The sequence below is a fragment of the Cinclus cinclus genome, chromosome 26 (genome assembly GCF_963662255.1).
Source record: "Cinclus cinclus chromosome 26, bCinCin1.1, whole genome shotgun sequence".
Taxonomy (NCBI): domain Eukaryota; kingdom Metazoa; phylum Chordata; class Aves; order Passeriformes; family Cinclidae; genus Cinclus; species Cinclus cinclus.
The window spans coordinates 517,180-588,736 of record NC_085071.1 but is presented as its reverse complement, the minus strand read 5'-3'; the positions used below and the strand labels follow the sequence as shown (position 1 = coordinate 588,736).

The following is a 71,557-nucleotide window of genomic DNA, read 5'->3' as shown; positions in this document are numbered from 1 at the left end:
GTTTGTGGATGGGTCTTCCCAAGTAGCTGAAGGAAGGAGAAAATCTGGTTATGCAGTAATTAATGGAAAGACCCTAGAGGTGAGAGAATCAGGACCACTAAATTCTGTGTGGTCAGCGCAGGCTTGTGAATTGTATGCTGTATGGCAAGCATTGAAATTATTGAGAGGAAAAGCAGGAACAATCTTTATGGACTCAAAATATGCTTATGGGGTGGTGCATACCTTTGGAAAAATTTGGGAAGAGAGAGGTTTGATTCCCAGGGAAAAGGATTAATTCATGAAGATTTAGTAAAGAAAGTTTTACAGGCTCTAAGGTGGCCCACTGAAATAGATGTGGTCCATGTAAAAGGGCACCAGACTGGAGTAAACAATCGAGTGAGGGGAAATAACCTAGCAGATCACGAAGCAAAGGCCGCAGCCCTCAGGGTATTAAAAGAAAAGGCTGCAGGAGTTAAGAGAAATTGCTCCTTTTGTGAAAAAGATTTAAACAAATTACCTTGTATGCTTTGCTGGGAAGATTCCAAAATAGATAAGATAGAATGTGTCTGTTTGAACCCCACTAAGACGCATTGTTACTATCACGGGCCAATTCAAATACTCACATTCACTGAGAGAGAACAACAGAAATTGAATGAAATGGGGGTAGTGAAGAAAGGAAATAAACGAGAATTGCCAGACGGTCGCGAAGTTCTTCCAAAACCGGTAGCCCGAAGAATTTTGGAAGCCATCCACTCCAAAACTCACTGGGGTACACAAGTCTTGATAGATCATTTTGTTATTAAATATGTCTGTATTGGGATGTATAACTTAGCCAAATAGGTCACACAACGATGTTTAACCTGTCAAAAGGTGAATAAGAAGCAGTGGAGACAACGGGAAGCTGGGGGAAGGGATTTAGTGTACAGACCTTTTTCACACATTCAAATTGACTTTACTGATTTGCCTAAGGTAGGGAGATACAAACATTTGTTAGTGATAATTGACCATTTAACCCATTTTGTAGAAGCTTTTCCTACCTCTAGGGCAACTACACAAGCAGTGGTGAAAATTTTGCTAGAAGATATCATCCCTCGATATGGGTTAATAGAGGTGATAGATTCAGACGGGGGGCACATTTTACATCTAAAATCGCTAAAGAAATTGTTTCAGCCCTGGGGACAAAATGGAAGTATCACACTCCTTGGCACCCACAGAGTTCGGGGAAAGTAGAAAGAATAAATGGAGAAATAAAGAAACAACTAACCAAGCTGATGTATGAAACACAATTATCTTGGGTAAAATGTTTACCTTTAGCTTTGCTAAATATACGCACTCAACCCCGGACTGATGTAGGGATTTCCCCCTTTGAAATGCTTTACGGAATGCCGTATAATATGGATGCCCCAGCGGATCATCCCGAGATAAGTAATCAACAAATTAATCATTACATAATACAGCTGACACAAGCTCGTGATAAACTCAGAAAAGCTGGATTATTGGTACAAAGACCTCCTCTTGACTTAGCGATTCACAATATAAAAGTGGGTGACAAGGTTTTGGTTAAAACATGGAAAGAAAATACGTTAACTCCAACTTGGGAAGGTCCCTATGTTGTGTTACTCACTACAGAAACTGCCATCAGAACCGCGGAAAAAGGCTGGACTCATGCAAGCAGGATAAAAGGACCTATACACCCCTCCTCCGAGGAACCGTGGAAAGTAACCAGCGCTCCAGGAGATCTTAGAGTCACCCTAAAACGCACTTAAATGAACACTGTGAAGGTAGTTCGGGTAAAATGGGACAGCGAAATTAAGTGTAACTACTTGATAACTGGATATTTCAAGATATATTGCTCGAACAAGGATCGTGGTTGTTATCCATTTGTATGTTTTGTTTGTAAAATTTGCCAAGAACGGTGGTAGGTCCATTGTTAAAGAGGAAGTCCACCTAGCAGTGTTTGTAAAAATTGCTATCAACTAGAACGGGAGCTTACTAAAATGATTTTACGTAAAGGGGAAGGATATTCACAAGGGGAGGGGCAAGGCCAGAAAATTATTGCTTCCATCCTAATGAACCAGTTCCTTTCATAGCTAAAATCATTAAGGGAAATTGTAGAAAAGCAGTACCTGGGGTCTGGTGTTCTTCACTGCAAGTGAAGGATAAGAACAGGGAATCTTATAAAAAGAGGCAACAAAAACGACATGGCCCTCCTGAAGAATATCCTTGCTGCCGAGAAGATGGTTCCCCTCGCGGCTCGAAGCAACCGAGTCAGCGAGTGAGGCAGAGGGATAAGAAAAGGTGGAGGAGAGAACCCACAGACTGGAACAATTCAGAAATGTTCCGAGAACTGCCTCAAGGATTTTAAATCCCAGAAATCACTCAAAGACCCAGAAGGGGAGTGCAAAAATAAAAATTTCACATTAAGACACAAAGGAATTGAAAATAAAAATCCACCAGGACCACACCCTTCTTGGCAGGTTATGGGAATTTTAGCTGTAATATATATACAAATCAGCCAAGTAGATGCTTATGCGAACAAGCATCAACCTTTCAAATGGTCTTTGATAGAAATAGAAGACTCGATAGTTATAAACTCAACAATTACGACTGCAGCCCCAAGCTTCCAAACACATTTGAGCTCAATTATTCGAGCAGGGACTGATAACACATACAAAAGACAAGTACAATCTAAGGCCTTTTATATGTGCCCAAGCTCAAATCCAGGACAGGGTTATTGCAATTGGCCTGGACATTGCTATTGTGCATATTGGGGATGCGAAACTATTGCCTCTGATTGGGAACCGGGGGCAGGCCAAGACAGATACCTTAGAGTCAGGTGAGGACCACCTGGATGTCAAATACCCAAACATGGATATGATGGCACAGTGCAAGGGGGAAATCGAAATACCTGTTGGATGATTTACCTTAACATAACCAATCCACAGGATCCACGGTGGAATATTGGGAAAATCTGGGGAATTCGGTTTTGGGAACCTGGCACAGACCGAGGAGGATTAATACTAATAAAGAAAGAAATAGTCCCAAAAGACCTAGTGCGTGTTGGTCCTAACCCAGTGGTAAAGGAGTCCCTGAAATTGAAGCCTGACATTGAATCAATAGGTAATACCACTACCAAAACAAAGAACAACACTTTTTCCACTGACCTCCCCACCGATACCCCACTTCCTAATAACCCTTTGTGGAATTTGCTTTCTGCAACTTTTAATGTGCTCAATGTAACCCAGCCTAACTTAACTGAGCATTGTTGGCTATGCTTTAGCATTAAGCCACCGTTTTATGAAGCTATTGGGGTAATTCAAAAAGCTAAAAGAATAAACGGAAGTAACCCCAATCAATGTAACTGGAAAGAACCGAGCAGGCCGGGGGTTACTCTGGCCTCTGTAACAGGAAAAGGCCGATGTGTGGGAAACGTACCAACTAAGATGCAGCACCTTTGTGGGGTGATGACTAGTGCCAAGAAAAGAGAAGCCACTGCCAAATGGTTAATACCTATAGAAAATGCAAAATGGATCTGCAGTGTAGGAGGACTAACACCATGTATCTCTCTGGACACCTTTAATGAAACATCAGACTATTGTGTACAAGTTGTGGTGGTCCCCAAAATTATATACCATCCAGAGGAATATGTATATCAAGCCCAAAATACCCCAGAACATCATTTACAAAAAAGAGAGCCCTTTACAGCCCTTACTGTGGCCACACTTATGTTGGTGGGCACTGCGGGAGCTGGTACAGGAATAGGTTCCCTAGTGAGACAAACAACAGAGTTTAATACATTAAGGATAGCAGTAGATGAAGATTTAGCTAGAATAGAAGAATCAATCACAGCCTTAGAAAAATCTGTTCGACCTTTATCTGAGGTAGTATTACAAAACCGAAGGGGGCTGGATTTAATCTTCCTTCAGCAAGGAGGATTGTGCGAAGCACTTAAAGAAGAATGTTGCATTTATGCAGATCACACCGGGATTGTTAGAGATACAATGGCTAAACTGAGAGAAAGGCTAGAGCAAAGAAAGCGAGAAAGAGAAGCTCAACAGTCCTGGTATGAAACTTGGTTTAACAGTTCTCCCTGGCTTACTACTCTGCTATCTACAGTTGCAGGTCCTTTGTTATTTCTGGTGTTCGGATTAACTTTCGGACCTTGCATCTTTAATAAGATCATAGAAATTGTAGAAAGGCGATTAGAAGCTGCTCACCTGATGTTAATTAAAGCTAAATACGAGCACATCTTAAATGATGAGGAGGTGGAAAAAGAGCTTGCATTGAGCTATCAAGAATTAAAAAGATTTAATGAACAAATTATGAAAGAAAAAAAGGAGGGATTGTAATAAAAACAACATAAAAATTGTTCATTAAAATAGAAGGACTACCAAGAGTTCAATAAAATAACAAAGAATAGAACCAGATCTGAGAGGGCACAAGTCATGCACCCGTAGTCCACAAGAATGTCTTGATTAGTTTGAGCTGAGTTAATTAACCATACTTAAGTATCCATTGTTCAACGTGTAAAAAGGATCTACTGATAAGGCAGAGGTTCTGCCGGGAAGAGGAGTCTTCTTCATTCCAACGACCACCGGACCACCGGAGGGCAAAGTACGACCCCTATCAACAGGCAGCGCCAGCACAGACACGATTGCAAAAGGGACACGTACACCAGAAACAAGGGGTATAAAACCCAAAGGACTGAGAGAGGAAAGTGCGCGCCGTTGGTGGAGCGCTAACTCCCGGCCGCCCAGCGCTGCTTTTGCTTGTTACCGCTTGCTTAATAAATTCCACTGCTTGATGGACAATTGGCTCTGAGTCAGTGTGTGTGACAAACACTTATAACAACAGCAGCCCTGAGCAAGGGGCCCAGGGCAGGTTTCCATGACAAGCAGCCATCACAATGGCTCCAGGCGTTGGCTGCCGTGGCACCAAACTGAGGAAGGGGTCTCTGTGGCTGTTGCCATGGCACCTGACTGCATCAATGAGTGTCAGTGCAGTTCAAGCTGGACCAGCCCCGGCACCGCTTTGTCCTCAGGCTTGCCATGGCAGCTGAGGACACAACAGGTCTGCATGCAAGTGCCCATGGAACCTGACTGCACAAATGGCTCCTTGGGGTGGTTTCCAAGGCAACTTGAACTGATGAGGGTTGCCCTGGCACCCAAACCCACTAGTGGGGGTCAGTGCAGTGTCCATGGCAACAGTCCCTTGCAATGGCCCAGGGCACCTTGGGATGCTAATCCACCCTCACAGCTGGGCAGGGCAGCTCTGGAATGGTCTTGGTGCTGCCTGGGGCTTGGCACACACTTGAGGAGGGTGTCTGTTTTCAGTGGGGAACTTTTCGTTTTTTGGAGCAATCAAAACTGTTGTAGGTTGGTGTAAAAAAAAAAAAAAAAGAGGAAAACCCTTCTTAGGGTGTGTGCAGCCAGTTCTCCAAGCAAAGCAGGGGTGTCAGCTGAGTCAGGACACACAGGATGCGGTTGGGGAATGTGGAGCAAGGTTGTCCACACCGGGTCAAACCTCAAGGCACAGCTTCTCTAAGCAGGCCAGACCTCCTTAGGAGACACCCTGGAGCAATATCCATCACACAATGCTACAATCTCAGGGCCTGAGAGGAGACTGCACAAACCTCTCCAGGAGTCCAAGTCAGAAAAAGAATGCAAAGGGTCTGGAGGCATTAATGGGTCCCACTGAGGTCCAGCTGCAGCACAGGCTGCTCATGGGCTCCTTGCAGGAGGGAATTGGAGGCCAGGATTGCACAAAATCCTCACAGAGACTCAGTGTGGGAAGGAAAATGCAAAGTACCTTAAAATACCTTGGTTATCTCAAAGCATTAATGAGCCCCCCCCGCCCCCCCAGTGTCAATACAGAGCAATCAAGGGACTCCTTAAAGTAGATAATTGGAGGTCATGATTGCACAAACGTCTCCTGGAGTCGGTATCAAAAGGGAAACAACTAGTACTTGAAAAATCTGAAGTACCCTGAAGCATTAATGAGCCCCACTGAGTGTTGGTAATGACTAAGAATCTCAAGGGACTCATTAGAGCAGATAATTGAAGACCAGGATTGTAGGAAGCTCTGAGAGACTCCAAGGCAAGAGCAAAGGCCAAGGTCCTTTGAAAAACCTGCAGTCCCTGGAAGCATTCAGGAGCCCCCCAGGGCCATTCCTGACCAAGGCTCCCCAGGGACTCATGCCAGCAGATCCCTGAGGCCACCGGGGTGTGGGGCAGGGGAGGATGCTGAGGGCAGGACAAGGGGGTGACAGTGCCCAGCCTTGCTGGGGCTGTGCCAGGAGGCCCCAGTGGCTCAGGACAAGGTGTCTCCTCCCAGCCCTTGGTGGCACAGACGCTGCTGTGCCCCAGGGCACCAAGACTTGGCTTCTCCTGGGCACTGCCAGCCCTGCCAGGGCCCTTGGCCATGTCCAGCACAGCTTGTCCTGCACTGTCCCACAGCTGCTGCTGTGCCCCTGCAGGCTGCACACTCCCATCTCGCTGCCCCCCTGGCTCTGCCCTGCCACTGCCCACCCTGCCCTGACTTCTGCCCAGGCTGTCTCTGCAACCCCCAACCAATGGGCTGGGGATGGGCAAGTGTTCCTTAGGGCACAGGGAGGGGACAGCTTGGCTGGGGTGACCCAAGGGCTCTCCCATTCCATGTGATGTCAAGGGCAGCAATACACTGAGGGCAAGGAAGGGCGTGAGATGGTCTCTGAATTTTCTCTATTAATACGTTTGTCTTCCAAAGCAACCACTACATCTACTGAATTCTTGCCTCCCTGTGGTTTTCTTTGCTTCTGCATTTGGCCTTTGCTTTTTACTTCCTTGCCCTGCCCTGTCCATTAATCTCTCTTTCTGTTGACCCACAGGTTTTCAGCTTATTTTCTCCTGTTGTCTGACAGAGGAGAGCCAGTGACAGACACTTGGCTGTCACTTGATGGACAGAGAGGTTTAACCATGGTCACCTTTCCTAAGCCTTCTCTTCTGGGCACAGCCAGCAATGTCAGGGCTCTGTCAGGTGCCCAGCCCTGAGCTGGGCTCATGCCCTGCTCACAGCCCCAGGGGCATCCAGGGACACGAGTCCTTCCCTGGCACACACACAGACAGTTCATTGCAGCACGGGCAGCGGCTCCCTGGGCTCTGCTGCCGCTGCCAGAGCCTGGCAGGGAGCTCAGCCCTGCGGGTGTCACCCTGCCCTGCCCCTGCCCCAGGTGCCCCACAGCCGGAGGGATGGACACGGGGAGCTCTGGGCACAGGAGCTCATCCCAGCCCTGCATTCAGGAGTTCCCAGGGGACCTTACTCTCTGGAAACTCCAGGAAGAGCTGAAGGTGTTTGTGCTCCCTGGGTTTATGTTGTCGTCATCCCCACCCCCACCCCACGCAGAGGATGCTCAGGGCTGTGTCTTGTCCTTGCACTGCAAACACAGACTCCTGACCCGGTCACTTGATGTCCCTCCATGGAGGGAAGAGCAACCTCTGTGACCTGGGCTGAGAGGCCACTGCTGGAAGCAGTGCTGCCTTTGCAAGGGCACACCTGGGGGCCACCACCCTGAACACTGCCACATTTTTCTCTTCACTGCTGGTTTCCTCTCCAGGGCACTGTGTTGGGCACATTCTTGAGAACAAATTGGGAAGAAGATTGAAGCTTTTTGGCCCTGCTCCGGGGACATGCCCTTGCACCATGGAAATGCTCTTGTAGAGCCCAACTCTGTCCCAGCAGTGCCCACAACCTGTCCTTGCCTGCAGTCTCTGGACAGTCACCCAGCAGGGCAGGGACCAAGCTGAGAGAGCCCTGAGGCCTTAAACCAGCACAGGGGCTCTGAAGGGGAGTGTGGAAGTGAAGGAAGAGGAGGTTACACAGGAGAAGCCCTGGGGCTCCCTGGCAATGCTGTTCTGCTGGGACTCTTCTCCCCCTGCTCTGCCCACAGGCACCGACCCTGCAGCTCCAGAGATGTCAGGGAGGAAAGATGTCAGGCAAAAAAGACAACACAGAGTTCTTTCTGTTGTTTCAGCACACACTTACTGTACTAGAGCTCCCCATTTCTACAGTCTCTGGGTCACACTAGAAAGGCAAATACTGAAATATTTGCCTGAACAGTTAAAGATTTTGTTCTCAGAAGTGTAACACCTGTGTCAGCAGCAAAAATACGGGACACAAAGTGGGCATTAATGAGTAACTTAGTAACAGCTATGCAGAAGAATGACAGTTCATTGCTTCTGAAAACCACTCAGTGATCATTGTCCTCAGGGTGTCCTTCAGGTCCTGGTTCCTCAGGCTGTAGCTGAGGGCGTTCAGGGCTGGAGGCAGCACTGAGTACAGAAGTGACAGTGCCAGATGCAGGGATGGGCAGGAGATGGAGGGGGGCTTCAGGTAGGCAAACATGACAGTGCTGAGGAACAGGGAGAGCACGGCCAGGTGAGGGAGGCAGGTGGAAAAGACTTTATCCCATCCCTGCTCAGAGGGGATCCTCAGCACGGCCCTGAAGATCTGCACATAGGAGAAAACAATGAATACAAAAGAAGCAAATGCTAAACAGGTACCACCCATGAGTAGGCCAAGTTCCCTGGGGTAGAATTTGGAGCAGGAGAGCTTGAGGATCTGGGGCATTTCACAGAAGAATTGGCCCAGGGAATTGCCCCGGCACAGGGGCAGTGAAAATGGACTGGGAGTGTGCATGAGAGCATGGAGAAAGCCACTGGCCCAGGCAGCTGCTGCCATGTGGGCACAAGCTCTGCTGCCCTGGGGGATCCCCTAGTGCAGGGGTGTGCAGATGGACACGTAGTGCTTGTAGCACACGAGGGTCAGGAGATACTACTCTGCTGTGGTAAAGAACAGCAAGCAAAAGAGCTGTACAGCACATCCTGCACAGGAGATGGGCCTGGTGCCCCAGAGGGAATTGTGCTTGGCTTTGGGGACAGTGGTGCAGGTGGAGCCCAGGAAGGGCTGAGGGCCAGGTTGAGCAGGAAGAAGAACATGGGGGTGTGCAGGTGGTGGCCGCAGGCTACGGCGCTGATGATGAGGCCGTTGGCCAGGAGGGCAGCCAGGGAGATGCCCAGGAAGAGGCAGAAGTGCAGGAGCTGCAGCTGCCACGTGTCTGCCAATGCCAGCAGGAGGAAGTGGCTGCGGGAGCTGCTGTTGGACATTTCTTCACTCTGGGCATTGGAGACTGTAGAAAGAAGGCAATGACAAGCTGGGACAGATTTCCCTTGGTCATTTCTGGTCTAATTTCTTGGGAATCTCACCAATATGACTTCTCTTCCTAGGGGGGATCTTGGCGCAGCTTCTTTATTTTTGAGCTCTGGTTTGTCTTGCTGCCTCATCTTCAGCATTGCTCTCAGCCTGCACACTGGGGAGCTCAGAGGGAAAACTGGGCTCCCTGTGCCCAGGGCAGTCAGACCTGCTGGTCCCCACACAAGTGCACTTTGCTCATGGCAACTCCATTTTAGACAAATGAAATTGAAAATGTTCTTAAACAATAAAGTGGACTTTTTAAAGTCTCCAATTTCAAAATCATTGAACCCTGGAGGCACTGATGGCAGGTGGGGACAAGAAATAGAAAGGTGTCCCTGGTGCTGAGCTCACCTGGATGTGTTTCAGGAATGCAAAGGCCAAAGCCTGAGCCCCAGTCCCTGGCAAGGCAGATCCTGTCCCTCCCTCATTGCTCAGGGCTCTTCCCAGGGCCAGCAGCCATGGCCAAAGTGCTGCAGGAGTTGGCTCTGGCAGGGCCTTTCAGCTGCTGCCCATCCCTGTGCCCTCTGCAGCCCAGGCTGTCCTACGGTGCCCATGCCCTGCCGCTCTGTCCCTGCAGGCTGTCCTCAGCCCCCGGCTGCCCCACCTCGCTGGCCCCTTCCTTTGCTGCCAGCTCTGCCTCCTGCCTGCCTCTGCCTGGCCACACAAAGCCTTGGGCTGCTCCACACTCTTTCTGGGGGATTTCTTGCACCACAGCCCTGCCCTGGCAGAGAAATTCCTTTCTCCTTGGGTCCAGTCTGGCCCTCCCCAGCGGCCCTTGGCATTAATCTTTTCTATCTCTGGCTGTTTTCTGCCATGTCAAAAGGATCCACCATCTCTGAAACCACCCTTCAGGCACTCCCAGGGCTCTCCTCCACCATCCTCAGCCTCCACTCCACTGAGCACAGAGCTCCTTTGTCCCTGTATCGTGGTCATGTGCTTGAGGCCTCCAAACCCCATCCCAGGGGATCTCTGGACTTTCTCCAAGATGTTGGCAAATAAACAAATTCTGCTCATAGTCTGAGAAATTCACTGCAGGACCAGGCCAGCCTGACCTGTCTATCCTGGCTACTTTTGTCTGGGAGCAATCCTTGGATATATGGAATTTGGGAGGCCAAATTCCAATTTAGGTCATGGTCAGGAAGGACAAGAAGGCCGGTTCTTTTCCCTAGGAAGGAAGGCACAGAGCCCCAGTGCTCCAGAGACTGATGAGAGGCAGCCCTGGACATTCCATGGGCAGCCAGACCTGTCAGGTAGCCCCTGGGAGGCCAAGCCAGCCAGACCTGTTCCATGTGTGAAAATTGATAAAAGATTCGTGTCAATCATAAAAGTAGCTGGGTTTGTATAAACCAGAATACTCAGGTCTGAAATGAAGCATGGACATTAGACAGAGAAAATACATATGATTAAATAATTTTGTTTAAATCCCCCTATTATGAATATTATGATTTTTTTATTAAATTGTATCTGATACCAGTTTGTAAAACGGGGGTTTCCCACGGCCTGAAAGATATTGCAAAATCAGATTTCCTGCATTTGTATAATCAATTGCAGCCTAAAAGATTTTGCACTACCAGATTTCCTGCCTTGGTGTAATCAATTGCAACTTAGCTGTTAAGACAAGACCCCCATGTCTACTGTTCCTTATCTACCAAGACCACATGGCTGCTTGGCAAACTGTCCCAAGACTAAAAGGAAAACCATCCTATAAAAAGGAGCTGCAAACCAAGGTTCGACGGAGCGTGGAGTGGGCGCTGACCCCTCATGTTCCCCAGCGCTGCTTGCTCCGTCTATACCAAATAAAGCAATCTAAATTTTGCTAAATATCCAGACTTTGTTTCTCATTTATAATAATTTGGTGCTGAAACCTGGGACATCCTTGGAGCCTTGAGAGGCACTTTTTCCTGGTTTACAGTACAAGATACATATTCTATAACCATCTGAGAAGGGTGATCATCCTTATCTCTGTGGAAAGTATCTTCTGTTAATGGGCCTTTGAGTCCTACTGTATAACTGATGAGATTACATCATCCCATTGGGAGATGCTCCAGCCAGGAGGACGAGCCAAGCCTTTCCTACCTAGATATAAACTGAGGTTTAGAACGCCAAAGGCAGCCTTTTTCCACTGGATTCCAGAGGAAGAACCAGGCTTTTATCCCCATCACTGCTGGACCCTTTGGAGGAAAACTGCACCAGCACCCTGACTGACAGGGTATCAGGTTGTATTCTGACTCTGTCAGTGGTTTTATTTTTATTATTGCATGTATTTTTTTTCCCTTTTTTTCTCTTCCCTATTAAAAATTGTATTACTGACTTGAAGTCTCACTGGTTTTGCTGTTCAAACCAGTACACACTGTAATTTTGGGGAGGCACCCCGCTCCCACGGCCCTGGTTCCTCAGTGGTTCTCAGGACCCATGGACGTACCTCACGATATAGACTGAGCAAGGAAAAAAACTCCCCGGAAGACCACGGCAAAATCACCTGTCATTCTTGTGCACGCAGACCCAGACAGGAGCGTCGAAGCCGTAAGTGACTGTCTGGTTTGGTGGAGGTGACTGTGTGCTTGCTGAACGAGACGTGGATTTTTCCACGAACCGAGTGTGGAGTCCTTCTGACCGTGGTTCTGGTTTCCTGCGAGGGGCCCGGCTGGTGAAGGGATGAAGTGAGTGCTGCTTTTCCCATCCTAACCCAGGTAGAGGCCAGGTTCTTTTCCTGTCACTGTCTGTGGGGTTTCCTGAACTGGAGATCACCCACAACAGGACATTTAGGTGGTTTAGAGTTCAAGTTTTCCCAGCTCGAGCACCGAAGAAGAATTAGGAAGCCGTTTTCTGTGGTTTCCAAGGTTGTTTATTCTTTCTTATCTAAGAAATTCTTTAACTAACAGAGGTCTGTGTAGTAGCTTGATCCAAGGCACACTCTCCATGCCCTTGGGGCAGGACGTATCTTTTATACTATAAATTACATACCTAATGTTTACAATTACTGTCCAACACATGACACCTTTATTACACTGTCCAACTTTGTCCCAAACCAATCCAGTAATGCCATCCTGACTCAGAAGGTGGATGACATGAAGAAGAAGAAGAAAAGACATACCATGCCCAAAGTCCTCCATCTTAGCTTTAAAGCCCCTAATATAAACATTTCTAAAAACTCACTTTTCTACCTTCTAACAATCTAATTTATACTCTACTTAATTTATGTGACTTGTAATTCTTCCTGCAATGTTGGTAATTTTTTCCAGGGACTAAAATCCAGTCCCCAGGGGTCTTGGGCACTATACCAAGCTCTCTGAGCCCCCTGCCTGGTGAGTCTCGAGGCATCCAGGGAAGCCAGAGGAACACTCTGGACTCCCACATTTTTCCCCCCACTATTTGCTGTTTGCACCAAAAACTCCTCTTTTGCAACCCTGTTCATGGCTCGCTGAATGCACTGAATGTTGCATGGCAGAATGAGCAGAAGAATTACAAGTCCTACTAATATGTAAAACCCTACTCTTAAAAGTTCTTTCCACAATGGCGAAAGATTAAAAAAGTCAAACACACCATCCAACCATGATCCACTGACTTCTCCATGTTTTGTCACACCTTCTTGCAACTGTCTTACGTTCTCATTAATTGATTTGGAATGATCTGACAAGTTCATGCGGCACATTCCTTCAAATTCTTCACACCCATGTCTGTGAGTCAGCAATAGATAAGAGTCAGCAATAGATAATCAATTGCTGCTCTGTTTTGAAGAGTGGATATTCTCATACTGTTGACATCAGTTCAATGCAAGAGAAACAGCTTGCTCTCTTCTCTCTATGTTTTAACTTTCTTAAGATTTTCAAATCAGATGTTAACAATGAAAGTCTTCCAACGCTGCATGGACCTCCTTTGATGTTTGCAGGTATAGCAGGCCAAATTCTGTCCCCACAAATTAAAAGTGTCCCTTGTGGCAATTGCGCAGGAACTTGGAAGGATGGTTTGTCTGAAACCTTAGTATAATTACACCACGATGAAGCATTTTTATACACATCATGATTCGGAGTAACATATATTGTTTTGTTCTCTGTCACTCCCAAAGAATTAAATTCGATAGAGAAATCCATTCTTGCTGAACCAAAAATTTACAATTCTTCTGGTTCAAAGGAGCCACAGGGAGAAATTGAACCCATACATGCCATCTGTCCACAGGAGTTGACACACCCTGTAACACCTTTGGAAGGATGTTCTCTGGAACTGGCCATTCTTTCACTGGCAATTCCACCAAACGTTCAAAATGGCTTTTTCGGCCTGGAGTGTGTCAAAGAAACTGTGTCTAGACCTGCTGCATAAGCTAAATTTTCCCAAACATTCTCCCTTGGCTGCATCATGGGTAAATCTGCCCCATCACTTAACACAATTGACAAAAAAATTGAACACAAAATTATCTGAATATACATTTTCATTTTCAGTTCTTGAGTTCTTTATGTGTTGCTCGAAGAGGAGTTCATGATCTTTGTCTCTGACTCTGTCTGTGAACTCGCCTCTTCACTTCCAGGGTTGGCATCTGCTTGCTTTTGAGCCCGATAAGGCTTCATGCATCTTGCTGGCAACCCACTTCTGTCCTCTCTCTGTGGAGACACAAGCAAAACCCTTTCCCCAAGTGATTAATTTGAAAGGCCCTTCAATTTGACCTGTCTCCAGGTTTCTGATTAAAACCAAAGGAGTCTCCTTCAGCTTTGCCCTTGTATTGTTAGTAAAGTGTCTTATAATCGGTGGAGTTGGCTCTGAAAAAGAACCATTCAAAAAATTCAATATATATAAAGCTTTATTCAATTGCATGTGAGGCGTAGCCTCTGCCTCCCCTATTTTTTGTTTATCTAAAAGTGTTTTTAGGGTATGATGTATCTTTTCTATAATTGCCTGACCTGTGGAAGAGTGGGGAATGCCAAAGGTATGTCTGACACCCCAAGTTTTTTAGAAATTTGTCCAGAACCTTTCCAATATATGTTGGACCATTATCTGTTTTGACTTCCTGCAGTACTCCTAAAGATGCAAATGCTTGTAAAAAATGTCTTCATGCATGCTGTGCTATTTCTCCTGTATGTAGTGATGGAAAAATTGCCCCTGAAAAGATTTCAACTGGAACATGAATATTTTTCAGTTTCCCAAAAGATGGATATTTTGTAACATCTGTTTGCCATAATTGAAGACTTTGCAGTCCTCTCAGGTTGACTGCTCCCATAGAAACTGGTGGCTGTACCATTTGACAATCTGGACAGGACTGAATAATTTCTTTTGCCTGGCTTCTCAAAATGTGAAAGGATTCCATCAATGCTTGTGCATTTTGATGGAAAAATGCATGGCTTAATTTCGCCTGCTCAAAGATATCTGGTAAAGTTTGCAAAACTGACATGGTTAATTTATCTGCTTGTGCATTTCCTTCTGCTAAAAATCCTGGGAGTGATGAGTGTGCTCTAATGTGTGTGATGAAATATCTATGTGTTCTGCTTTCCAGCAGTGTTTTCATACATGATAAACATGAATACAGAATTTCATTGTTTGTCTCCCTCAGAAGTGATCCTTCTAATCTTTTAACTACCTTAGCTACATATGCTGAATCTGTGTTCAAATTGAGAGGCTGCTGAAACAATTCCAAAACTCTGACCATTGCTGCTAATTCTACAATCTGTGGTGAACCTTGCACTATTTTCACATCTGACTCCCATTTTCCTATAGCTGAATTTTGCCATGTAATTACTGATTTGTGAGTCTTTCCTGAACCATCAGTGAATACTGTGATTCCATCCAATGGTTCCTCTCTTATTTTTGGTTTCTCTCTAAAACTTAATTTTGCTTTTAACATCTTGTGACTTGGATAATGAATTGTACAAACACCTGTATAATCTAACAATGCAACTGCTAAATCTTGTGATTTTTGATTTGCCCAGTCAAAGTACTGCTTTTTGAGAGGTAGATACATTATTGAAAAATCTCTGCCTGCCATTGTCATCAACCTTGTCCTCCCTTTTATTATGATCTGAGACATCATTTCCAGGTTTGTGAGAATCGTTTTCAGGGACCCGTAAGATAAAAAAAATCCACTCTATGATTAAAAGAGGGTCTCTCTGAGACTCGTCTCATTGAAAAATCAAACCATATAGCTGTGTCTCTTCTCAAAACACCGCTAAACAAAAAGGTAGTAAATCTACATAATGATGTGCCTGTCTTTGTTGTATGATTTCTGCAACTCTCTCCCGAGCTTTCTGTGCTTCTGGTGTGAGAGTTCTGGGAGATTTGATACTATTGTCTTCTCTCAAAAGATTGAACAAAGATGAAAGATCCTCAGTTTTGATTCCTAAAATTGGTCTCATCCATTTTATCTCTCCAAGAAATTGTTGTAGATCTTGTAAATTGTTGATTGTTGAGCTGATTTCTATTTTCTGAGGCTTTATTGTCTGCTCCATGATTTTCCATCCGATGTATTTCCAAGGTGCAATCTCTTGAATCTTTGAAGTGCTGATTTCCAGTCCAGCCTTTTGCACTTCTGTAATCACACAGTCACGAGCTTCTTGTAGCTTTTGTTGTGTCGATGCCGCAATGAGCAAATCCATGTAATGAATGATCCTCACTTCAGGATACTTTTCCTTGCTGGAGCCAAAGCTTGCGCCATGTACCACTGGGAAATTGTTGGCGAATTCTTGAGGCCTTGTGGTTAAACCACCCAATGATATATTTTCTAAGGTTCTTCTCTGTTTAAACTTGGAACAGAGAATGCCATTCAATGAGCATCATCTGGATGAAGTGGTATGCTAAAGAAACAATCCTTGAGATCAATGATCACAAGTGGCCAATCTCTCTGAATCATCGTGAGAGAAGGAAGTCCTTGTTGAAGTGGTCCCATTTCTTTCATGATTTCATTCAGCTTCCTGAGATCATGACACAGTCTCCATGAACCAAAAGTCTTCTTCCGAATGACAAACACTGGAAAATTCCAGGGACTATTTGTTGGCTTGATATGTCCTTTTTGCAACTATTCTTTGACTAAACTCTTCAAAGCACTCAATTTCTTCTTCTCCAAGACCCACTGATCCACCCAAACAGGTTTATCAGTCTTCCATGTCAAATTCAGTGTTGTGAGTGCCACAGTGAGCCCCACTAAAAATCTACTTTCAGACTCACGCCCTATTGTGCCAAAAGGTCTCTTCCCCATACTGTAAATGGCTTTTGCACAATGAAAGGATGAGTAATAGCTGGTTTTCCTCCTGGCCCTGAGATTACTATTGCATTCTCACTTTGCAGACATACGGAGCTTCCTCCTATGCCTGTGATTCGACCCAAAGGTACTACCAAATTCCATTCTCTTGGCCAGAAAATATATGAAACAAGTGTGATGTCTGCTCCTGTATCAAGCATTCCTGTGATAACTAGTTTTTTGTCATTATGTGTCAACTCACAAGTAATAATTGGTTTGTGACCTATGTGTTTCAGCCATGTAGTGTGAACTTCTACATGATCATTATAATAAGGATGATCTTGGCCTAATGCTGTCATAACTTGATGTTCCAGTGGGTGAGGTGGCAAAGCAATTGCTTTTGCTGAGTATTCTCTGGAATAGTTAATGGTGGCTGAAGAGCTCTAGCTAAAACTGTCAGATCTTCATTATACTCTGCTGAAATGACTGATAAATGATCAGACCAAAAATACTATTTCTGTCTCTACCTATTATCAAAAAGTCTTGCCTTTTCTGAGAAGATCCTCTGACTCCTGTAGGTATCGATCTCTGCTCTCCACTCAGGAAGCATATTATTTTGGAAGCTGCCAGGATGCATTGTGCTCTGGGTGGTAATAATTCTCGGCCACAGGGGACACCTGCAAGTGTCTTGCAGAGGGAGTCTGATTGACGTTCCCTAACAATTGTGCTGTCTGTGCTGTTGTTGTTCCCTGTGTTATTGCCATTACTTCTGTCATCGCACATTGACGACCCGCACTCTTTTCGAAGTTTCCTGGAATGGGTAATGGTTTTTCATCAACATCTGTCTGAGAGTAACACTCACTTGCAAGATGCTTTCGTCTCCTGCATCTTGGACAAAGCTCTGATGGCTTGCCAGTCTTTGCAAGCTGAGGACAATTTTTTTAAAATGTCCAAAACCCCCACAATTGTAGCACTGTCCTTCAGGGGAGTTATTTTTCTTTTTAAAATTCACAAGAACCTGCTCAAAGTTTTCATTTTGTGCTTGAAGTACTCGTTCCATTTATTCTTGTATTCTTGAAGCTATATGCTGTGGAGTGCCTACTTTATTCCAGGCTTCAACCATTTCTGATAAAGAGGGCTGACCAGGAATTGCACTAATAACTCTTTTGCATTCTTGATTGGCATTTGCAAATGCAAGACTCTTTAACAAATGTGGTTTGGCTGCTTCATCAGTGACTTGCCTGTTCACGGCTTGTGTGAGTCTGTCTGTGAATAAAGAGAAGGGTTCAGACACGCCCTGTCTGATGTCTGTATCAATTGTGTCCTGCATGCCTGCTAGTGCAATTTGCAGAATTGCCTTGCGTGCAGCTTCTTTGATATCTGTTAACACTTCTCATGGAAGTCTCGCTTGCTGAGCTGGATTGTTTTTCGGAGGATCACCTGCTAATTCTGCCAAGGTGAGAGCTGCATTCGGCCCACCTTGATATCTGGTTCTCAGTTCTTGCAGAGCCCTCCTCCATCTGTTGTCCCAGATGAGTTCCTCTGTGTCTGTGAGAATCAGAGAAACAAGAGACTTGAGATCGTACGGAGTTAACTCATATATATTAAAAGTACCTTTCAAAAGCTGTTTGAAATATGAAGATCCCAGTCCATTGTCCCTGATTGCCTTAATTAAATATTTCACTACTTCATGATTCAACCTTTCTCACCTTGGATTTTGCCCTTGGACATCATAATTGACTGGCATGGCGATGTCACCTGTTCCAGTCACAGGACATTATCTTTTGCTAGATTCAGCCTTATATGTGCCCAATCTATTAATGTCTGCGCTGAAGGTGGCTGTGCTTCCATGGAAATTGGCCTGTAAAGAGGAGCCATCTGATGTGTTTGTGTCCACGCTGCAGCTTTATTCACGGGCCTCACTGGTACCTGCACTCTTTGTTGTGTTGTTCCTGGTCCTGGCTGAGGAACGAGCATCTGTGACTCAAGAGTCGCCTGAAGAGTCTGTGGAAAATCTGCCCTCATCTTTGGACGAGATTCCAGAGTTGTTCCCATCTGCTGTAAAAAAGCCTAAAAAACATCTTTTGGTATTGTAACCAATTGTCCTTGATTTGCACTGGCATCTGCTGTCCACGCCAGAATCCCCTCCGACACTGTAATATATAATGTATCATCCCGTTGCTCATGAGGAACTTCCTGTATTTTCTTTTTAAAAGACGATTTTTAATAAGAAATCGGAAAAAAGTCTTGTAATGTTAGGGTTCCGCCACCAGATGGAGCTGCTGCCTACGTTTGTAACAATCTAATTTTCTGTTGCCGTTGCCATGGCAACCGAGGCTCGACCAAGTCTGTGTCCATGGAAACACCTTTTGCTTGGGCACGCCCCGGCTCCACTCGCAGAGCCCCGGGGGTGTGGCCACTCCTGTCCCGACCGCGCCTCCTCTCTGCCCAGAAGACGCTGCCCTGCTCTTGGACATGCCTCCTCTCCTATCGTAATCACTATCGCTGTCACTGAATTCATGCCCTTCCGAGCTTGATTGGCTCTCATCTGAGCGGTTTCTTTGTTTTTACCACGCCCTATACGGCGTCTCTCCGTATCTGGGTTCCCGGTCCCTATCGCTGACACTTCCGAGTTTCGAGTCTCCCGCGCATGCTCGCCGCGTGTCGCACGCACCGCGCAAGCGCTATCCACTGCCTGTGTTACTATCACCGCGCATGTGCCGCTCCCTGTCGCGCCCGCCGTTACCGGGGCCGGGGCCGGGGTCTCCATCCCCGTCGCTGCACTTGGGGCCGGGACCGCCGCTGCCGCGCTCGCCGCGGTCTGGGCCGCCCTTCCCGCCGCCTCCGGGACCGGGACCGCTCTGCCCCCCGCCGCTGCCAATCCGCGCGTCTCGGTCGGCGCCGCGGACGGCTGCGTCCCGCCTACCTCGGCAATGCCGCGCACCGAGCCCGCTCCGCTCCCCGCTGTTTCCGCGGTATTATCTGCCTTTCTCGCGCTTCCCGCCTCCCCCCTTGTCCCCCCTGCCTCCCCGGGAGTCGTCTGCAGCTCCCTCCCGCTTTCTGGGGACAAGGTTTCTGAAGGGCTAAAGAAAAGAAAGTCTAGGTGCTCTAACACGCTGGGAAATATTTCTAACTTAATTTTTCCCGGCTTTGGATAAAGTACTGTGGGTAATTCAGGGAAAATGGGTGATTCTGGAGATTCTAGTAATTCAGGGCATATACCCTGACCTTCCTCAGGCCCTTCATCTATATTAATTGCACCTTGCTGGTAGCAAGGTTCGTCCACTGGCTGATAACCAGTAACGGTCTGCTGCTGGCTAGACCATTGTTGTTCCACTTGCTGATGGCAAGACGGTAAAAAACCTCGCTCCCCCAGCTGATGGCTAGGTGAGGACCTTGGATTGCCCTCTGACAACTGGATAAGCCCGCATTTCTGTGAGATAGGACTTTTAGCATTATCCTGGCAGGAGACAAAAGCTTTATTGCCTCCCTGTCTCTTAGAGTTGCTAAGTGAAACAAAGAACGATTGATTTCCTGCCAAAAACCTGGCTCAAATAACAAATTTATTTCAGCATGTGGATACCTTAGTCTGACCCACAAAAGTAAATTCTTAAGTTCTTTATCTGAGATGGGGATGGGATGAGCAGATGCCACACCTTTTAAGGTGGATAAAAGGCTTATTTGTTCCTGACTGAGTCCACCCCCCATAGTTTCTGAATTTTGACCTGTCTTACCCAAAGGCAAGTCTTCAAAGTCGAGCTGGACGGTTTTTCCTGATCTCTGGCCAGTCGGGCACAGGGGTGAGGAGTTCCCGGGTTTCCTCCCTTCTGAGTCGAATCTGGAGCTGGCTTTCTCTCAACAGAGGTCAAAATTTCTGCAGTCTTCTCCAGTGGTGTGCCTCTCTCTGTTATTCAGGGTGTGTGGTCACATTTGTGAGCCATGCCCACCCAGGGACGCCAGATGTCACTGTCTGTGGGGTCTCCTGAACTGGAGATCACCCACAACAGGACATTTAGGTGGTTTAGAGTTCAAGTTTTCCCAGCTCGAGCACCGAAGAAGAATTAGGAAGCTGTTTCTGTGGTTTCCAAGGTTGTTTATTCTTTCTTATCTAAGAAATTCTTTAACTAACAGAGGTCTGTGTAGTAGCTTGATCCAAGGCACACTCTCCATGCCCTTGGGGCAGGACATATCTTTTATACTATAAATTACATACCTAATGTTTACAATTACTGTCCAACACGACACCTTTATTACACTGTCCAACTTTGTCCCAAACCAATCCAGTAATGCCATCCTGACTCAGAAGGTGGATGACATGAAGAAGAAGAAGAAGAAGACATACCATGCCCAAAGTCCTCCATCTTAGCTTTAAAGCCCCTAATATAAACTTTTCTAAAAACTCACTTTTCTACCTTCTAACAATCTAATTTATACTCTACTTAATTTATGTAATGTGTAATTCTTCCTGCAATGTTGGTAATTTTTTCCAGGGACTAAAATCCAGTCCCCAGGGGTCTTGGGCACTATACCAAGCCCTCTGAGCCCCCTGCCTGGAGGGTCTGGAGGCATCCAGGGAAGCCAGGGGAAGACTCTGGACTCCCACATTTTTCCATCCCATCTCAGGCAGAGGTGGGACTTGGGGGGGAAAAAGGGGGGAGAGCAACACAGGAGTCAGAGGGGCAGAGGGAAAAAGCTGCTTTTTCCCATCCCAAGCCCAGGTAGAGGCAGAATTCCTTCCCATTCTGACCCATGGAGAGGCAGAATACAAGGGGGAGCACAAATACCTCAAAACACTCCTTTGAGGTAAAAATAGGACAAAGAAAGAGTAAGGTTTTAAGTCCAAACTACCCATGAAGGGGTCAAAGTTCTTAAAAAAATTTAAAAAACAAAAAAAACCCGACCAGTAGGTTGCCAGAAATACCACCGGGCAGCCCTTTGGGAATGACGTTGAGACACAAGGGAATTCTACAAATGAAAAAGTAAAGAAAAATTGATTCAATATTTGTTTAATAAAGTGGACCAAAGAAATGATCCGTAGAGATAATCTGTATTGGGCCATGTTCAGATCGTTTGAGGGGTGGATTTGTCGAGCATTAAACACATATGTTGCTTGTAAAGAACCATTTATGAGAGAGGAATGTGACTGTGCTGCTCTGTGGACAGAACAGCATAAACCATTCTCGGGATGTACGTTCAAGGAAAAAGAGGATGAGGATAAAAAAAAGGTTACCTGGGAATCCCTTGATAATCTCCCACCTCCGTATAATACAAAAAATACAGGACCCCCCCCCCCCCCCCCCCAATGTCTCTGCTCCCTCCCCTTCTGGTACTCCAATAGCTCAAAGGACTCCCTGGAGTCAAAGAAATACCAGGAGAGATAGGATCAGCAGAGAGGAGGGAGATAATGACACAAAGGCTCCCCTTTACCCCCTGAGGGAAGTCCCATTAGCGGGACAACAGACTGAATTAACTGGATTTGTAAATGTTCCCTTGAACACAGGGGAGGTAAGAAACTAAAAAAAAGAGATGGGAAAACTATTGGAAGATCCTACAGGGGTATCTGAGAGACTAGATCAATTCCTCAGACTAAGTAGGTATAATTGGATGGAATTACAATCTATATTAAATATCCAATTCACCAGGGAAGAAAGGGGGAGGGAAACCACCCTGTTAGCGTGGAAACACATAATCACAGGATAATTATATGCAGGTGCATTTATTGAAGAGCTCTGGGAACTGGGCTACAAACCCAAATCTGACTCCGACATGGATTTGAGATGAACATGATTTTATACCCTTTTAATTATGTAACTATATATTAATTATTAAACTAATATTGTTGTATACATTGATCTTATCCAAGCATGAATTATTGTACTTTTCATCAGGTCCCCCAAACACCTTTTCTTGTGATTCTTATTACAATTAAACAACAACTATATTCAACTACCATACAATCGTATCATTTATCATATGTTGATTACGCAGGTGCAGTTTCACCTGATCTAATTTGTTCCCAGGGCCTAGTTCCCATTCCCAGGCCTACCAGACCCAACCTTTCTTACCATCACCTGAATCTATACAATTCCCATGATTTTGGAAACATTTTTAACCCTATGCTATCATTTCCCCCCTTTGAAAGTATTTTTACTTCACTATAATAAGTGCAAATGCTTTCACTTGATACAGTCCTCTTGGCTTCTGAGTTTTTACTTGATGTTCGTCTTCAAATCCATGGTTGTTGTAACCATGGTCATGGATGTTGTCACAAACCGAGGAACCTGAAGATGATGGGTGTGGATTTCTGTCCTGTGTCAGTGTCTTCATTATCTTTCAGTTCCAGGATATCCTTTTCTGTATTTCTCTTTTCAGGATTCTGTAGACTAACCAAATCACTAAGAACATAATTAGTAAGATTACCAAATTCTCAATGATAGACCTAACCCATGAACTCACATTCCATCCTAACCCTTTGAAGATTTTGTCTAACCAGCTCGTAGTCAAGTCCTTTTGTTCTTCTGTGCCTAATACCTTATTTGTTTCAACTGACTGATACAATATTCTACATCTGCAGTTATGTTTGGGATGTGGATTCAGCAATGATCAATTTGTCCATTTAAAAATCCGCATGCCCCGTGCTCTTTAAGGAGTAACGTATCTAAGGCCAGTCGGTTTTGTAAAGTCATTTTTGTGGTTGCTTGTAATTGAACATTTAGTTCTTCAAATCCTTCCTGGGTGACTCTTTCTAGTGTATCTACTTGACCTGTAAGTTTATATAACATTTCTCTATTTTGGTAGTTTGTTATAGGACCGAATAAAGACTCTAGGGCCCACCCAAATTCCACTCCACTGGAGGGTTCTTGCCAAGTTTCATCCTGATCTGGAACTTCTCATCTTGTTCTTATCTGCAGAAGTTCATGTTTTCCTTTAAATGGGGATTTTTTCCAAACTGGACATAAAGTAGGCAGGCCCAGGTAATTTCTTTTACTTTCCCAAATCTACAGGCAGATGTGTTGTCCAGGTACCATCACTTGTTGCCCATACAAATTGTCCTGGACTTTGGATTGTGCTCTTGCCACATCCCACTATTATCTTATAATTCACTTTACTTCGTTTGTGTTTGATCCCTCTGCAGGCACAACCAATTTGCAAGGCTACTGCTAGTGGTGGCATTTGTTTTACCTTTATGTTGTCAGAAGTGCAATCATAAGTTTTATTACATGCCCACCAACTCACTATTTCTGCCTTTATTCTACTGCTAATGGCAGTGTTCATCACTGCTGGATCTGTTTCATTCTCAGGTCCTTCCCATTTTAATGCACCAAGGGGTAATTGCCGTATATTGAAATTTCTGAAGTATACTCATGGACCACACACTGTCCCAGGGTTCTGTTTGACCTTTCCAATCTTTTTCCTCACACTTCCATACAAGAGTGGTCTCTGTGATATTCTCTTTAATCTTTTTGTAGCGTGGCAAGAAGCATTCCCAGTTTGCAAGGTTTTGATCTTCAACCCACTATTCTATGATTTGTCCTACCTTTCCATGACTTGAAATACAGTCCTGTTTTCTCAAAGGCCTCGTCCATTCCCCTATTACTTTCCAGGTCTCCTTGATTATTTGCCTCGACTGTGGTACTTGTTTACATGCATTGTTTTGTTCTTTTGTATTTCAGATAATTTTGATGTTAGGATTCCCCAGCTTATTGGGTCTCCCGCTGCCTTCGGTATTGGTGTTTTGCATTGTGGCAAAGTCTTTGACTAATCCAATCATTACATTCTCAGCCCAAATTGCATTGGAAACTTTTATCACCTGAGTTTCTGCCTGGACCTCCCTCTTCATTCTGGAATGAAGAGTGGTCAGTTGATCCTTTTGCATTCCATATCCCAAAGCAACATTAATTCCAGCTGGTGACATTAATATTAATAACCATAAAATGAGCATTGGCACAATTCCTGACATCATTTAAAACAATTAAACACATCTTATCTGCAGCTTTGTTGGTCCTACAGCTTGTGCAGTCCACAGTCCAGGACAGACTTTCTTCACTCAGGTATAGTGTATCCAGGGATCCACTCCAGCCACCTTGACTGCTGTAAAAGTGGTCAACAGCACCTGGTAGGGTCCACTCCACCTTTCTTTTAATGGTTCTTCGTCCCAAGTCTTAATGTACATGTCGTCTCCTAGATTGATGTCATGAACTGGATTCTCAAAGAGTCAGTAGCCTATTCCACATGAGGGCACTCGAAAGCTGAGCTAAAGTTTTCCCAAGAGACAGAACATAATTATACACTTCCTGCTTCCCTGTGACATATACATTTGGATTAGGTTCGGGAGATTCATATGGTTTCCCATACAATATCTCATAAGGACTGACTAACATCCCACTTCTAGGCTTTATCCAAATCCTCAGCATTGCTATGGGTAAAGTTTGTGGCCATGGCAGTTTGGCTTCTTGGCATATTTTACTGATTTGCCTCTTTAATGTCTGATTCATCCTCTCTACCTGTCCACTTGACTGGGGTCTCCATGGTGTGTGGATGTCCCAGGTTATTCCTAGCAACCTACTCACCTCTTTTACCACTGTGGCTATAAAATGTGGGCCCCTATCTGATGATATCCCTATAGGCACCCCAAATCTGGGAATGACCTCTTGTAGTAACCATTCAGCTGTTTCTTTTGCTTGGTTTGAGTGACAGGGAAGGGCTTCTGGCCATCCAGAAAATGTGTCAACCCCCATTAAGAGATATTATCGAGTATCCTTGAGGTTCTCGTAACTCTACAAAATCTACCTGCCAATAGTCTCCTGGTTCTATCCCTACCTGAATTCTTCCTAGCTGTGTCTGTTGTCTAGCCACTGGGTTGTTTCTCAAGCAAATCTCACATTTTGTCATTACTGATTTTGCCATTGTTAACATTCATACTGAGATTAAATTTTGTTTTAGCAATTTCACCAGTGCTTCTGCACCCCAATGACATTCACTGTGTTTAACTTGTAAAATTTCTCATATTATTAAGGGGGGGGGGGGGAATACCACTGTTTGCCCTTGTGTAGTTACATACCACCCTTCTGAATTCTTTTGTGCATTCAGCAAACGTCCCAGTCTCTTGTCTTCTGAATATTTTGGTTTTGGAGGCAAATTGAATTGAGATACATTAAGTTTTAAAGGTATCAATGCCATTGCTGTTTGCACCTTTTGAGCAACCTGTCAGGCTGCCCAGTCTGCCTTTCGATTTCCCTCACAAATTTTAGAACCCCTTGACTGGTGTGCTTTACAGTGTATAATTGCCATTTGCTCAGGTTTTTGCACTACTTTTATTAGTTGCAGCATTGTGTCTTGATGTTTAATGTGCATACCCTGAGAAGACAGCAGTCCTCTTTCTTTCCACAGTGCTCCATGCACATGTACTCTCCAAAAGCATATTTTGAGTCAGTCCATATGTTCACTTTTTTCCCTTCACTCAATTCTAGTGCTCTGGTTAAGGCAATCAGTTCTGCCCTTTGGGCAGATGTGTTTGGTGGTAATGCTTCTGCCTCAACTACTGTACTGATTGTTGTTACCGCATATCCAGCGTATCTGATTCAGTTCCCCATGAAGCTGCTTCCATCTGTGAATAACTCCCACTCTGGTTGCACTAATGGGACATCTTTTAGGTCTTCTACACAGTCATGCTCTAATGGGCCTTCTTCAGTTGTGGTACCTAGGAACCAGGCTAGATTCAAAAAGTTAGTTGTCTTTAATGTGACATCATCCTGCTTGGTCAGGATTACCTGGAATTTTATCATCCTGCTTGGAGATAGCCAGTGTCCCCCCCCCCCTTTTGCTCTAAAACAGTGGTTACCGTGTGTGGCACATAGACATCTATGTGTCTTCCCATCGTGAGTTTCCTGGTTTCTTGTATCAACATTACAGTGGTTGCAACTGCCCGCAGACATGAAGGCCATCCGGCACTTACATTGTCAAGTTGTTTGGAAAAATAGCCCACCAGCCTTTTCCAGCTTCCCAAACATTGAGTCAGGACTCCCAGTGCCAGGTGAAGCCTTTCATGTACAAACAGCTGAAAGCCTTTAAACAGATCAGGTAACCCTAATGCTGGAGCAATTGTCAGTGCTTCTTTCAATTTTACCAAGGCCTCTTTCTGTGGTTTGCCCCAAGTGAAGGGCTGTGTCTTTTGAGCTTCATACAGGGGTTTGGCAATTAGCCCATAGTCCTTGATCCACAGACTACACCACTCTGCCATTCCAAGGAAGATTCGCAGCTCGTGAAGATTCTGGGGCTCTGGAATAGCACAAATAGCTTGGATATGGTTAGTACCTAGTTTTCTCTGTCCTTGTGAGATTTCACATCCCAGGTAAATTACAGTCTGTTGGGCAATTTGTGCCTTTTCTCTAGACACTTTGTACCCTCCCATTCCCAGTGAATTCAAAATCTCAATTGTTCCCTTCATGCAGGTTGCCTTTTCTTCTGTTGCTATCAGTATATCATCAACATACTGCAACAAAAGGTATTGGTCTTTCAGTACTTGCCCCTCTTTGGTCCAGATCTCTAGTTCCTTTGCCAGTTGGTTTCTGAATAGGGTCGGACTGTTCTTAAATCCTTGGGGTAGTCATGTCCAGGTGAGCTGGGTTTTTCTTCCATTTCCTGGATTTTCCCACTCAAAGGCAAACAGTTTCCTACTTTCTTTGTCAAGGGTATGCAGAAGAAAGCATCTTTTAGATCAATTATAGTAAACCATTTATATATCTCTTTTACAGATGTCAACAATGTGTACTGGATAAATGTCTAGTTATTTTATTTATTGCCCTTAGATCCTGTACTAGCCTATAATCCCCACTGGGTTTCTTTACTGGGAATATTGGTGTATTATATTCTGATTCACATTCTTCTAGAGTTTGATATTATAGAATTTATCAATAGTCTTTGCTATTCCTTGCCGTGCTTCTGTTTTTATAGGATACTGTTTGACCTGTACGGCTTTTGCAATATGCTGTTTGCAATGGGCACTGATTCAAGCCCAACCCTTGCATGACTGACCCTCTGCCGCCCTTGCCAAACCCACCCCTCCCCATAGTTCTGCCTCAGCTGCTTCTAGCACCTCCCCTTGAATTTCCTTGTACTATTGCCAAGAGATTCTGCTCCTGCTGCTTGTTAACCTCTTTTTCTCTATTGTTATAAACGTCCAAGCTACCTCAAGCAACCTGTCCAAACTTCTTAACTCACCCCCCCCCATCCCCCATCTCTGCAACTCCCTCCCAATGTCATCCCATGATTGGCCAAGAAAGACAAGAGCAAGCTGAATTTTCACCTGTTCTGCATCTACCTGGAGGTCAGTATATTTCCTGGCTGCTTCCCCAAGTCCTTCCAGAAAGGCAGCTGGAGACTCCCCCCTTTCTTGCCTGATCTCATATAATTTGGACCAATTCACAGCCCCAGGCATGGCACCCTGAACCCCCCCACCTACATCCACCCTCGATATTTCCCCAGCCCCATCATATCCACTCCAGGTGGGCTACTAGGATGCCACAATGGGTCCACAGTAGGAAAGTTATAATCCAAAGTCCCATTGCAAATTTCTTCTCTCACCCTTTCCCTGGCTGCACTAACTACCATTTCCTTTTGGTAGAGGCCATTAGAGTATCTAATATAACTTGGATGTCATCCCAGTCCAGATTTTGAGTTTTCAGAATAATTTTCACTACTCTGGCCACTTTATCAGGGTTTTCTCTGTAAGTCCAAGCTGACTGCTTCCAAATTACTAAATCTCCTGGGGAAAAGAGTACATTTACAAAAAACGGTCTGTCCACTCCCGCTCATTGTCTCAAAGGGGCAACTACAGTTCTCTTTTGTTTGTCTGATCTTAATAAACCCTCTCTTGTTTTAGACCAAGCCGGGGCTAATTTTAATCATGTCCAACAAGCAATAGGGGTTAGTGGTTTATCTTCATCGCTCCCACTACTATCTACTCCTTTTGCACCCTCCCCATATCTCTGTATTCCAGTTACATCTTGGTCACTTTCTGGGGAAGGAGGGGCAGGTGAAGACAGCAAAGAGGGTACAGGAAGACAGGAGCAGGTGAAGGAGGCATTGGAGGGAGAGGAGGGTATCCCTGAGCAGGAGTAGGTGAGGGAGGAGGGTATCCCTGAGCAGGAGTAGGTGAGGGAGGAGGGTATCCCTGAGCACGAGTAGATGAGGGAGGAGGGTATCCCTGAGCACGAGTAGGTGAGGGAGGAGGGTATCTTTTGGCAGGGGGGTGTAAGTGGGTCAGGTGAAATAGGGTCAGGTGAGGTAGGGTCAGATTCCCTTGATGCCGTGAGGGCTACCAGCAATTCACCATCTATATCATTTTTCCAATATAAACTTTCATCCAATGCCAGGTGTTCTAAACAACGCTTCCCTTGGACACAACCCATGCAATTATTGTTTTCAGGTATTTTTAACAATCATTAACCCACACTGAGCCAGCCACTCTGGTTTTTCCTGCAAACAGGAAAACAAATCAATGTACAGAACTTCATCCAATCTCCTCTCCTGTTTACAAAACATCAATAACTGTGAAATCATGTCATATTGCAAAGAACCGTTTTTCAGCCACGTTTTCCTTTTTTTTTCCTCTCTTTTTTTAATCTTTTTTAATTTTTTATTTTATATGCAAGACATATTTTGGCCACCAAGTGTTGCAATAATCAATCAACTTAACCTTACGTAACTCGTGCCCAAAATTACCTTCCTTCCAATGTGCTATTAAGCACCCCAAAGGATAAGTGTGTAGTATGGGGGCATTGCCGCCCAAAATCCATTTGAACTTCTCCATGTTACAGCTATAATAGACCCCTGATGCTGAACCTGCAATGCTTTTGCGATTGACTGACAGACGGTGCCTAGGCAATACCAGGAATTCCTTAGCCCAACAACACACAGCTTTCGCTGCGTCTAACTGGCAGGCAACCAGACCAGATTAAAAGAACCTTACCTTTCTCCAGGGGACGTTGTCAGCGGTGGGGGGTCCTGGTGCCGATGGGCTCCCCGAGAATCCCTTGGTGCCGGCTGGAGCGTGATCAGGTCATGGGGTCATCAGCAGCACTCACAAGGTCCCATCTGGGTCACCAAAATGTTAGCGTGGAAACATATAGTCACAGGATGATTATATGCAGGTGCTTTTATTGAAGAGCTCTGGGAACTGGGCTACAAACCCAAATCTGACCCCAACATGGATTTGAGATGAACATGATTTTATACCCTTTTAATTATGTAACTATATATTAATTATTAAACTCATATTGTTCTATTGTATACATTGATCTTATCCAAGCATGAATTACTCTAATTTTCATCAGGTCCTCCAAACACCTTTTCTCATGATTCTTATTACAATTAAACAATAACTATATTCAACTACCAAACAATCGTATCATTTATCATACGGTGATTACACAGGTGCAGTTTCACCTGATCTAATTTGTTCCCAGGGCCTACTTCCCATTCCCAGGGCCTAGTTCCCCAGGCCTACCTTACCATCCACTAAATTTATACAATTCCCATGATTTTAGAAACATTTTAACCCTATGCTATCACCTTCAAGGTGGTTTTAAGCAGCCCATTGCACCGTTCCACTTTCCCAGCTGCTGGTGCGTGATAAGGAATGTGGTACACCCACTCGATGCCGTGTTCTCTGGCCCAGGTGCTTATGAAGCTGTTCTTGAAATGAGTCCCATTGTCTGACTCAATTCTCTCAGGGGTACCATGTCTCCAAAGGACTTGTTTTTCCAGGCCCAGGATGGTGTTGCGGGCAGTGGCATGAGGCACAGGGTAGGTCTCCAACCATCCAGTGGTGGCTTCCACCATGGTCAGCACGTAGCGCTTGCCTTGGCGTGTCTGAGGCAGTGTGATGTAGTCAATCTGCCAGGCCTCCCCATACTTATATTTGGACCACCGCCCCCCATACCAGAGGGGCTTCACTCGCTTGGCTTGCTTGATGGCAGCACACGTCTCACAGTCATGGATAACCTGGGAAATGCTGTCCATGGCGAGATCCACCCCTCTATCTCATACCCACTTATAGGTGGCATCTCTGCCCTGATGACCTGAGGCATCGTGGGCCCATCGAGCCAGGAACAATTCTCCCTTGTGTTGCCAGTCTAAGTCTATCTGTGACACCTCTATCTTTGCAGCCTGATCTACCTGCTCATTGTGTCAGTGCTCCACATTAGCCCAACTCTTGGGGACATGGGCATCTACATGATGGACATTAAATATGTTAATGATTTTGGGAGAAAGGATTATAATATGTATCTTTATTCCAGGAAAATCAGTTAATATGTATGTAAAATAGAGTATAAAAACAGAAGCATTTTCTATTATCACTGTGTGAGTTTGCTGGAGTTATGCCCCACACATCCAGCCAAATAACGCCTGCTTTCTACAGGAAAACACAGGAGACTGCTCCTCAAACATAAGGCTGAAATGCACAGAAAGAGAATGCTCACAAAATTGCACCAAACTGTTTCCAAGCCACCAAAATCCCTGAAATGTAATCAGACAGTTTAATTTAAACAGCAGAATGGGACAGACTCCTTTGCTTTGCAAAGAACAAGTACAATATAGCTACTTAAGACAATTCCTTCTGGAATAACACATTCCTCAACTTCTCCTGAAACTGGGATTTTATACTAAATACAGACATGACTAAGACTTTTTTTTTCCAACCTGACTTTCACGGCAGTCCACTTTTGCCCTGTGAGTCTCACCTTAAAGAGCTTTTGTAAAGATTGTTTTATCTGCAATGACTTTGTGCCTGTATATGGGAAGTATTTTTAATTATTCTTTTAACCATTGCTGCCCTCAGAGTGGGTTTGCCTGAGGAGAATAGAAGCTCAGACATGCGGGTGTGAGCAGGCTGCTTCCCCTGGAGTAATCAAAGTATACACAGAGCTCACATCTGGGATTTGAGAGGTCCCAGCTGGCTGGAATCTGGCAAATGTACAAATGTCAAGGAGGACAAGAAGGGGGACCCCAGACACTCCAGGCCAGTCAGTCTCATTTCAATACCAAATAAAATAATGGAAAAGTTTATTCTGGGAAGTATTGAAAAACACCTGGAGGACAATACAGGCATCAGTCAGAGTCAGCATGGCTTCATGAGGGGAAGGTCCTGCTGGTGAAGTCTGATTTCCTTCTACAACAGGGTAAAACACATCAGTTGATGCAGGAAAGCCAGCACATGGAATCTTTCTGGATTTCAGCAAAGCTTTTGGTACTGTGTCTTCCAGAATGCTTCTGGACAAAGTGTCCAGCACACAGCTGAATAAACACATTGTGGGATGGGCAAGCAACTGGCTCAGGGGTCAGGCACCAAGGGTGGCAGTGACTGCGGTGACACCACACTGACAGTGGTCACCAGTGGGTTCTGCAGGGCTCCACTGCCAGCCCCGGCTCTTCAACATCTTCCTTAAGGACCTGAACACAGGGCTTGAAGGGATAATCAGTGAATTTACTGATGACACTAAACTGGGAGGAGCCGTCACCTGCCTGGAGGTCAGAGAGGCTCTGCAGAGAGACCTCACAGCTAGAGATGGGCAATCACCAACTGTGTGGAGTTTAACAAGGGCAGTGTCAGATTCTGCCCCTGGGATGGGGCACCCCTGCCTTGGTGTATGGACCAGGAAGGAGAGGCTGGAGAGCAGCTGTGGGGAGGGACCCAGGAGTCCTGGCCAAGGGCAAGTGGAACATGAGTCAGCAGTGCCCTGGCAGTCCAAAGTGCCACCATGTCCTGGGGCAGCAGGCCCAGCATCAGCAGCCGGGCCAGGGAGGGGATTGTCATGCTCTGCTCTGCACTGGGGTGGCCTCACCTTGAGGGACAGCACAACATAGAGAAGACATAAAGCCATTGCAGAGTGTCCAGAGGATAATAGCAATCTCTTCACTCTCATGAGCAGGGACAGGACTTGAGGAAATGGCTGGAGCTGAGTCAGAGGAGGCTTAGGTTGAATATTAGGAAAATCTTTTTCACCTAGAGGGGGCTTGAGCACTGGAACAGGGTCCCCAGAGAAGTGGTCCCAGCCCCAGTTCTGTCTTGGGACAAGAAGCATTTGGACAGTGCTCTCAGGACCATAGTGGAATTGTTGCGGTGTCCTGTGCAGGGACAGGAGTTGGACTCAATGATCCTGATGGGTCCCTTCCAACTCAGCACATTCTGAACTTCTCTGAAATTACTTCAGCATCCAGCACTCAACTTCCACTCCAGAATAACTCACCTGCCCTGTAGAGGAGATGAATCTCTCTGCAAACAGCCCTTCAACAGTCCCTTGGAACCTCCTTTGAGATAAGAAAAACTACTTGCTTCGAATGACTCATGTTATAAAAATGCAAGCTCTTCCTATCTTTTTAGAATATTACTGGTTGGGTTTGGTTCTTTATAATTGGTTGTCCCAAACAAAGAAAGATAATGTAGTTAGCCAAAATGTGTTTACCCTGTTTTCCATTGGTTTACTTGTGATCCCCCCAAAACCTATAAAAGTACATGTGTGATCCCCTATCTTTGGATTTGTAGCCTGACCCCTTCACGGACAATAATAAAGCCTGTGGAAAAAAGTCTGAGCTGCTCTCCCGGTCTTTTTATGCCGGCTGGAAACTACAGGTTTCTGTGAGAAACCATGAAGCTAAGTGCCTGAAAGGCCAGCGCTCACAAACCTTGTCACTTTCCCCTGCCCAACAACACGGCAGGGGACACAACAAAAAGTTACACTGTCCCATCCTGTGTCCCCAGCTCTGCCCTGGCACTGCTGTCGCCGTGTCCCCTCCTCCTGCCCACAGGGCGCAGGTACAGCTGCAGGGATGGCCTTGTCCCTTGTGTCCCCTCAAGACCCCACGGCTCCTTGGGCACCTTGGAGGGGACAGAAAACACCCTCTGGATCAGCGCCCAGTGCACGCTGCCCTTGGGGACACCCCTGTCACCAGCCCTGTCGCTGTCGGGGTGGCTGCAGGAGCGTTTCCAGCCCTGCAGCCGCTCCCAGCGCTGGCTCCCCAGGGACCCCCCGCCCCTTTTGGGGTCCCCTCCTGGGGTGGTGGCAGTCACAGTGTGCCACTTGTAGGTCTTCAGTAGTGCGGGGGGGGCTCAGGGGTGTCCGGGGGGGCTCACACCTCCATGTGTGGTGGCGGGGAGTCAATTTGGGTGGGTCCAGGAGCTGCATTTGCTGGCGGCATCATGCGGGAAGTCATTTTGGGGGGACCAGGGGTTGGATTTGGGGCTGGTGGGATGGGGAGAGGAATTTTGGGCTTGGATTTGGTGTTGGTGGGACAGGGGAGGCATTTTGGGGACGGAATTTGGGAGTGATGGGGTAGGGAGAATAATTTGGGTGGGTCCAAGAGCTGGATTTGAGGGTGGTGGTGGGAAGCATCCCCAGCCTGGAATCCCCACCTTGAAGGGTCCCAAATTTCCTGACCACCCAGGGGTTCCAAATTTTTGGGTTCTCCTGCCCACCCATGCCAGCCTCCCGCAGCCTCCACCCCTGCTGGGGACAGGGTGACAGGTGCCCCGCTACCCCTGTGCCCCAAGTGCAGGAGGGACTGGAGGCATTTCTGTTGCGCCCCAACCACACTTCCCTTCCCCCCTACACCTTGGGGATACCCCTGACCACCTCTTTATCACCCTGGGGTGCCCCTCAGTCAGGGGGTGCTTGGTCACACCGCAGGACCCCCTCTCTGTGCAATCCCCGAGGTGGGGGTGGTGGCAACATTTTTGGGGTCACTCCCGACCACTTCCTTTTCCCTGCATCATCCTGAGGATGCTGCACCACCCCACATCACCCCCCCCCCAAACACTGCCCCTGCCACAGCATTCCCTGAAGGGACCTTGGGGACTGTCCCCATGTCCTCCCCTCCCCCCTGACCCCCCGTGGTACCTCCACTACTCCACCCGTGCTTGGCCCCAGTTCCTGTCGCGACCTCCCCATGTAAACGGGCAGGAGTTTCAGTCACATCCTCACCTCCTCCTCCTTCTCCTGCGGTGGACTCACTGGTGACACCAGAAGAACACCATGGGTCACCCTTCGAGGGGACTGCAGAGTCACGGTGGCTCCTGGAGTCCCCCTGGTGTGACAGCTGAGGGGCCTGAGATCCTGCGGTGACAATCTGGGGGTTGGGTGCTTGTTTTGGAATCTCCAGGGTGGATCCCTAGGTCCTGAAGTCCCCTCCCACCACCATACTCACCCCCCCCAGCTCATGCCTCAGTTTCCTCCTCACTCTGCAGGGACTACCCAGAGCTGATGTTCTGATACTGGGTTTATTTTGGGGTGTTTGGGGTTGGGGCAACTGGAATGGGCTGGTGGACCAGTGAGGCTGGCCAGGGCGTTGCCAGGCTGGTGATCATCTGTGCTGGGGGCTGGCCAGGCTGGGGGTCTGCAGGACCAAGGGTTGTCCAGACCAATGTCCAACTGGGATCTACCCAGAGCATTGTCCATCCAGAGTGGGATCCATGGCTCTGGTGTCCATCTGAACCAGTGTCCAGCTGGTATCCATGGCTCTGGTGTCCATCGGGACCAGTGTCTAACCTCTCCTGCCCCCATCCATCCCTGACTCCCTGGCCAGGGATATTCCTCACTGCAGAGTGGACAAGACCCACGGTCAGTCCCAAGATGACCCCAAACTCCCTCCCACCAGGAACTGCATTGAGCAGCGCTTTGCCATGGCCAAGATGAAGGTGCTGGTGGCACTGTGGTGGCACAAGTGGTGGCATTGATGCCATCCCAGTTCATGTCCCCATCCACATCCCCCCATATCCATATTCCCCATGTTCCTACTTATGTCCATGTACCCTCATGTCCATGTCTCCTTACCCAGGGCTGTGTCCTTACATGTCCTCACACGTCCCCACCCATGGCTTTGTCCTGCCACGTCTCCATCCATGGCCATGTACCCATCCATGTCCACGTCTCCCATTTCCCCATCCATGTCATTGTCCACCACGTGTCCTGATTCATGCCTTAGTACAATGACTTTACCCCGATTTTGGGTGTTTTTAACGACAAAGAGAAATGAAAGAAAATCTAGGCCACGAGGAGCCAGGAGGATGTGGAGCCCCCAGCCGGGTGCCTTCTCAACATAGATGAGTGGCAACACAGATCACCGGAGCTCTGCCCACTGGGGGTCACTGGGGATCATCCAGCACAGATCCTGCCATGGGGGATGGAGCTGGAGCAGCACATGAAGCTTTTCCCACACTCGGGGCACTCACAGAGCTTCTCTTAGTGGAAACTCTGTTGGTGTATGATCAAGTTAGAGTGCTGTGAGAATCTCCTCCCACACTCCCCACACCCGTAGGGCGTCTCCCCGGTGTGGATGCGCCGGTGCCTGACGAGGGTGCAGTTTTGCTTGACGCCCCTCCCACAGTCAGGGCAGCAGAAGGGCCTCTCATCCATGTGAATGCGATAGTGCTTGAGCAGATCAGAACTGCTCTGAAATCTCTTCCAGCACTTATCACACTCAAAGGGCCTCTCCCCTGTGTGGCTCCTTTGAACTTATCCTGAAGCTCTTTCCGCATTCCCCACGTTCATAGGGCCGCTCCCCCGTGTGGATTCTCCAGTGGCAGATGAGGTTGGATTTCTGACTGAAGCTCTTCCCAACTTTTGAACACTTGTGGGGCTTCTTCCCATCATGAAGCCGCTCATGGACCACCAGCTCCGAGCTCTGGCCGCGTCTTTCCTCCTGGGATCCCCGTGATCTGCACTTGCAGCCCCTCCTCATGCGGGATCTCCAGGGCTTTTCCTCCCCGTTGGATTGCTGCACCGTGGAGCTGCTCAAAACGGCCTCTTCCACGAGGTTCTGCTGCGGGGATTTGTCCTTCCTGGTCTCCTTCCCCTGCTCCATCGGGCCAAGGTTGGGGAATGGGAAATCCTGGTTTGTGGGAAAACAAGGTCTGAGCACGCTGGGTTTGATGGTCCCTCTGCCCGAGGGCAGCTGGAGAAGCCAGGGCCCCTTGCAGCCTCGGGGAGCCCAGAGCCCGCTCAGCACCAACCTCCCGCACCCCTCCAGGCTGCCGGGGGTCCCCCGGCTCCGGGTCCAGCGAGATCCCTGCCCTGCAAAAAACCCCTCCCGGAGACCCTTCCGCCGACTGATTTGGGACGAGCTTCCCCTCCCAGCTCACCTGCGGAGTCCGAGGGGGGGGTGATGCTGCCGCAGCCGAGGGAGTTGCTGCCTGAGGGGAAAACTGCGTGTTTCTGCGGCTGCTACTCTCCCTCCCGTTCTGCCCTGGGGGATTCCAAAGCAGCTGCGCCCACGGGGCACTGGGAGCGATACTAGGAGCACTGGAAGCGATACTGAGAGCCCCAGAAAGGAATTGACAGCGCTATCCCTGCCAGGACCGCTCTTACTGGGAGCACTGGCTGCAGCCGGCGGTGGGCGGGGCCACATACAAGGGCATGGTTATGCAAATCCAGAGCGATCGCGCGCTGTAATTGGTGGGAGGGAGGACCGCGGGGTTTCCCCAGTCACGTGAGGATCGAGGTTGGGGGGGCCGGGGATGGCGGCGGCGTCGGGTGAGAGGGGACGGGAACCGGGAATGGGGACGGGGAATGGGAACCGGGTTCGGGAACGGGAAGTGTGACTGGGAATGGGGACTTGGAATGGGACGGGGAATGGGACCGGGAATACGGGACAGGAACCGGGAATGAGAGCGGGGATGGGAATATGGGAGCAGGTCAGGGAATGTGGGAGCAGCAAGCAGAGAGAGAATATGGGATGGGGATTAGTGTTCAGAAGTGTTCCAGTGAAACACCCCGGGGCTGTGAGCTCTGCAGCTGGGCCTGCCCTGGGCTGCTGCGGCCCAGGGCCCCAAGGCTGGAGCTGCAGCCTTGCTCCTGTGTCAAGAACAGGAGCCTCGTGCAGGCCCATGGCCCTTGCATGGCCCCACTATGAGGGAGGGCTCTGAGGCACAGGGGTGCTGGCAGGATGGGCTGCTGTGGCCAGCTGGGGGCCTCTGAGCAATGCCCAAAGCCTTGTACTCTCTGCAGCTGGCCAAGGAGAGCAGCAGGGCTGAAGGGTTCATGTGGCACGGCAGCCCCAGCTGTGAAACCCTCGGCCCCCATGGGAGAGGCGGCCCTCAGGAATGGGACTGGGAATACAGGACAGCACTGGGAATGGAACTGGGAATGGGACCAGGAATGGGGACCAAGATATGGAATGAGACTGGGAATGGGGGTGGGGACTGGGAAAGGGCACCGGGGAACAGGGACTGGAAATAAGGACAGCGACTGGCAATACAGGAATGGGACCGGGAATACAGGACTGGGACTGGGATTGGAGACAGTGACTGGGAATGGACCCCAAATACGGGACACAAGCGGGAATGGGACCAGGGATGCAAACATGGGTATGGGACAGGGAATATGGAAAGAGCAACCAGAGAGAGAATATGGGATGTGGATTAGGAAGATTGGGAACCTGAGTACGGGAGCAGAACTAGGAATGTGAACTTTGGAACAAGACAGGGACTATAGAAATGGAAGTATGGAACTGGAGCAGAACTGGGAATATGTCAGTGGGAACAGGACAAGGAATATGGGCCTGGGAATTTGGGAAAGGCAACCAGACAGAGAATTCAGGACACTGACAGGGAATGAGACCTCGAATGGGATCCAAACTGGCATGGGAGCAGGAGTGGGGTGACTTGGGAATGGGCTGGGGGCAAGGGAGCTGGCAGCAGGGACAGGGGGATCCTGGACAAGGCACACCAGGGACCGGGATGGGGGGACATGGGGACAGTTCCAGGGCAGGGGGTCCTTGGTCAGCTGCCCCAGAAACTCTGCCAGGGTGTCCCAGTGCCGACAGAGCTGCTGGGCCTGCAGTGCCCAAAGCCCTGAGCAACCCCCAAGTCCCTCTGAGGAACCCTGAAGTCCCACGAACCCAGCATCCCCCACATCCCCTGGAAGATCCTCCCATGTCCCCTTCCACATCTTAGTTCAACATCTTTATTTCTGCCCCAGTTTTGGGTGTTTGGAAAGGACAAAGAGAAATGCAAAGAAAATACAGGTAACGGGGAGCCAGGAGGATGTGGATCCCCCAGCCAGGTGTCTCCCCAACACGGATCAGTGGCACCACAGATCACCAGGACTCTGCCCACCCAGGGTCACTGGAGATCATCCAATGCAGACCCTGCCATGGGGGATGGAGCTGGAGGAACACAGTCTTGGTTTAAAGACAGGTGTCTGCTGAGGAAGGCAGGAGCCTCTCTTGAAATGGAAAATTAAACTCTCTCTCTCTCTGTTATAACTTTGAGATTAAGGAGCTCTCAGGCAAAGATATGGGAATAGGAATATCAGATTTTTACTGGGAAAATTAAAAGTATAGTAATATTAAAAAGAAAACACTGATAGAGTTAGAATGCAACCTGACACCCTATTGGTCACAGTGTTGGTAGCAGTCTGATTACATGCAGGCTATAGTTTTACTGGAGTGACAGATGTGTTTTTGTTGAAGCAATGATTTTGGAGAAGGGTGTGTTCTTTTTGATTTTTTTTTTTTTTAAGATTTACTGGTGATGAAGATGGGCCTGGTCTTTCTGGTCTTTCTCTAGGAATTTAGTGGGAAAAGGTTGCTGTGATATTTCAAATTTTAGATTTTATTTAGGTAGGAAATGCTTGGCTCTTCCCCTTGGGTGGGGCATTTCAAATGGGATGATGTAATTTGATTAATCATGCAGCGAGACTTAATGGCTTATTAACAGAAAATACCTTTGTTATAAATGAGAAAGAAAGTCTCCATATTTAGCAAAATTTAAGTTGCTTTATTTGATATAGACGGAGCAAGCAGCGCTGGGGAACGTGAGGGGTCAGCGCCCACTCCACGCTCTGTCAAACCTTGGTTTGCAGCTCCTTTTTATAGGATGTTTTTCCTCGTAGTAATCAATAACTGTTATTTTTTTTGTTGTCATAATTCTGCCAGGTAAGCGGTGGTGGTCAAAAAAACATCCATGGGACCGCTTGTGAAATCTCCAGACAATTTGTCAAGTAACCATCTGGTTTTGGTAGATAAAGAACAGCAGAAGTGGGAAGTCTGGTCTTAGCAGATAGGTTGCAATTGATTACACAAAGGCAGGAAATCTGATTTTGCAAAATCTTTCAGGCTGTGGGAAATCCTCATTTTGCAAACTGGTATTGAATACAATTTACTAAAAAACACAATATTCATAACAGGGGTATTTAAAGAGAATGATTTAATCATATATATTTTTCTCTGTTTTTCTCTAACTAATGTCCATGCTTCATTTCAGACCTAAGTATTCTGGTTTATACAAACCCCACTACTTTTATGATTGACACGAATCTTTTATCAATTATCACACCTTCCTGGACAAAAGATGGGTCCTGAAAGGGGTAAACAAAACTACCCCACCTGGCTTTAACAGCTGGCCTATTAACAGAAGATATTTCCCCCTGCCCCCTGGAGTTATGATGGATGGGTCATGGAAGAGAGAAGGAACACTGCTCCACCTGCTTTTAACAGATGGTGATAGAATATATACTTGTGGTTACATCTTACATTGCAACCTTAGACTGGCACAAAGCTCTTCTTGCACTCCGGGCACTTGCAGGGCTTCCCTCAGTGGTGCATCTTGGTATCTGGTGAAATGAGAGCTCTGTGAGAAGCTCTTCCCACACTTGGGGCACTCATGGGGCCTGAGACATCACAAGGGGCAGGGCTGTGATGTGCTCTGGTACCTGTGACTGAAGGCTGGTAGGGGGTCTTTTGAGATTCAATGCTTCAGACCCAGGAAGCTGCCAGCCTTCCCAGAGAGAGAGAGTCCTGCAAGGAACTGCCTTCTAGGGGATCTTCTGTCTGTTCTCCTGGCCACTGGATAAGCCTCAGGAAGGGGTAGCTGTGGCCACAAGTCATCAGCTCTGGTCAGTGATTTAATCTCAGCGATTCCAGCTCTGCTTGCAAGGCTTTCCCAGGCTGCCTCAGGGACAGAGAGATGGGAAGCGTCTTATGGCAAATTCCACAAAGATTCCTTTATTATTCAGCAGCTCTGTGAAGGGAGCCAGGAACGACTGCTCCCTAGAGAACTGAGGGAAATAACTGAGGTTTTTATGGGAGAGAGCAAGGGGGAAAGACCAATTGGTTACAAAGGATTAACATGGATACTAGGGCATGGTGGGATAAGAGAAGCTATTCAGTAGCTCACCATGACAAGAAAAGGTGTGCTAACCTAATGAGCATCCTTCTAGGAGGGTTGAGATAAGCTAATCACAGCCCACTCAAGGGAAATTCCTCTAAGGCAAAGCCATGGGCCTCCACATTTGACATCACAAGGAGCAGGGCTGTGATGTGCTCTGGAGCCTGTGACATCACAAGGGGCAGGACTGTGATGTGCTCTGGTGCCTGTGACATCACAAGGAGCAGGGCTGGCTGTGATTTGTTTGGTGCCTGTGAAATCCCAAGGGCAGTGTCACAGTGGGGGCAGCTCTCAATGTCCCCACAGGTCACTCTGTCCAGTGCAGCCGTGCCAGCGGTCACTGCGCACTCGGGGGAGGCTGGGCTGGACGGGGATCGGGGCAGAGACGCCGCCCCCGGGACTGGAGTCTCCCCCTGCCTCTGGGCCCAGCCCCTGGTGGGAGCGCCTTGGGCACAGCACGGGGCTGCTGCTGGGCCAGGGGGAGAGCCCCTGCCAGCTGCCTGGGCCCTTCTGATGCCTGTGCCACATCCCTGTGGCTCCTGTCCCTGCTGCTCCCTGCCACCTTCACTCCCTCCATCAAAGCACCACTCAACCTCTTCACAGTGACCTGTGAAAAGAGAGAAAGAAAGAATGAGAGAAAGGAAGTGTTGTCAGATGACCCTGGCTGGATGGCCGACACCCACCAAAGCTGCTCTCTCACTCCTCTCCAGATACGGACAGGAGACAGAAAACAGAATGAAGGCTTACTGGGTTGAGATAAGGACTGGGACATATCACTTAGCAAATGTCACAATGGGTGAAACAGGTCTGAAATTGGTGATATTAATTGAATTAACTGCTCTCCAAATCAGACCAGGAGAGTGAGAAGTAAGATAACTGTATCTTCTGCCCATCCCTCCCTCTTTCCCAGCTCTGCCTCCTCCCCCAGTGGGTGCAGGGAGATGGGGAATGGGGGTTCTGGTCAGTTCATCACATGTTGTTTCTCCTGCTGCTGCTCAGGGAGAGGAGCCGTTCCCCTGCTGCACCATGGGGTCCCTCCCTGAGACGCTTCTCCATGAACTTCTCCAAGGTGAGTTCATCTCAGGGACAGCAGTTCTTCATAAACTGCTGCAATGTGGGTCACATTCCTATGGGCTCGCAAGTCCTACCAGGACCCTGCTCCAGCGTGGGCTTCTCTCTCCACGGGTTGCTGGTCCCTGCCAGGTCCCTGCTCCAGCACGGGTTTCTCATGGGGTCACAGCCTCCACTCAGGCGTCCCCCTGCTCTGGCATGGGCCCCTCCAGGCGCTGCAGGTGCACCTCTGCACTCTGTGCCCTCCATGGGCTGCAGGGGCCCAGCTGCCTCACCAGGGACTGCACCACGGAATCTCAGGGCAATCAGCTCCAGCACCTGCAGTAGCTCCTGCCCCTCCTCCTGCCCTGCCCTGGCTGTGTGCACAGTTGTTCCTCTCATGTTCTCGCCCTGCTCTTCCCTGGCCACAGTTACAACTGCACGAGAACTGCTTTTCTTCAGTCTGTTTTCCCAAAGGTGTTCCCACCATTTCTACCTGGCCCAGCCTTGGCCAGCGGCCGGTCCGTCCTGGAGCCGGCTGGCGTTGACTCTGCAGGACATGGAGGAGCAGGTGCTTCCAGCAGCCTCTCACAGAAGGTGCTTCTAGAGACCCCCCATACCAAAACCTGGCCTGGCAAACCTAGTATAAGTGTGGTAGGGTTTTTATTACCATGATTAATTCTTATTATTGCTATTAGCTCTATTATTGCTATCAATAGTACAGTTATTCTTAGTTGTGTTACAATTAGTACAGGTATTTTTAGTCTTTTTGACTATTAATCGTTGCTTTATTAGACATCAGAATAAAAGTTCTTAATTGCAAGTAGAAGGTAGGAGTTTGGCAGCTGCTCTCCCTGCCCTATTCTGTGTCATTGCTGCGTGTGAAGCGGCAGCTGCCAGGACCCCCCATTTCCCTGGTTTGGGAAATTGGATGGCATTGCTCACATGTCAGAAAGAGAGGCCTGATTCCAATTAAATGCATTGCCTGAGCTCTTGTAGTCGCAATGCTCAAAGCTTGTTTTCTAACGTTGCTGACTTGCTCAGCTTCTGTTCATATTTGCGATTTTGGACCAAAATGTTGTCAGATGTGATTTTGCAAGGTTTTCTGTAATGAGCTGTCTGTTTTGCTCTTGGATTTCTTAATGGTGGGTCAGAACGGAATGCAGCATTTTGGGTGGGAGCCCTTCAGTCTGATCTGGGACTGTCTGAGCAGCAGCTGGTTTTGCACCTGTAAGCAGAGATAGCAAAGATTGCATGAAGTGAATATTGTGCCCGGTTGCGGAAGCCGTAGCGCCCGGCGAGCGCGGGGCAGCTGCCGGGATCTTCGGGGCACGGAGGAGCCGCAGACGGACATTGCAAGTGGCTTCTTCGGGGCAGGATTTTGTCCCGATGCGGGGGAATTGCCGCGGACTGGGCGGGCTGGGGCCTCTGCCGAGCGCCGCCGCCTTTCCCCGGGAGCCCCCGGGCAGAGCTCTGTGCTCAGGGCCGAGGGCCAGGCACCCGCTCGGCGGCTCCGAGACGGCAGAGTTTTGGGGGTGCCGCTGTTGGGGGCAGTGCCGGGGGAGTTGCCCCGGGCTGGAGACTCAAGGGCGCTGAGGATGGCAAGCACCCAGTCCATGTGGCATGGGACAGCTGCGGACATGCCTGGGGGGCAACCTGTGTGGGGGCTGAGGAGGTTTAAGAAGTCGGAGAGGATTGGAGGAGGGGGAAGGCACCCAAAAACGTACCAGAAGCAAGAAGGTGCCTGAATTTAGGGGAAAGGATGGAAAATGGGGGAAAGGATCCAAAAGATGAGGAAGGGAAGCAAAATAAGGGGAAAGGAAACAAAATAAATGGTAAAGACTCAAAAGAGGGGGAAAGACACAAAATAGGGGATAAAGTATCCAGAATAGGGAGAAAGTATCCAAAATAAGGGGGGAAGACCCAAAATCCAAGGAGAAAAGGTTTCATGGGGTGTCACAACTGTCATGGCGTGTCCCTACGTGTGCTGGGGTGGGTGCAGACACTCAGCACCAGGAGCAGCCACGGAAACATCCTGAGGGACACAGGGAGACTCTGCAGGACATGGGCTGGGGACCTTGGAGTATCAGGCCCCGCCAGGGGCGGAGGACAGGAACATAGGAGGAGACATGGGGGCACATGGAAGGGGACAGGGACACACAGAGGTAATGGCCACAGTGGGGGATGAGGACAAATGGAGGGGAAGGGACACAGTGCCACCAGGACACACAGCAGGGGACAACATTGCCACACCTGTGGGGACACTGCCACTAGGACACCACTGGTGACACCCTGCATGGGACACTGCTGGTGGCCCTGACACTTGCGCTGTCCTCAGAGGTGGTTGGGCTCCCCTGAGGGTGGTGGCCCTGGTACACTGTGGTGGCTGTCACTTGCTTCCACACCCCTTGTCACCAACTGAACAAGCCCTGACAACAACTTGTCGACAACCCTCCCGCCCTGGTGGATGGTGACATTCAGCTGGGATACTGCAGCAGTGATGGTGGGAATGTGGTGGCAGGAACTGCATTAGGCAGTGCTTTGCCATGGCTGAGATGAAGGTGCTGGTGGCATTGATGCTGTCCCAGTTCGTGTCCCCACCCATGTCCATGTACCTTCATGTCCCCAGCTAGGTCTGTGTCCCCATCCATGTCTATGTCCCCATGAAAGGCTGTGTCCCCTCACGTCCCCATCCATGACCTCACCCATGTCCTTGTCTGCCACATCTCCCCATCCATGCCTTACTTCAACATTTTATTTTAACCCCAGTTACAGGGCTTTCAAAGGAATGAACAGAAACCTTTTTGTTTCAAGGCCAAAACAAAAGGATTTACATGACCCTGCTGGCAGAGCAACCACATGCTTGGCTGGGTGGGAAGAACCCTTTTTGAAGGGGTTTCCACCCCACCATCTCCAAAATTGTGGGGTTTGCCCCAATATGTTCCCATTGGCTGTGGAAGATGCCCATGAGCCAGAAAGGATTAAAATGATGGATTTCTATTGGAGAAGACCTCCAAGGCCATTCAGTGTTGCTTGATGCCACCAGAAGATGCAAAGAGTGAGATTTTTCTCGGGTCAGAAGTCGACAAACGTGCTCTTCACAATGGATTTCTGATGTTGATCTGTGGATATGTCCAGGTGCTCAAGGGAAGCCAGGAGGATGAAGAGCCGCCCAGCCAGGTGTCTTCCTAACATGGATCACCGGGGCTCTGCCCACCAGGGGTCACTCGGCATCATCCAGCACAGATCCTGCCATGGAGAATGGAGCTGGAGCAGCACATGAAGCTCTTCCTGCACTTGATTTGCAGGTCTTCCCTTAGTGGTGCCTCCATTGGTGTTTGGTCAGGTGAGAGCTCTGTGAAAAGCTCTTCCCACACTCAGAACACTCATAGGGCCTCTTCCCCAGTGTGGATGCGCCAGTGGGTGACGAGGTTGGAGTTGTGCCTGAAGCCCTTCCCGCAGTCGGGGCAGCAGAAGGGCCTCTCCTCTATGTGAATGCGCTGGTGCAGGAGGAGACTGGAGCTGGTCAGAAACCTCTTGCTGCATTTATCACACTCATGGGGCTGTTCCCCTGTGTGGATCCTTTGGTGGACAATCAGTTCAGAGCTTGTCCTGAAGCACTTCCCACACTGCCCACACTCATAGGGCATCTCCCCAGTGTGGATGCGCCTGTGGGAGACAAGGTGGGAGTTGTATTTGAAGCCCTTCCCACAGTCAGGGTAGCGGAAGGGCCTCTCTTCTGTGTGAATCCGCTGATGCATGAGGAGATTGGAGCTGGTCTGAAACCTCTTCCTGTGTATGTCACATTCATAGGGCCTCTCCCCAGTGTGGATCATCTGGTGGCGCATCAGTTTGAATCTCGTACTGAAGCTCTTTCCACACTCCCCACACTCATAGGGCCGTTCCCCCATGTGGATTCTCCAGTGCCAGATCAGGGAGGATCTCTTGCTGAAGCTCTTCCCACAATTTGAACACTTGTGGGGCTTATCCGCATCATGAAGATGCTCATGGAACCCCAGCTCTGAGCTCTGGCTGCAGCTCTGTCCGGTTCTTTGGCCCTGGTTCTCCTCCTCGGATACCCAAGAACTGTGTTTGCAGCCCATCCTCATGTGGGATCTCCCGGGCTTTTCCTCCTCGCTGGTTTCCTGCGCAATGGAGCTGCTCCAAACAGCCTCTTCCACAAGGTTCTGCTGCAGGGATTTGTCCTCCCTGGTCTCCATCCTCACCTCCTTGTCTAGAGGGGGAAGGACAAGGAGAAGATGGGATTTGCCTCTGTTCCAGAGGGAGGGGGAAGGAGATCCCCCCAGCATGTCCCTGGCAGGACGGCGTCGGCAGCGGGGCTGTCCTGCAGCCGGGGGCCGTGCTGGGCTGGGAGATGGAGCAGGACAGAGGGTGAAAGGGGCAGGGACTTCCTCCTCACCTGCCTGGGGCTCCGGGGGCATGTTCTTCTTCCTCACGGCCTCCTCCTCCATCGGGCCAAGGTTTAGGAATGGGAAATCCATTTCTGGGGGAAAACAAGGGTTGAGCGCGTTGGGTTTATGTTCCTGCGGGCCAAGTTCAGCTGGACAAGCCAGTGCCCCTTTCAGCCTCAGAGAGCCTGGGGCCGCTTATCACCAACCTCCCGCACCCCTCCAGGCTGCCGGGGGTCCCCCGGCTCCGGGATCGCCCCTCTGCGCTCTCCCCGCTCCGGGGTTCCCGCATTCCCCCACGGCTCTCCCGGATATCCCCAGAACCGATCTCGCCCCCTCTCCGCCAGAACGAGCGATCGCAATGTGGGACCCGCCAAGATCCCTCCCGGGGCATTTCCGGCTGAGCTTCGGGGTCCTGCAAGATCCAAACATCTCCTGCCCCACAAAGAAACCTCCAGGAGACCTCCCCACGATGGATTTGGGGCGAGCTCCCCCTCCCAGCTCACCTGCGGCTTCCGGGGGGAGGGGTGATGCCGGGGAAGTCGGGGAAGCTGCGGCCTAGAGCGGGCGAGCGAGTGAGCCGCTCGGTTCTGCTGCTACTCTTCCTTCCACTACTCTTCTTCCTTCCGCTCCTCCTCCCCCGGCCCGGCCCGGTGCCGACGCGCAAAAGCAGCCGCGCTCCGCCCTGGGGGATTGCAAAGCGGTTGCGCCCCGCGCGGCACTGGGAAGTGATACTGGGAGCACTGGTAACGATCCTGACAGCACCTAGAAGCAACTGGGAGCGCTCTCCCTGCCAGTACCGCTCTTACTGGGAGCTCTGGGAGGGAACTGGGAGCAAACTGCGCCTAGACCCGGCTACAGCCGGTGGTGGGCGGTGTCGGAGCAGAGGGCGTGGTTATGCAAATCTAGGAGCGATCGCGCGCTGTGATTGGTGTGCGGAAGCAGCGCGGGGTTCTCCCTGGTCACGTGAGGGCGGGAGCGGTGGGCAGAGCGATGGCGGCGGCGTGCGGTGAGAGGGAACGGGAATGGGAGCGGGAGCGGGAACGGGAGTGGGAACGGGGACTGGAATGGGGACAGGGACCGAGAATGGAAACAGGAAATGGGGACAGGGACCGGGAATACAGGACCGGGAATGGGGACAGGGACTGGGATAGGGACAGCCCCGTGTCATGCCCTGGGGAGCGAGGAGGGGACAGGGACAGGGGAGGAGCCAGGGACTGGGCTGTCGCACCGTGACCTTGCTGAACTGGGAGCTCGCGTGTCTCATTTTCGGGGCTCCTGCCCCCCACCTCCCCCCCCCAGCCCCCGGGGGTTCCTCTCGTCGTGTTCTGGGGGGGAAGCAGTCAGCACCCACAGTACCCCTCCAGTAGCTCCCAGTATCCCCAGTAACCTCAGTGCTGCCAGACCAGTATGGGGGCTTAAGATAGATCCTGGTTTGGTGTCCAGTTCCAGTGCCCAGCCCCAGACCCGGTGTCCATTGTCTAGTCCCAATCCCCACCACGTTTCCAGCTGCTGTGTCATGATGCCAGGCATTGTCCCAGGTGGCTTCCAGCCCCAGTGCCAGTCCCAGTTCCCAGGGCCATGATGCCAAGATTGGGCTTGGTGTAGGGCCCTGGGCATGACTGGGGCACAGCGTGAAGGGTTTCATGGGACATGGGACTAAAGACATGAAACATGGGACATGGGGCATATAGGACATGACACAGGGTGCAGGGTGTGGTATAGGACACAGGACATGACCTTGAGCATGGCACAGGACACGGAACAGGACACAGGGACAGGGGACATGATTTTGGAGCATGGTACCTGCCCCAGCCCGTGACGCATGAGTTCCTGTGCCCACATGTGCCCCACATGTCACCTGCCACCCCCCCTGCGGCACCACCATGTTCTCACCGGTGTCCCTCCTGCCTGCTGGGTACAGTTTGGTGGCCTCAGATGTGGCCTTCCCAGTGTGGGTCCTGCTCTGCCACAAGCCCTGGGGACATCATCCCTGCCCAGTGGCACCAGGTGTCCATCCATCAGCGATAACTGGGACAAGTCCCACACGGTGGCATCAGGTGGCACCTGTGCCACTGGCAGCAGAGATGTCTACAAGGGGGTAACTGAAGGGACAGAACAGGGTGCAGGTGCCCACAGTGTCCCTGTCATCCACAGGGGGTGGTGATCAGGGGTGTCAGGATGAGGTGGTCATAGAGGTGCCACCAGGGGTGTGGTGATACCAAGGCACACATGGCCATGGAAGTGCCGCTGCAGGTGCTGGAATGCCCGTGGAGATGCCACCACGAGCACGGCAGTGCCAGGGGACACATTAGTCTATGGTGTGGCAATGCTGGTGGGCATGGCAGTGACAGGCCAGGTGTGGGGCCAGGCTGGGGTGGCTCCGTGCCCACCCCATGGGTGGCCCTGCTGGTTGCAAGCCGTTTTGGTTGGTGTCTGTGCCAGTGCCTGGCCCGGTGCTACCGTTAATGCCAGCCCTGGCACAGGGACATGCACAGGTGTGGGAGTGACAAGGGGGACTGGGCACCCCGAGGGCTGTGCCAGGCCAGCACCTCCCACCCCATGCCTTTGTCCTCAAGAAGGTGGCACGCGGACACCGAAAGGGGTTGGAAGAGTTGGGGACACAGTGGTCATCTGGGGACATGAAGGACCTCAGCCTATGGAGGTGATTTGGGACACTGGTGTGATTTGAGGACGCTGAGGTGCCCCAGTGCTATCCCCAGCACTGTTTCCCTGTCCCCACAGTACCTGGCTGTCCTCAACAAGACCCTGGGCCACTACCCCTATGCTGGCACTGCAGGTGTCACCAGAGATGGCACCAGGCACAGAACTTCTTCCGCACAGGGGACATTGACCCTGGTAATGACACCTTCGACATTGCCTCCAGCATCATCACTGGTGGGGACACTTGGGGTTTGGGTTTTAGAGTTAGGGTTGGGATTTGAGATTTGGGATACTCTAAAGGCATTTGGGATGGTCCCAAGAGGTTTGGGAGTAGGGTTTTGGTTTGGGGTTTGGGTTTGAGGTGCAAGGTTTGGGATGGTCCTGGAGTATATGTGATTCAGGATTTGGGAAGTCCCAGGGTTTCTGGGCTCTCAGCATTCCCTGACCCCAGTCCCAAGCCCACAGAGTGCCTGGGGGTGTACCCTGGAGACCCCCAGCTGCTGGTGCTGGATTGCACTGACAGCAATTTCACCCTCCAATTCCACAGGTAAATCCCACAAGTCCCACCCAGGGAAGTTTCCCATCCCTAAAATCCAAGTGTTGGATTTGCGACCCCTTTTTCCGAATTCCTGTGTGGGATTATGGGATGAAATTTTCCCTTTCCCAGGGTAATTTTTGGGGATTTTGTGGCCAAGTTTTCCCTTTCCTGATGTTTTTTTGGGGATTTTGGTGCAGAATTTTTCCTTTTCTAGAATGGTTTTTGTTGTTGTTGTTGTTGTTATTTTGGGAACTCCTGAGGTTTTTGGGGATTTCAGGTGGAATTTTCCATTAGCATTGGATTTTTTGAGATTTTGGGGTGGAAATTTTCCTTTTTTTTTTTTTTTAGGATTTTGGGGTGGAATTTTAATTTCTGGGGGATTTTGGGGGTCAAATTTTTCCTTTTCCAGGTTTTTTTTGGAACTTGGGGAACTCACAGGGTTTTTTGGGGATTTATGGGCAGATTTGTTCTCTTTTTTGGGGATTTTTTGCGGCGGAGTTTTCCCTTTTGCATTGGTTTCTTTGGGATTTTGAGGTGGATTTTTTCCTTTTTTTATTTTTTAGTGATTTTGAGGCCTCTTGTGGTGTTTTTTGTCCCCTCAGGCTGATCAGTGTCATCATGGAGTTCCAGCTCAAGGCCATCAACATCCAAATGCTACTAAAACAGAAAATCCCCGACTGCTACACCTTCAGTGATATTGTGAGTGTCCGCAAGTGTCCCAGTGTCCCCTGAGTGTCCTTCTTGTATCTTCTCATGTCCCTTTTGTGTGCCTTATGTCTCTCCTGGTGTCTCACTCATGTCCTTCTGTCCCACATCTATCCATCTGTCCCCTGGCTGTTCTCCAGTACCTCTGCGGACCCTGGGGAGCAGCCAGTGAGTGCTATGACAGTGATGGTGATGGTGACAGTGACAGTGCTAAGGACGGTGACAGTGACAATAACAGTGACAATGGCAGTGGCACTGACAGTGATGGTGACAATGACAGTGAAATGCCAATGACAGTGCAACCCAGTGTCCCCACATCACGTTTGACAACTCTGTCCATAGCAGGTGAGTGCAGATCCACCTGGACACCCATCCAGGAGTGCCACCACCCCTTGCTGCCCAGCAAAAGGGACAGCGGGTTACAGTGGATGATGGGAGACAGGGGGACACAGTGACAGGGTAACAGGTGCCATGTCCCCCTCGTGCTCCGGACACCGGCAGGACTGGACGCATTTCTGTTGCGCCCCAACCACACTTCCCCATAAAACCTGCTCCCCTCACACCTTGGGGACACCCCTGACCCCCCCCACTTTGTCACCCTGGGGTGCCCCTCAGTCAGGGGGGTCTTGGTCGTGCTGCAGGACCCTCTCTCTGTGCAATCCCCGAGGTGGCACCTGCGCTTTTTGTCACTGCCATCTGCCAATTTGTTACCAGCACCCCAAAGAAGGGGGCGGCCCACATGTTACAGGAGGAGGTGGTGAAAACATTTCTGGGGTCACTCCCAGCCATTTCCATCTCCCCACATCCCCCTGAAGATGCTGCTCCACCCTGCACCCCCCCGCCCCCACCACAGCATCCCCTGAGGGGACCTTGGGGACTGTCCCCATGTCCCCCCCCAGTCCCCATGGTACCTCCGCTGCTCCACCTGTGCTTGGCCCCCGTTCGTGTGGCGACCTCCCCATGTGAACGGGCAGGAGTTTCAGTCACATCCTCACCTCCTTCTCGTCTTCCTCCTGCTGAGGAGGTGATGTTGCTTCTGCTGGGGACTCGCCAGTGACACCAGAGGGACACCACAGGTCACCCCTCGAGGGGTCTGGGGTTGCAGTGGCTCCTGGAGTCGCCCCAGTGTGACAGCTGGGGGGCCTGAGATGCTGCAGTGACAATTTGGGGGGTGGGTGCTCGTTTTGGGGTCTCCAGGGTGGGTCTCAAAGTCTCCTCCCATCACCTCATCCCATGCCTCAGTTTCCCCCTCACTCTGCAGGGAGCATCCAGAATTGATGTTCTGGAATTGGGTTTGTTTTGGGGGGTTTTGGGGTTGGGGCTACTGGGATGGGCTGGTGGGCCAGTTAGGTGATACACACCCAAGGTGTGTATCAAGGCTGGTGGTTATCTGGGCTTGGAGCTGCCTAGGCTGGGGGGCTGCAGGGCCAAGAGCTATCCAGACAAGTGTCCAGCTGGGATCCATGACTCAGGTGTCCATCAAGTGTCCACCAGTGTCCAATCTCTCCTGCCCCCATCCATCCCAGACTCCTTGGCCAGGGCTGCTTCTCACTGCAGAGTGGACAAGCCCCTGGTCAGTCCCAAGATGACCCCAAACGCCCTCCCACCAACCTCACCAGGCCACCCACCCTGAGCGCTAGTGCCATCGGCATCCCCTGGCAGCCGGTCCAGCTCTGAATCTCTTGGAAGAGGAGATCCACAGTCCCAGGCCGGGGACTCAAGGGTATCCAGGATGGTGAGTACTGAGTCCATGTGGCATAGGGGGACAGTTGGGGACACAGCTGGGGAGATGTCTGTGGGGAAGGGAGTTGGGGTGTAGGGGAGTGAGGGGCGCCTAAAAGGTGCGGAGGGGGTTGGAAGGGAGGGATGCACCCAAAAATGTGCCAAAGTGAAGGCGAGGGTGCATAAAATTGGGGTAAAGGATGGAAAGAATCCAAACAAGCACAGAAAAGACTCAAAATAGGGGGCACTGAACCCAAAAAAGGGGAAAAGGACTGAAAATGGAGGGGAGAAGGACCTAAAATCAGAGGACAAGGATGTCATGGGGTGTTAGTGTTTTCCTACCTGTGCCAGGGTGAGTGCAGATGCTCCGTGCCAGAAGCAGCCATGGGGACATCCTGAGGGACATGGGCACACACTGAGGGACACAGGGACACTACAGGATGGGTCCCCTCAGACAGCCCAGGACCTCATGGTTTTTGGCCCCACTGGGGGCAGGGGACACATGGAAGGCGAAAGGAAGATACGGTAGGGAATTTGGACATACAGAGGGGAAAGGACATGATGCCACCAGGACAGATAGCAGGGGGACAATGTCACCAGGACACCCCTGGTGACATGTAGCATGGGGCCACATGACACTGTGGGTGGCACTGACCCTTGTGCTGTACCTTGGGCCATTGGGGTCCTCTGAGCGTGGTGTCCCTAGGACGCCCTGGTGACTGTCACTCACCTCCGGGCCACTTGTCAACAGCCGAACAAGTTCCACCTCCTGCCCTGCTGGGTGATGACATCTGGCTGGTGCACTGTGGTGGTGATAGTGGGGATGTGGTGGAAGTACCTGCATTGGACAGCACTTCGCAATGTCCCCATCCATGTTCCTCACATCCTCATCCATCTCCCCCCATGGCCCCACCCATGTCTTAGTTCCTTGTCGTTATTTTTAACCCAGATTCAGGGCTTTCAAAGGAATGAACAGAAACCGTTTCAAGGCCAAAACAAAAGAATTTATGTGTCCCTGCTGGCAAAGCATCCACATGCTTGGCTGGGTGGGAAGAACCTTTTTTGAAGGGGTTTCCACCCCACCATCTCCAAAATTGTGGGGTTTGCCCCAATATGTTCCCATTTGGCTGTGGAAGATACCCATGAGCCAGAAAGGATTAAAATGATGGATTTCTATTGGAGAAGACCTCCAAGGCCATTCAGTGTTGCTTGATACCACCAGAAGATGCAAAGAGTGAGATTTTTCTCGGGTCAGAAGTCGACAAACGTGCTCTTCACAATGGATTTCTGATGTTGATCTGTGGAAGTGTCCAGGTGCCCATGGGGAGCCAGGAGGATGTGGAGCCACCCAGCCAGGTGTATTTCTAACATAGATCACGGGCACCATGGACCAGCAATGCTCTGCCCACTGGGGGCCACAGGAACATCCAGCACAGATCCTGCCACAGGGGATGGAGCTGGAGCAGCACATGAAGCTCTTCCTGCACTTGATTTGCAGGGCTTCCCTTAGTGGTGCCTTCATTGGTGTAGGGTAAAGTGAGAGCTTCTGGAACAGGACTTCACACATTTGGGACACTCGTAGGGCCTCGTCCTAGTATATATGCGCTGGTGGGTGACGACAGTGGAGTTTTGGTTGAAGCCATTCCCATTGTTGGGTCAGTGGAAGGGCCTCTCCTCTGAATCTGCTGATGCCTGAGGAGACTGGAGCTGGTCTTAAATGTCTTCCTGCATTCCTCACAATTGGCACGCCTCTGCTTTGTGTGGCTCATCTGGTGGGCAGTCAGGTCAGAGCTTGTCTTGAAGCCCTTCCCACACTCCCCACACTCATAGGGCTGTTCCCTCATGTGGATTCTCCAGTGTTGGATCAGGTAGGATCACTTGCTGAAGCTCTTCCCACATTCTGAGCACTTGTGGGGCTTCTCCCCATCATGAAGCTGCTCATGGACTCCCAGCTCTAAGCTCCAGCAGCATCTCTGGCCACTTCCCTGGCCCGGAGTGGGTCTTTCTGCTTTGGATCACCGTGATCTGCATTTGTAACCCCTCATGAGGGATCTCTGGGACTTTTCCTCCTCCTTGGATTCCTGCACCATGGAGCTGGTTTAAAATGCCTTTTCCATAAGGTTCAGCTGTGGGGATTTGTCCTCCCTGGTCTCCATCCTCAGCTCCTTGTCTGGGGGAGGAAGGACAAGGAGAGGATGGGCTTTGCCTCCGTGCCACAGGGAAGGGGAAGGAGATCCCCCCAGCACGTCCCCGGCAGGACGGTGTCGGCAGCGGGGTTGTCCTGCAGCCGGGGGCCGTGCTGGGCTGGGAGATGGAGCAGGACAGAGGGGGAAGGGGGCAGGGACTTCCCCCTCACCTGCATGGGGCTTCTGGGCCATCTTCCTCACGGCCTCCTCCTCCATCTGACCATGATTTGGGAATGGGAAATCCTGGTTTTGGGGAAAAACAAGGGCTGAGCACATTGGTTTTGATGTTCCTGCAGGCCAAGGGTAGCTGGAGATGTCATCACCCCTTTCAACCTCAGCCTGGGGCTGCTCATCACCAACCTCTTGCACTCCTCCAGGCTGCCGGGGGTTCCCTGGCTCTGGGAATGCCCCTCTGCGCTCTCCCCTCTCCGGGGCTCCCGCATTCCCCCACGGCTCTCCTGGGGATCCCCAAACCCCATACTGGCCCTCTGCCCACCAGTACTGGGTGATCACCACGCGGGACCTGCCAAGATCCCTCCCGGGGCATTTCCGGCTGAGCTTCGGGGTCCTTCAAGATCCAAACGTACCCTGGCCCCTCAAAAAGAAAACCTTCCAGAGACGCCCCCGCTGGTTTTGGGGCGAGGTCCCCCTTCCCGCTCACCTGTGGGTTCCGGGGGGGCAGGGCGATGCTGCCAGAGTTGGGGGAACTGCAGCCTGAGCGGGCGGGCGGGGGAGCCGCGTGGTTCTGCTGCTGCTCTTTCTCTTGCAGCTCCTCTTCCTCATGTTCCTGACTTTCCCCTTCTTGTTCTTCCCGCTCCTCTTTCCTTCCTCCCCCTCCTCCGCTCCCAGCCCGGCCCAGGTCGGTGCCGACACTGAAAAGCAGCCGTGCTCTGCCCTGGGGGGTTCCAAAGTGGCCGCGCCCTGCACAGTGCTGGAACCAATACTGGGAGCACTCGAAGCGATCCTGAGAGAACCCGGAAGGAATTGGGAGCGCTTTCCGTGCTAGGACCGCTCTTACTGGGAGCACTGGGAGGGAACTGGGAATAAACAGCGCCCGGACGCGGCTTCAGCCGGCGGTGGGCGGGGTCAGGACCGAAAGCGTGGTTATGTAAATCCAGGAGCGATCGCGCGCTGTGATTGGTGGGCGGAAGCAGCGCGGGGTTCTCCCTGGTCACGTGTGGGCCGCGGGGGGGGCCGGAGCGATGGCGGCGGGGCCTGGTGAGAGGGAACAGGGAATGGGGACAGGGAATGGGAACGGGAACCAGGAACAGAAACAAGAATACAGGACTGGGACGGGGAATACAGGACACGAACTGGGAATGGAAATGTGGCAACAGGACAAGGAATACAGATACAGCAACTGGAGAGAGAATATGGGATAGGGATTAGAAAGATGGGACCGGGATTAGAAATAGGGCTGGGAATGGAAATACGGAAATGGGACAGGAGATACGGAAATGGAAATGCGGGACCAGCATGAGGACTGGGAATATGAGAACGGGAACAGGACAGGGAATATGGGACCGGGATTATGAGAACGACAACCAGACAGAGAATACGGGACAGGGAATGAGACCAAGAATGGGATCCAGACTGGGATGGGAGCAGGGTGGGACCAAGAGCGAGGTAACATGAGAATGAGCAGGGGGCAAGGAGAATGACAGCGAGGAGAGGGGGATCCAGGACAGGAGAAACCCAAAACTGGTACAGGGGATACGTGGACAGTTCCTGGGCAGGGGATCCTTGATCAACTGCCCCAGAACCTCTGCCAGAGTTTCCCAAAGCAATTAGAACTGCTCAACCTAGAATATCCAAGACCCTGAGCGACCCCCAAATCCCTCCCAGGAACCCTCAACCCTCTTGAACCCAGCACCCCCCACATCCCCTGGAAGACCCCCCCATGTTGCCATCGTTGTCTTAGCTCAACATCTTTACCCTGGGTTTGGGTATTTTGAAAGAACAATGAGAAATGCAAAGAAAATTAAGGCAGGAGGATGTGGAGCCCTCAGCCAGGTGTCTCCCCCACATGCGTTGTAGAGGAGACAAATCCCTCTGCAGATATACAAGGGACTGCAAGGTCCCTTGTTCCCATGAGGCCTTGCAGTGTCACAGGGGTCTCCTTGGTGATGCAGTGTCACAATGGACCCTTGGTTCTGTGGGGACTCACAATGGCAGAATGGTCTCCTTGGTTCCACGAGGCCCTGCAGAGCCCCTTGATTCAACGTGGCCTCAAAGTGTCATCATGGTCTCCAGAATTCCATGAGGCCCTGCTGTGTCACAGTGGATCTTTGGTTCCATGGGGTCCGCACTGTTCCATGAATCCTTAGTTCCATGGGGCCCTGCAGTGTCACCATGGACTCCTTAATTCAATGGTGTCACACAGTGACACAATCACCCCTTAGCACAACAAGACCCCAGAGTGTCACAATGGTTCCTTGCTTCCATGAGGCCTTGTAGCGTCACAATGGACTCCTTGGTTCCATGGGGCCACAAAGTGTCACAGTGGCCCCTTGGTTCAGTGAGGCCTGTCATGGCATAAGATTTTAGCCTTTATATTTTTGAAATCCTGTTATGCATCAATGCATAACTCTAAACTCCATAGAAAGTATTAGTTAACTATCTTCACATTTTGGTCAGACAAAAAGATTCCTCTGAAACTCAAGGACACCCTACAGCCTCAGGCTCCAAATACAATAAACAAAAGTGAATTGGGAGGGGGGAGCAAACTGAGGGAATATGACTTCATTAGCGGAAGCTGTAATTGGAGGATTAACCCCTTATATGCAAACAGACCAAACTTATATCTGTCTGAAAAAGTCATGACCACCATCCACCTTGGGTGTAGCCTCTGGGAAGCTTTTCACTGTCCAAGGTGTATCTATTGAAGGCCTTTAATAAGCACCGACTTTATTCCCTTAACCTTGTCTAGCCTGTGTTCTAGGTAGCCACTCCAAGACATCACCTGCAGTGCCACAATAGTCTCTGTGATTCGTTAAGGCCTGCAGTGTCAAAACAGACCATTGATTCCATGACACCCAAAGTGTCACAATGGCCCCTTGGTTCCACTGAGTCCAACAGTGTCACTAGGGTCCTGTTTGCTCCACAAGGCTCTGAAGTGCCACCATGGCCCTTTGGTTTCACAAGGCCTCAATGTGTAAAAATGGCCTCGATGGTTTCATGAGGTCCTGCTCTGTCACAATGCACCTTTGTTTCCATGGTGCCCCATAGTGTTACAATGGTATCCTGGGTTCCACGGTGTCAGAATGAACCCTTCATCCTGTGCAGACCCACAGTGTTCACTGCCGTGCCCTTGATTCCATGAGGCCCTGCCAAGCTGTAACAGTCCCTTGTTCCAGTGGGTCCCAGAGTGTCAGAATAGTCTCCAATGTTCCATGAGGCCCCGCAATGTCACTGTGCTCCCCTTGGTTCCACAGGCTGCACAGTGTAGCAATGGACTCTTGGTTCCATGAGGTTCCTCAGTCACAATGCTCTTGGATCCCCAGTGTCAGTGTCAGTGTCAGTGTCAGCGTTAAGGAGAGAGAGTTCAAAGTGCACCTCATGATTTTTGGTTTTAATCAAGTGAATATTTTTTTTTATTTTTCAATTCAGAGAAGAGGTGACCGAAGCATTCCCCAGGTGATCTTGATGATGAATGTCACCTTAGAAGGTCTGGGCACAGAGAAGAATGATCCCTTTCAGGGTTGACCCTATTTGGACAACCTGCTTCTCACCTCCAGCCTCACCATGTCAGACATTGCCCACCTGGGACTGACATCCTAAAACATAAAAAAAATCCCTGCATGTTTATTATTATAATTATATATTAATAAAATAATAAAATTACAAAGATGTTTTTCTTTTAATAATAAAAATAATATTTTATTACCTAATTTTTCATTTATGTGTTAAAAAATCTATACGGTTTTAGCAATCATAAAAATTCTTGGTGATTGGTTCTAAGTAACACAATTCCCTTCATTAATTAATTGAAAACTATTGGCTATTGCTTTCTCCTTCTGTATGATAAGTAGACTTTTTTCAGTCCTTCTCTAATCCTTGTTATCATTTTCTCAGACAAGGTAAAAGGGGCCACTCTGGAGTCCAGGGAGACATTTCTGGGGTACATTTGGGGCAGTCTTGGGTCTACACAGGGAATTTAGAACTTGAGGGTATGTAGGACACTTCAGTGGGCCGGGTGGGCACTGGGCAGGGCACTGAGGGATTCTGACGGACACCTCGGAGGCTGGGAGAGCTCTTGGGGGTCCAGGGCGAAAACTTGGAGGTCAGGGAGGGGAATGTGGAGCGCTTCGGGGTCCGGGCGGGCACCTGGGGGGCTAGAACGGGGCTCTCTGGGGCGCGGGGGATGATGGGAATTGTAGGGACGAGCATAATACGATTGAATACAGCCGCGGAGCATCACAGGAGGGCGCATCCGCATTGTCTCTTTGTGGGTCGCGGTGCCTGATGGGAGATGTAGTCACGGCTGGAATAGCACTCTAACGGGACTGCGGAGCATGATGGGAGCTGTAGTCCCGGAAGTGGCTCGGACGAAGCATTTGGGGTCCGGGAAAGCACCTGGGGGACACTTTTGAGTCCGAGCCGTGACTTGAGGTCCCCAGGGCAGAACGCATGTGGTTCTGGAGCACTTGGGGGAAGCTTGGGGGGCTCTAACCAGGCTTTTTGGGCACCGAACTTTGCAGGTGTTTTTGGTGCCGAACTGTATTATGAGGGGCTGTGAGGCTGTGGCGGATGAGACGCTGTTCCCTGTGTCCCCAGTTGGTCCCACTATACCTCGTATCACTCACAGTATCCTCAGTTTGCTACATTATTGCCCAGTATCATTCCCAGTATGTCCCAGTGGGTCTCTGTGTACCCTCACAGTCCAACCCATCTGTACTGGATCAAAAGCAAAACCAGTGAGACTTCAAGTCAGTAATACAATTTTTAGTAGGGAAGAGAAAAAGGAAAAACAAAATACATGCAATTAAAAAAAAAAATACAACCACTGACAGAGTCAGAATACAACCTGATACCCTGTCAGTCAGGGTGCTGGTGCAGTTTTCCTCCAAAGGGTCCAGTAATGATGTGGAAAAAAAGCCTGGTTCTTCCTCTGGAATCCAGTGGAAAAAGGTTGCCTTTGGCGTTCTAAGCCTCAGTTTTTTATCTAGGTAGGAAAGGCTTGGCTCGTCCTCCTGGCTGGAGCATCTCCCAATAGGATGATGTAATCTCATCAGTTATACAGTAGGACTCAATGGCCCATTAACAGAAGATACTTCCTACAGAGATAAGGATGATCACCTGTTGGGGGTTGGTTCTTTCCTTTTTCCCTCTGTGGAATTTTCCCCATTGTCATGCTAAGATATCTGTTGACTGGGCCCTGGTGGCAAGGGGGAGGGGAGAGAAGAGGGAAATCCCCCGAGATTCAAACATCCAGAAGAGGAAGCGGAAGGCGGGGCCTCGGCCCATTCTCCCCTCGGAGTTCAGAGGAGAAGGACGATCGCCGCCTCTTTCCCATCACCGCCATCCCAGCGTCGGGAACCATCCTCACTGCTGTCGGACCTTGCCCTGCTGTCTTCTTGCTGTAAACTACCACCATCCAGCACTCTGCCGAGCACCAGGACCCACACCGTGAGCAGAGGGCTCTCTCTCCATCTCTCTCTCCCCCTGGGACAGCGCTGCCATCACCCCCAGCCCTCCTGCGGCTCTGCAGGACCTGCCCGCCCCCAGCACCGGGAACTGCAGCTCAGGGAAAAGGTGCCTGCAGCCAGAAAACACTGGGACTGAGTTACTGTTCTGTTTGTGGGTAATTTCATAGCTGTTGTTCTTGTTTGTCTTGTTAGGTATACTAGTAAAGAACTGTTATTCCTACCCCCATATCTTTGGCTGAGAGCTCCCTTAATTTCAAAATCATTATAATCGGAAGGAAGGAAGCATCACATTTTTCAGTCCAAAGGGAAGCTTCTGCTTTCCTTAGCAAACACCTGTCTTTCAAACAAGGACACCCAGGGACCTGATCCTTTATGTGCAATGTGTTACCGAGGATGTTGCAAACACCTGGGCTTTTATGTGGCAATTTTTATGGAGGGTGTTGTTCCAAGGGAAATGGTGCTTCACATGTGAAGTTTTGCTTTTCTGTCACAAAGCCTTGGGCATGCTCGGGGTGGCAGTGTGGGATATTTGTCCTCTGAAATGGGTCCTGTTTGGTGTAAAATACCCATTTTTTTTACTGGTTTTTGGTTTTTTTGTCCCTGAGGAGTATGAGGCTGACCAGTCCGGTTGGTGTCTGGGAATGGGGGGGGGTGGGGGGGGGGTGTTCTGGGTTCCAGCAGCACTCCCAGGGCTGCTGCTTTGAGATGTAATATGGAACCCAGCAATCTCTGTGCTGTGCAGATGCGGGAAGGAGTGGAACAGCAAGTGGCAAAGCTGGGCTTTGCTCCTTAAATCCCAGAACAGCTGGGTTTAAGTTCCATCAGCCAGGGGAGGGAACGAATCCTGGTGCCAGCTGTTGGGGGGCACTGGACTGGTGTTAGCATCTTCTCTCTTATTTTTTGCATGATGTGATTGTCCCTTGATGAGAGAAGTCAGAAAACGAGGCAGGAGGGGGAGCTCATTTTGTTTCTGTGAACTCCAGGCTTGGGGCAGCTGCAGAGCACTTTGGTTTCAAATAATGCTGCCCAAACGCAGTGAACTTGAACCTCTCTTGGGCACTTTGGGATCCCTCTGTGCCACTCTTCCTCAGATCCTTCACCTGCGAGGTGGGGGCTCAGAAACCCCTGCCCCTACTTGACAGGTTTTTACATGTACAAATTGATTTTCTTAGAGAAGCCATCAGGCATAATGAGAATCTATGGAAAACAGGGGGTTGGTACACTAGCTGATAGTAGGTCTTGGGCTTTTCTTCTTTTCTTTAACTTGTTCTTAAAAGGACCCCTCCACTGGAAAACTGAATGGGGAGGGGAGGGAGTTGCTTTTCATTTTTGGAAGTATTGCTTTGGATTTTGGTATGTCAAGTGACACCACCAAAATAAGATTGGAAGAACTGAGCTTCAGGACTCAGCACTTAATTATTTTAATGTGTTTGCGTGGGTGCAGGAAATGCCAAATCCCAAAGCAATTCTATTATCTGTAACATGAAGTGCAATAACAGCTTTAAAACCAAGTGCTCAGTGTGGGGTTTTCACATATGTTTTTATGGTCTAAAGGCTTTTCTTGTGCCCCAAAAGCCACAAGGAACCTGCCAGAAGCCGGCCTGCATTGCATATGTGGGATTTCATTTTGCTCTTGGATTCTTCCCTGCAGTCTTCTCTCGAGTTCTTGTTCCAGAGGGGCTCTTACTCCAGAGCCATACGCGGGGGGGGGGGGGGGGTGCATTGCCTTGATAAATGGGAATGAGATTGCCCAAGTCTGTCAGGAAAGCAAAACCATGCCCGAGGTTTGTTTGGCCAAAGATGGACCATGAAGACATCCGTACTGGCACTGGGTGTGAGCGCTGATGCTTTTGGGTGGTGTGGTGCCTCTGGCCCCTCAGAAGTCAGGGCGAGGCTGAAGGAAGGAGGGAAGCTGCCACAGCTGCAGGTGAGGGCAGTGCTGGCTGTTTCCAACTGCTTGGTGCAGAACTGGGAGAAGTGGGAGAACAGCTTTCCTCCTTCTTTCTCTCCATCACTGGGCAGAATATTAGGATGAAGCTGCACTAAGCTATGTCAACAAATGTGGGTTGTTGATTGGTTATTTTTCTTCTGGCTCTTTTATGTATTTCCAAGTGATCCAGTGAGGAGCAAGTTGCTGGCTTACATGATTTCTGAGTGACCTGTCACGGAAACGGGCATCTCTGTGTGCACGTGCTTCCTGGCAAATCCAGATGAGACATGGAAATCCTAAGGGAGGATTTCCAGCCTTGACCACACGTGACACAGGCTTGTGAAAATGGAAGTGACCTTGACAGAATAGCAGCTGTGAAGTGAAGCAGAACTGAAATCCACATAAGCAGAAAAACCAAGTGAAGTGGTACTTCTCGGTCATGCGTGCACCTCGTGCCTCTGCCTGCTGCCAGCCCTCGGTGGTGCAGCTCGACAGAGTCCCTTTCAGTGTTTGTTGGGTTTGATTTTTGTGGTCAGTTCCCATAAACAACTCCCCTCCTTTACTGGATGCATCCCTGGAGTGGGACCAGACTCACCTTTAGCCTGGAGGAATTCTCTGCTCCCCTGGTGTTTTAATGCACATTTATGTTTTTGTGTTGCACTGAGGATGGTTCGTTCTGTTTCACTCTCGGTTTGTATCGTGGTTGTCCCCTTCCCTTAACCCCTCCCTTTCCCCTGGCCAGCCCTGAGTGGCTGTGATACGGGATTCCTCCGCCCCTGAGTTGGGATTGAAAATACCCCGTGTTTCCCATGCTATCTCTCTTCTCCCTGGAACCCTTCAGGACAATAAACTTGGATCATCCCAGGAAAGAGAGCCTCCTCTCATCTTTTACCTTTGTCCATGTCAGATAAAAAATCCCCCATCTCTCTGACCCTGAGCTAGCCGAGGCAGGTCAGAGAGACCAGGGGGAAGATCTGACACCCTGGAAAGGGGGTGAAGCCAAGGCTTATGAGTAAAGGGAAGACAACCACAGCATGGGCATTGTGTCCTCGATGCATGCAGCACCACGTGTTTTCCAAGTTCCCAGCACTGATGAATGTAAACAAGAAAATACCTGTTCCTTCAAGTGTCCAGCTCTCCCCCGACACCTCCCCTGCTTCCCCTGCTCTTATCCCTCGCTTGCCAAGGTCCTGCATCTCCCTGCTCTCCAGCTTCAAGTCACCTTGTCCTGCCTGTGGCTGAGAAAATACGGGCCTGAGGTTCTTTTAGCAGCAATCCATTCATTTAAAGAGCACAAAGAGCATAAAGTGCAGAAGAGTCTTTAGACATCCAAAGAAGGGACTCTGCTTTTCCTGTAGTTCTCCTTCCTGTTTTCACATGGGCCGGAAGGATGGGCATGGCCAGTATTTATCATATGAAAGTGATGTTACTAAATTTGTCAGGAGTTCTGATTATTATTATTATTATCATTATTATTATTCATTTTCTGACAGAAAACATTCTCATTTTGCCTTTCCCACATTGTTTACAGGTGCTGCCCAGGGCGGACATCTGTGGCTTCAGACAGCAATTGCCTGGGAGGAAGGGGAGCCTTTGCACAGCTCACCTGCACAGCTCAGGTGGATGGGACAGGGTTGGTGTGGCCTGAGAAGGCATGAACAGCCGTCTGTGTTCTGGAGTGACTTGAAACCTTTCTCTGTCAGGTTTTGGAGGCATTTCTCTTTGGGATTTCTTGCAATGCAGCACCCTGGGTATCCCTTTGTGCAAAGTCCAGTGGAGGGCTCCCGGTCCTGCCTGTGCTGTGAGGTCAGTCAGAGGATACAGGGTTCCCCTTTTCCTCCCTGCTGGGATGAATTGCCTTGGGAATCTGGAATCTGGGTGAAACTCCAGCTCTGCTGGTGTCCAGGGATTCGAAGTCCAGGGGACTGGGTTTACCTGTGGCTTTCCAGGTCAGCAGGAGCAAGAGGAAGTGGAGTGCCAGAGCCGTGTCCCATCAGGCTGTGTTTCCCTCTGAGGACAGAGAGTCCGGGCTGAGGTGAGGTTGCCAGGAGTGCTTGGGTGGGCAATCCAGGGAACGGGGAGCTTGGAATTGCAGCTGCTGCTGGATCCATTGCCTTAGGTCTGCTCCGTTTTATCTGTGCCAAGTGGGATTTGTGCTGAGGAGAGAGGTGCTGTGGTGAACGAAAGGTGGAGTAAATCCTCTCTGGGGATGTGCAGTGAAGAACTAAGCAGCAGGGAAGGAGAAGATTTGTAAACAATACGACTGTTTCTGCCAAAAGTGGGGTGGAGCAGTGATGGGGTGGTTGGGTTTGGCCTGGGTCTGTTATTCTTTGTGCAAATTTTAAATTCTGTAGTATGATTTACTGTCCGGGATCTTTCTAACAAAAGCTGACGGAAATTTAGGTTTGCATTAGAAGTTGGGTCCATTCACGGCAGAAACTTGCTGAGGCTGGAGGACTGGAGTGATGGCTACTCACAGGAAAGGTCACTTGTATTAATACTGTCTCAGATTTCCCTCGGTGGCTGCCAGCCCTGAATGGCTGTGAGTTTGTGCTCTTCTCATTGGGGAATTGGAAATAATTTCAGTATAATTAGAAATTTTAGAAAAATCCAGCTAAAAATTTCACCTTGGTCCCCCCTAAGAACAGCTGTAAATTCAAAGGCAGAGAGAGAAGATGTACCAGCAAAGGACAGGAAAGGGGAAAGGTTTCAGAAAGCATTTCTGTGGTGTAATTAATGACAATTTCTGACGACCAAGGGAGAAGATGAACTCCCAGCCATTCGGGCCTGACAGTCCCCTGCAGCGAGAACTCAGCACATATCCCCAGAGGCAAGTCCAGCATGTGAAAGAAGAAAAAAGATTATTTCTTTTGCTTCAAAGTTATTTCAGGTTCTTAAAGGCCAACCAGCATTTGCTCTTGATTGTGGTTGGGTGACCCATGAGCAGTAGGCGGCACGGGTCATGCCATTGATTTAGCTGAAAGCCCCGGTGTCATTTAGAGGGGAGACAAGAAGTGTTTGTGTAGGAAAATGCGAGGGGATGTCCAGGGGAGTGAGGAGGCATTTTTGAGGGGATTGCTGAGGTAGTTGAAGGGAGCCCGGCAGGCAGTTCCTCTGGGAAATTTCTCCGAGGCCCATGGGGAGCGCAGCCAGGACTCTCCAGGGCTAGCAGGCAGGGCTCAGCCCTCGGGACTCTGTGTCCTCCTTCCCTGGCAGCAGCCGGCGAGAAAGGGAGGAGAGGCTCCGTGTAGGATGAGGCCCGTGGGAGAGAGCAAGCAGAGGAGCGGCCTGGGGCTGGAGAGGGGCAGGAGAAAGGCAAAGGGACCTTGCTGGGGTCACTGGGGGAACAGAATGGACACTTGGATGACCAGTGGAGGTGAAGAGTGGATCTGAGTTCACCTACAGGGAAATAAGGAGGGGATCTTTTGGAGGGAAAAGCTGAGGTGATGAGTTCAGTGACCTTGGCACAAGTTGTGTTTGCAAAAAGTGGGACCAGAGGTACAGGCGATGCAAAGCCAACCCTGCTTGACCTCTGAATTCCGGGATAGTCTGTCAGCACACCAAGCTAGGAACTGATGGGAAAAATAAAGCAGCACTACCATTCTGGACCTCTGCATGGTATTCACCCAGAACTTGCTTCTCAAGGACTAAAATGGAACAAAAGCTATAAAAGAAATGTAATTCCAAGAGGGAAAATGGTCTGCAAGAAACAAATCCACGTAGGCCTGGATGCTGATCCCTATTGCTGGTCCATGAGAGCATCTGACAGGTCAGATTTCAAATGGTTTGATTTGACAGGGAGCTGGTTTGTTCCTTCTCATGAATAGGATCATTGGCTTGGCATGGGCCAAGCCACTTGACCTTTTCCATCTAGGTAAAGAGTTAGGGAACTGTTTGAAAACCTGGTCCTGGATGTAGACAGCTTGGCTCGGTATTGCTGTGTAGAAATAGGAGAGTATCTCTTCTGATTTTTCTCTCATCTTTCTTGCACAGCTGTTTTTGTATTCCTGACTTGCGTTCGCATCGGGGCCGTGTGGCTTGGAGCTCGGGAGCCGGATCTGTTACTTACCCACGTCAGATTGGTCTGCACTGGTGCAGGAGATGAACTACAGGCTGACTTGGGAGCTCGGAAACAAGGAGAAGAAGCTCTTTTGTCTCTCTGCAAAATGGTTTGGCTCCATCCGGGCATTAATTCAGGGAACTAACACTTCATTTTTAATGTTCTGTGCTCTGCCATCATCGCTGTGAGCCCTGAAAGCCTCCTGAGCTGTTCTCATACAGACCTAACTTATTTGGTCAAAAAAAAAATCTTATTTTTGTTTGTTAAAAAAAAATGCTATTACTGTGTGCAAACTCAGGGAGAAGATTTTATTCAATATCCCTCTCATTAAAGGGACATTAAAGCTCCGTTTTCCTTTTTATTGAACAGTCTGAGACACATTATTGCTTTATATCATTTTTCTTACAGGCGTTTTTAACTTTTTGAAGAGCCAGAAAGACAGTTTGTGCATATGTGTGTCACTCATATGCATCCTCTCTCCAATGTAGGATGGAAAAAAAGGCTGCAGAGCTTCCTGCAAGGGGCTGTAAGTGCAAATCAAGAGGAGCCAGAGGTTTAGATGCTACAAATTACCATTTCTTAAAAGAACCCTATGTATTTCATGCTATCAAAACCAGTACGAATAGGAGACTGAACTCGGGCATTGTGATGATCTCCTTGGGTTTTAAAAAGTTTTAATGGCCTTAAAAGACATATCACACTTAGTTTATTTTTAATACCCTTTCATTAAATTTAACAAAAGCCCTGATCCATCACTGCTGTTGTGATGTGTGACAAAAGCCCATCTTCCCTGCATTTGGAACAGGTGAGAGATGGAACTAAACCCCAAGAGATTTTCTGCTCCCGGACTGTGAGTTTTATTGGACGTTCTCTGCCAAATCTGGTCAGTTGTTCGTGAATGTGTCCATGAGGGGAGATGAACATGCCAGTCCAGATAGGCAAGCATGCAGTGCCAGAAGGAGAACCCTTGAAATGTAAACCGGGATTTATTCAACTGACTCACAGGTGTGTGCTGAGCCCAGGCCCTGTGTACAAACGGAGGGCCAAACGTACCCTACAAAAAGACATCAGCATTGTGGGCTCTTGAGTTTGGCTTCCTGGGGAAAAGTGCCAACTTTCCCAGCCAACTTGCCTAACTTGCCTGTGGCCCGCCTTGGGCCTGTGCCTAGAAAAATTCCAGAAGGACGAGGATTTCTCCCTGACCAAAGCTGCCCCCTCCTCCAAACCTGGCTGCCATCGGAGAGCCAAACTTGCTCGACAAAATGACATCTGCCAAGTGGGCTCTTGAGTTTGGCTTCCTGGGGAAAAGTGAAACCATTCGGAGCCAGCTTGCCTAACTTGCCTGCGGCCCAGCCTGGGCCTTTGCCTAGAAAAATTCCAGAAGGACGAGAATTTCTCCCTGACCAAAGCTGTCCCCTCCTCCAAACCTGGCTGCCATCAGAGAGCCAAACTTGCCCGACATAATGACATCTGCCAAGTGGGCCCTTGAGTTTGGCTTCCTGGGGAAAAGTGACACCTTTCCCAGCCAACTTGCCGAACTTGCAAGTGGCCTGTCCTGGGCCTTTGCCTAGAAAAATTCCAGAAGGAAGAGGATTTCTCCCAGACCAAAGCTGCCTCATCCTCCAAAACCTGGCTGCCATTGGAGGGCCAAACGCACCTGACAAAATGACATCTGCATTGTGGGCTCTTGAGTTTGGCTTCCTGGGGGAAAGTGCCACCTATGTCTAGCTCTAGGTTTCAGGTTAAGTTTAGGTTAATGTTATTATTAAGCTTAGGCTTAGGGTTAGAGTTAGGGTGCGGGGTTAGGTTTAGGGATGAGGTTTAGGGTTAGGGTTAGGGTTAGGATTAGTGTTAATATTACTCTTAGGGTTAGTGTTGGGTTTAGTGTTAGGGTTAGCGTTGGTGTTTGGGTTAGTGTTCGGGTTCAGGTATGGGTTAGGTTTAGTTTAGGGATAGGGATAGGGATAGGGATAGGGATAGGGATAGGGATAGAGTTGGGGTTAGGGTTAGGGTACGGGTTAGGGGTTAGGGTGACGGTTATGTCCTGTCAGAGCTTAGCAAGAGAAGCTGTTCTAGAGCGGGCTTTACATGTGATAGTTGCCCAATTCCTGAAATTCTCTCCATTCCTTGGACAGAATGGAGAGACACCACAGCAAACTAGCACGGAAGTTAGTTATTAGAACCTGGAAGTAAAAGGCAGGGACAAGAAGTCAAAGACGGTGAAGGGCAATACCTTCCTGCTTGACCCGCATAAGTCGCATCACACCCACCAGGTTATTGTGTCTTTTCCTTATCCACTGCATCTGCCGAGGAGTTCTTTGCATCTCGAAACCTAATGGCAAGGTGCTTCCACGTAAGGCTCAGAGATGTCTCGCAGAGAAAAATGTTCCAGCGGAGAAACTTGTCCTGCTATGTTTCCTCCTCGTTTCCCACATGCTGTTGTTGTGGTGATTGCCTTGGCCATGGAAACGAGTAATCCAGCAAGTACTCCTCGCCAGCCACTTCTCGCTGATCGGCAGTTACGTGGCCTATGGGAACAGTGCCAATTAGAAAACACAGCAGTGGAGCTTAAAGGGAGGAGAAAGCATGCACGACTCGCGGTATTCCTGTATAGTGCCCTCCGTGCTGAAACGCGGAAAAGCTAAATGCCCTGCCCGAGCTTCACTTATCGATGTTTCACAGAAAGCCAAGAATGAAGCGGCAGAAAAGACAGATGGTTTCAGCAGCCTCCGGAACAGCAAAACTGCAGCAATATTTCTATCAAAGCAGTACTCAAGCGAGAATGCTTTTGCAGCTTGGCAAAGTAAGGTGCAGCTGTTGACAAGATGTGCCCGCAGCGATAAGCGACTCCTTACCCATTCACTGTTGAACAGGTCTGAAACAAAAACAAGCACGCTACCTCTCCCTTACCGGCTTTCTCCCAGCAGGCGTGCCGCACCGCCTACATTCGGCACTCTGGCAGCCCAAGTTGCCAGCTTTCGGCAGCTGCTGTCCTAGCAAGAAAGCTCAGGAAGTCAAAGCCAGTGCAGGGCGGCACCTTTCTGCTTTGCCCGCCTAAGCGGCGTCACGCTCCCACGGATACTGTGTCCTTTCCCTCTGCACTGCGTCTGCCGAGGTGCTCTCTGCCTCTCGGAGCATAAGGGCAAAGGACAATGTTTTCCACAGCAGGGTAGAAATGGCATTGCTAGCAGGAAAGCTAGATGCCTTGGAACTGTCCCCTTAGCCCTTGCCACTCACTTCAGGCTCGTACGCTGAGCAGAACAGCCTGCTGTTCTGAAGCTTCGCTGGCTGCCGTTCGTGCCCAGACGTGATTTCCTTCCCAAGGAGGCGAAGCGCCGTCTACTTGTCGCACCGAGCACGCTGCTCCTGGCTTTCGCTTCTGCCGCAACGAGCTCGCTACGCGCACTTTTCTTCTCAACCCTGGGTGCCCTTGCGTTCTGCCTTTCTTGTCTCGTGAATGGAGACGGAAAGCTTCTCGGCTTCAACTCGCCTAGAACAACTGCGGCTACACATTAAGCTCGCCCGGAGCGTCCTGCTGAAACTCGCCTTCTCGCACTACATTCACGGGGCAGCCGTCTTTCTTCGGCCACCTGCCAAGTGGCCCCATATCGCCGCGCTCGTTGCACTCCGCTTGTCAGATTGGCTTACCATGGCGCTGATTTCAGCCTGGCCAAATACTAGCGCTGCGGAGAGCTGTTTCGCAGACAATAATGTTTCAGCATACAAATTTGTGCTGCAATGTTCCCTCCTCTTTTCCCACATTGTGTTGCTCTGCTGAATGCCTTGACCATGGAACGACTAAGCCAGCAAGCAGTCCTCGCCGGCCACTTCTCGCTGAGCAAGAGGTACGTGGACCCTTTGAATGCTGCCAAGCAAAAAGCAGAGCAGTGACCATAAAAGCGAGGTAGAGAGCATGCACGAAGCGCAGTAGTTCTGTCTAGTGCTTTCCGTGCAGAAAGGAGGCAAAGTTGAATGCTGATCCTGGGCTTCACTTCTCGCTGGATTGCAGAAAGCCAAGAATTAAGCAGCACAACATAGCCTTCGTTTCAGCAGCTTCTGGGACTGCAAAAGTTCAGCAATTGCTCTGTCAAAGCAGAACTCGGCTGAGAATGCTCTCGCATCTAGGAAAAGTGAGGCGCAGCTCTTGACCAGTTCTGCCCGGGGCCACAGGCTGCTTCTTCCACCTGCACTGTGGCAGAGCTTTTGCGGAAGAGAGAAGTCATTCTTCATGTGTGTTCTCCACGGAGCTCTGAAACACAGCCTAGCATGCTACCTCGCTGAAACTCGCTTTCTCCCAGCAGGTGTGCCGCGCCACCTACATTCTGCACTCTCGCAGTCCAAGTTGCCAGCTTTCAGTAGCTACTGCCAAGCAAGGAAGTCGAAGCCAGTGCAAGGGCAGTGCCTTCCTGCTTTGCTTGCCTAAGCGGCGTCACACTCACAAGGATACGGTGTCCTTTCCCTCTGCACTGCGTCTGCCGAGGTGCTCTCTGCCTCTCGGAGCATAAGGGCAAAGGACAATGTTTTCCACAGCAGGGTAGAAATGGCATTGCTAGCAGGAAAGCTAGATGCCTTGGAACTGTCCCCTTAGCCCTTGCCACTCACTTCAGGCTCGTACGCTGAGCAGAACAGCCTGCTGTTCTGAAGCTTCTCTGGCTGTCGTTCGTGCCCAGACGCGTTTTCCTTCCCAAGGAGGCGAAGCGCCGTCTACTTCTCGCACCGAACACTCTGCTCCCCGCGGCTTTAGCGTCTGCCGCAACAAGTTCGCTACGCGCACTTTTCTTCTCAACCCTGTATACCATTGCGTTCTGCCTTTCTTGTCTCGTGAATGGAGACGGAAAGCTTCTCGGCTACAACTCGCCTAGAACAACTGCGGCTACACATTAAGCTCGCCTGGAACGCCCTGCTGAAACTTGCCTTCTGGCACCACATTCACGGGGCAGCCGTCTTTCTTCAGCCACCTGCCAAATGGCCCCATATCGCCACGCTCGTTGCACTCCGCTTGTCAGATTGGCTTACCATGGCGCTGATTTCAGCCTGGCCAAACACTAGCGCTGCGGAGAGCTGTCTCGCAGACAATAATGTTTCAGCATACAAATTTGTGCTGCAATGTTCCCTCCTCTTTTCCCCCATTGTGTTGCTCTGATGAAAGCCTTGAGCATGGAACGACTTAAGCCAGCAAGTATTCCTCGCCGGCCACCTCTCGCTGTGCAAGATGTATGCCGTGGACCCTTTGAACGCTGCCAAACAAAAAGCAGAGCAGTGACCATAAAAGCGAGGAGAGAGCATGCACGAAGCACACTAGTTCTGTCTAGTGCTTTCCGTGCAGAGAGGCGGCAAAGCTGAATGCCGTGCCAGAGCTTCACTTCTCGCTGGAGCACAGGAAGGCAAGAATGAAGAGGCAGAACACAGCCTTGGTTTCAGCAGCCTCCGGGACTGCAAAAGTTCAGCAATAGCTCTGTCAAAGCAGAACTCAGCCGAGAATGCTCTCGCAGCTTGGGAAAGTTAGGCACAGCTGTTGACCAGCTCTGCCCGTGGCCACAGGCTGCTTCTTCCACCTTCACTGTGGCAGAGCTTTTGCGGAACAGAGACGGCATTCTTCAAGTGCGTGTTCTCCAAGGAGCTGTGAAACAGAGCCTAGCACGCTGTCTCGCTGACACTGGCTTTCGGCAAGCAGGCGTGCCGCACCGCCTACATTCTGCACTCTGGCAGCCTAGTTGCCAGCTTTCGGCAGGTGCTGTCCTAGCAAGGAAGCTCAGGAAGTCAAAGCCAGTGCCGGGCGGCACCTTTCTGCTTTGCCCGCCTAAGCGGCGTCACGCTCCCTCGGATACTGTGTCCTTTCCCTCTGCACTGCGTCTGCCGAGGTGCTCTCTGCCTCTCGGAGCATAAGGGCAAAGGACAATGTTTTCCACAGCAGGGTAGAAATGGCATTGCTAGCAGGAAAGCTAGATGCCTTGGAACTGTCCCCTTAGCCCTTGCCACTCACTTCAGGCTCGTACGCTGAGCAGAACAGCCTGCTGTTCTGAAGCTTCGCTGGCTGCCGTTCGTGCCCAGACACGATTTCCTTCCCAAGGAGGCGAAGCGCCGTCTACTTGTCGCACCGAGCACGCTGCTCCTGG

General features: G+C 49.7%; 1 long non-coding RNA gene and 2 pseudogenes across 1 annotated transcript; all 3 read right to left on the bottom strand.

Moving 5' to 3' along the window:
* Positions 1–35,604: 35,604 nt before the first annotated feature.
* LOC134053695 (zinc finger protein 397-like) lies at positions 35,605–36,226 on the bottom strand (annotated as a pseudogene).
* An 8,221-nt stretch (positions 36,227–44,447) lies between these two features.
* On the bottom strand, positions 44,448–46,725 carry LOC134053945 (zinc finger protein 239-like; annotated as a pseudogene).
* A 5,880-nt stretch (positions 46,726–52,605) lies between these two features.
* On the bottom strand, positions 52,606–54,864 carry LOC134053947 (uncharacterized). Its single transcript, XR_009933982.1, has 3 exons — positions 54,465–54,864; positions 53,974–54,046; positions 52,606–53,787 (listed from the first exon to the last, which is right to left on the bottom strand). It is a non-coding gene; the product is annotated as an uncharacterized LOC134053947 (long non-coding RNA).
* Between the last annotated feature and the right edge of the window lie 16,693 nt (positions 54,865–71,557).